The 72,089-nt window shown below is 44.6% G+C and overlaps 1 long non-coding RNA gene across 1 annotated transcript; it reads left to right on the top strand.

The window, feature by feature from the left end:
* Positions 1-13,681: 13,681 nt before the first annotated feature.
* On the top strand, positions 13,682-64,647 carry LOC115099169. The gene is made up of 3 exons (XR_003858699.1): positions 13,682-13,770; positions 52,507-52,596; positions 64,171-64,647. It is a non-coding gene; the product is annotated as an uncharacterized LOC115099169 (long non-coding RNA).
* Positions 64,648-72,089: the final 7,442 nt, after the last annotated feature.

Raw genomic sequence — 72,089 nt, 5'->3', positions numbered from 1 at the left:
CTCCCAGGACAGAGGTGAACCCTGAATTCCATCCAGTGGTTCTATTGGTGGCCCACCTTGAGGAGTGTCGTCCATGCATACGTGAATGCCTGTCCAGTGTGCACCCAACAGAAACCTTTACCCGGTCACCCTTGGGGACTTCTACAAACTCTGCCAGCACCCCAGGAGCCCTGGACGTATATATCCATGGATTTTATCATGGACCTGCCTCCGTCCGAGGGCAAGACCACAATCTGGGTGGTGGTCAACCGCTTTTCTAAAATGGAACATTTTGTCCCACTCCCAGGACTTCCTTCAGCCCCCCAGCTTGCACAGCTCTTTGTTCAATTTATCTTTTAACTCCATTGCCTCCCCAAACACAGTGTCCGATCGTGGTACTCAATTCACAGCGAAATTTTGGAGAGCGCTTTGCAGAAAATTTGGGATCACCCTTGACTTCACCACCGCCTATCACCCCCAGGCAAATGGTGAAGTGGAGAGGACAAACCTCACTCAAACAATTCTTCCACTCCTATGTCAACTCCCAGCAAAATAATTGGGCCGCTCCCTTGCTCTGGGCCGAATTTGCCCTTAATTCCCACGTCTCTTCCAGCACCAAATCATCGCCCTTCCAAATCGTGTATGGTAGGTAACCACTCCCTCCTCTGCCAATTCCTCTGACGATTCACTCACCGGCAGCCCAGCTAACTGCACAGGAACTACATAAACTGTGGGAGAACACCCAGCGCCTACTTAAGGAGGCCAGCGATCGTGCCAAACGAAATGCGGATACACACCATAGGCCAGCACCACAACTCCGGCCGGGGGACAAATTGTGGCTCAGCACTCGCTTCATCTCACTCCCATCCATGAGGCTGGCTCCTCATTACATTGGGCCTTTCCCAGTGCTCAATCGCATAGGGCCAGTGACCTATCAACTACGGTTACCCACTTCATTGAAAATTCACAATTCCTTCCATGTCTCCCTCTTAAAGCCTGTAGTACTCTCCTGGCCAAGCAGGAGACCTCCAGAGCCTCAGCCGCTTGCCTCAAAAGGTGATACCATCTACCAAGTACGCGAGGTCTTGGATATTAGGAAGAGAGACTGAAGATGGGAATACCTATTTGCCTGGGAAAGGTTTGGCCCAGAGGAAAGCTCCTGGGAACCTGCCACCAACATTTTGGTCAGAACCCTCCTGCAGGAATTCCATGCCTCCCATTCCAATAGGCCTAAACCTCCTAGGAGGTGGCCTAGAAGGGGGGGGGGGTACTGCAATGCCTACCAGCTCCACTCTCCTTCGCTCCCTCACTGGTCCCGAGCCTCAGCAGGGCCCTTGCTTCTCCCGTGCTGCCGGGGCCGCAGCATCATTCTCCCGAGCTGAGCCGTCAGCCATCTTGGCTCTGCCCCCTACGTGCACGCGCGCATTCTCCACACAAATTTAAAGTGCCCACGGCAGGGAGACATCGCCGGCCCTTTCTGTTCACGTCAGGCCTCCTTCCTTTAAATTCCCTGCAGCGACCCAGGACAGACTTGGCAATGAGACTGCTTCACTTGTGGAGTCTTCGGAGTTGCATGAGTGTGTCGAGTCCTGTTCCTGCTTTCTGAGTCCTGCTCCTGCCTTCTGTTCCTTCTCCAGTTCCCATCCTTGGTCCCGATGGACAGATCTTCTGGCTTTGACCTCAGACTGGCTATCAGCGACTCTCTGGCTTCTGACCTCGGACTGGCTTACGGTGATTCTTCTGGCTTTGACCTCGGACTGGCTAGCAATGACTCTCTGGCTTCTGACCTCAGACTGACTTCGGAATACTCTTCCGGCTGTGAATCCACCGTCTTTGCAGGGGCCCACCTAAGACCAGCCGGCCCAACACACCCAAAGGCTCAACCCGCGGGGAACGGGGCTGGTATTGGTGAAGCTCCAGCCAGCCCCTGCATCAGCTTGTCCCCACCACCCGATCGTAGGGACCTGCGGGGTTTCGCTCTCTCAGGTAGCGCCAACTCCTCCTCGGGCAAAGGGTCCACATCCTCGTCTGTCACAACAACATTTATGAAGTCTTCTATAGATATTTCTATGTTTGTTGCTTGTTTCATATATACCCTTTCCCTTCTGTCTTTTAACAGCATATATGATTATTTTTAGGTATGATACTTTTTATATTTGACTTTGGAAACCCTGCAGTACTGTTGTTTCAATACGTACCATATATGTTCCATGGTTGAACAGTGCGTCAATTTATAATTGACACTTGATGAGCTCCATGAAGCTTTTAACAATTCATGATGACATAACAAATGAACAATAATTTATAGTAGCAACAATTACTATAGGCACACATTCAACTGCACTTTGCAACATTTTGCAAGCTTGAAAAAGCTTTGAAAGCATGAATTGCTTTCAGGTAGGGATGGCTATTCCCTTTTTTCTGGCTAGAATGATATTATTATTGGACTGTGTACAAAATAAAATGCATTATTACTTATTCCATTGGATGTTACCTGTGTGCAGGATTAAACCATTGACTGTTGTCCTTTGACTTAAATGGCCTTTTGTACTACTTGTATTGTGTGTGCCATGAGCCTGTGTAAGTTAACTTTACTATTAGTTTATTTGTAGACTAGGTCCTGTGTCAGATTAGTCATTTAACATCATTTATTCAAGATACTGCTAAGGAGGCTCTTTATTTCAGTTGTGCTGTAGGTGGACCCTTGGCCTGGTGCAGGATTGGTACGGCCCTCTACTCGGACCCAAAGTGCTCCTGCCACCAGGAGGCAGAGCACACAAGGAGACAGAGGCTAACTGGAACTTCACCAATAACAGTCCGAAGTTTCCGCAGGTTGAGCCCTTAGGTACCCAGACCGCCTGGACTTAGGTGGGCCTCTGGTGGTCTCCCGGAGAGGTAGCAGAGGGTGTGCCCACCACGAGCAAGGGTGCACGGCTGATGCAGAGTGGATGGACTAGACTGGAACTGGAAGCTCCGGAGACCTCAGGGAGGTAACAGTTCAGGAAGGTTCTCATGGCGAGGCAGGCAGTGTCTGCGGGTCTAGTCAAGTGGAAGCTGCGGTTAGTTTCTAAGCAGGTTGGTCTGATAGTCACAGTAGGCCAGAAGAGAGTGCCCTAGTGAAGCGCAAGGGTCAGAGCCAGAGTATCAGTCCAGGAGAAGTCCGAAGAGGTACTACCTGAGAAGCATTCAGGAACACACGGAGCCACTGGGTATGGGGAGACACTGGAACAAGGAGACGCTGGAACAAGGAGACGTTGGAACAAGGAGACACTGGAACAAGAGAACACTGGAACACAAGGAGGGAAACTACTACACCAACGTGTCAACCTGATTGCCAAGGCAGGGATCAGGAGTCTGAGCCCTGCCTTATATACAGGGCTCTGGTGATGTCATCTGAACGCAGCTCCCTCGGGTTTCCAGTGCTTGTCTCTTTAAAAGAATGAACGTCGGCTGTGAGCGCACCTAGGGGCGAGGCTGAGACGGCCGAAGACGTGGAGCCCTGAAGGGAACTCTGCTGGAGGTCTGCAGGGATGAGGACACTGAGGCAGGCCGTGGAGAGCGTTGGGGACACTGAGGGTTAGTGGCAGCAGCCAGGCCAGTGCTTTTGGAGGGCAGCACGAGGTGAGCAGGTCCAGTCAAGGCACCCACCCAGCCGGATGCGCAACAGTACCCCCCCTCCTAGGCCTCCCCCTTACTGGTCTAGGCTTCTCTGGGTGGTCTCGGTGGAATTCTTGGAGCAGGTTTTTGTCAAAGATGTTGTGAGAGGGTTCCCAAGAGTTTTCTTCCGGGCCAAAACCCTCCCATGACAGGAGGTACTCCCAATGGCCACGACGGCATCACACATCTAGGACCTCCTTGACCTGCAAGATGTGTTCAGGTTCTGCTGTGTGCCATGTAGGTGGAAGAGGCCTTCAGGAAGGCCGGGACAGGACTAAAGGCTTAAGTAATGACCCATGGAACGTGTTGTGGATTCCCATGGAGGCAGGGAGTTGTAGCTGGTAAGTGACTGCTCCTATGAGTCGAAGAATGGGAAATGGATTAATGAATCTGGGAGCTAGCCGTTGAGATGGCAGTCATAGTCAAATATTTTTCATACTGAGCCAGACCTTTTGACCAGGCCAGAACAGTGGTGCGACTTGACAATGGACGTCTGTAAAACATTTGGCCCGCTCAGCTACTTGGCATAGTCTCTCATTTACTTGGTTCCAGAGCCTGTGTATAGTTTGTGCTGTAGACTGGGCTGCAGGTGAGGGTATACTGAGTGGAACCGGTAGGGGTAGGCATGGTTGGCGGCCAAAGACTACTGCAAATGGTGAGACGTCCATGGCAGAGGCGATATGGGTGTTATGGGATAGTTCTGCCCATGGCAGGAGGTCAGCTCAGTTATCTTGCTGGTCATTGACATATGATCGCAGGAATGTTTTCAAGGAACTATTTGTCCTTTCAGCTTGGCCATTTGCTTGCGGATGATAGGCTGATGTTAAATTTAATGTAATATTGAACTTTTTACAAAGAGACCTCCAATATTTAGCAGCAAATTGAGGACCATGATCGGAGACGATTTCTTGTGGTAATCCATGTAGACGAAATACGTTGTTTAAGAAGAGTCTAACTAATTCCGGAGCCGAGGGGAGACCAGGTAATGGGACAAAGTGAGCCATTATTGAGAAGCGGTCAATGATGACCCAGATTACAGTATTTCCTTTTGAAGGAGGCAGATCCATGATAAAATCAGTGGAAAGACAACCAGGGTTCGGTAGGTGCAAGAAGAGGTTGGAGGAGCCCTCATGGGTGGCCAGTCGTGGTTTTTGCTGCATGCAAACTAGACAGGAGTCCACATATTTGCGGGAGTCCTTTATCATACTAGGCCACCAATACTGCCTTCAAAGCATCTCAAGAGTCCGGGCTAGACCGGGATGACCGTCCAGCTTAGAATCATTAGCCCAACGGAGCACACACTCACAGAGATTGTGTGGAACCACCGTCTTCCCAGCTGGTACCGTGGTGGTGACTACAATTGATATGCAAGCTGGATCGATGATGTGCCTAGGAGTCTCGGGTGTGTCTTCTGGCTTGACGGATTGAGAGAGCGCATCTGCATGGAGGTTTTTTGCTGCTGGGTGATAGTGGAGCTTGACGTTGAAGCATTCAGGACCCAGTGGGCTTGTCTTGGGTTAAGTAACTGGGCCTCCTTTAGGTGTTCTAGATTCTTTTGGTCAGTAAATATTATGAAATTTGTGTTGTACCCCTTCCAGCCAGGGACGCCATTCCTGGAGGGCTAGTTTCACTGCTAGGAGTTCACGGTCCCCTACAGTATAATTTTGTTCTGTGGTGGAGAATTTATGTGAGTAGAAAGAGCATGGTACTAAAGTTCCCTTAGTGGAGTATTGACTCAAGATCACTCCTGCTCCAATGGCGGATGTGTTGATTTCAATGATAAAGGGACGGTTAGGATCCGGATGACATAGACATGGACCGGTATAGAAGGCTTCTTTCAAGGCGTGGAATGATGACTGGGCCTTGGGGCTCCACACTCAAAGGTCACATCCCTTCCTAGTCATGGTGGTGAGTGGTGGCCAGTGTGGAGTAATTAGCAATGAAGATTTGATAGTAGTTTGTAAATCCAAGGATTCTTTGTAGGGCACGGAGGCCCACTGGTTGAAGCCAATCTCGAATACCCTGGAGTTTGTCGGGGTCCATGTTGAAGCCACGGTTGGAAATGATGTAGCCTAAGAATGGAAGGATGGGTTGCTCAAAAATGCACTTCTCTAATTTCGCAGAGATGAGGTGTCAGAGGACTGTTTGAATGTGGGAATGATGGGACTTCAGGTCTTTGGAGAATATTAGTATATCGTCCAGATATACCACGACAAATGAGTATAAAAGGTCCCAGAAGATCTTGTTCATTAGATGCTGAAAGACTGCAGGGGTGTTGCAAGTCCAAAGGGCATTACTACGTACTCATAGTGGCTATCTCTTGTGTTGAAGGTGATTTTCCAGATGTCTTCTGGTTGGATTTGTACAAGGTTATACACCCCTCGGAGATCCAATTTCATAAAGATTTGTGCACCCTGCAGACGATCAAATAATTCACTAATAAGTGGCAGTGGATAACGGTCCTTACGAGTTACTGCATTCAACCCTATGTAATCTATGCAGGGTCTTAAACTGCCATCCTTCTTCTTTACAAAGAAGAACCCGGCCCCTGCCAGGGAATTAGAGGGTCTTATGAATCCTTTATCCAAATTTTCCTTGATGTATGCTGACGTTGCTTGGGTTTCAGGGAGTGAAAGGGAATAGGTTCTGCTCTTGGGAGGCATGGTTCCAGGTAGAAGTTCTATAGGGTAGTTAACCTCTCGGAGTGGAGGCAGGATATCAGTGTTTTGTTTGGAGAACACATGTTTGAATTCAGAGTACGGGGCAGGTAACCCAGGAAGGGTTGTAGAGTTTAGAACAAACAGAAATGAAAAATGGAGACACTTGCCATAAACAACGGGTTTGACATTGAGGGCCCCACTGAGTTAGTTGCAGGGATTGCCAGTTGAAATGGGGTGCATGTAACTGGAGTCAGGGAAGTCCAAGGACTACGGGGTGCGTGGATCGTTTCAGCATCAGGAGGAAGATCTCCTTGTCATGGAGATTTCCAACAGTGAGGCGAATGTTCATGGTACAGTGAGTGATACGACCAGGGAGATGCTCTCCCTGGATTGAGGCAATACGGAGTGGTACCTCTAGTAGTTGGACCGGTATCTGGAGAAACATGACGATATCTTCCATAAAACAATTTCCACTCGCCCCGGTGTCCATGAGGGTGGTGGTAGCGAAAGAACTGTGACTCCCTAAGGAGGGAGATAGGGAGCAACAGTTGTGGGCCAGAAACAGTAGTGCCCAAGCTCGGGAACCCCACTGGGCTTAGGCTTTGGAGTTTCCTGGATGCCCAGGGCAAGTCTGAAGAAGGTATCCGGATCCACCACAATATAAGCAAAGACCTGCTTTTCTGTGTCAGAGACGTTCCTCTGGAGACAAGCAGCCGCGATTGATTTGCATGGGCTCCTCGAGTGACTGAGGAGCCGTCGGTAAGGCCTTTAACTGACGACTCGCTGAGCAGGATGATCATAGGGCAGGAGGTCAGAGGACCCTCACTTCCTGATGTTGTCGGAGATGGTAGTCAATTCTACCAACCGGAGAGATCAGGTCTTCCAGAGATACGGGAATCTCACGGGCAGCCAGTTCATCTTTAAGGGCATGAGACAGTCCCTCGAGGTAGAGTACCTACAAGAAGTCTTCTTGCCAACCTAATTCAGTAGCAAGTGTTCTAAACTCCACTGTATATTCAGCGAGCAAGTGCGAGCCTTGACGGAGGTGGAGTAGGTGGTGGCCAGCGACTGCCTGTTGGCTGGGTCATCAAAGGTTCGTCTGAAGATGGAGACGAACTGAGGGAGCTGGTGAAGGATGGCGTCAGAACGCTCCCAGAGTGGGGAAGCCCATGCCAGGGCCTTCCCTTCAAGGGGCGAGAGGATGAAATTGATCTTAGTTGCTTCATCAGGAAACAGGGAGGGTTGCAGTGAAAACTGCATATAACATTGATTTATGAAGCCTCGACAAAGCCGTGGATCCCCATTAAAATGGGGTGAAACTGGGAGGGCCTGTGATGCCTGTGAGGGCAAGGTGTGGGCAAGACCCCATGGGTTGACCATGACAGATTCCTCCAATTGAGAATGTAGCTTTTCCATGGAGTAAGCCAACGCTTCCAGGACCTGTTGTTGTTCTCGGACACGATTATCCAGACCAGGGATGGCCTGCAAGGCAGGAGACTCCGCCGAGTCCATGGCCTTGGCAACCTGTTGCGCTGGAGGTGGACCCTTGGCCTGGTGCAGGATTGGTATGGTCCTCTGGTTGGACCCAGAGAGTGCCTGCCATCAGGAGGCAGAGTGCACAAGGAGACAGAGGCTAACTGGAACTTCACCAATAACAGTTGGGGTTTCCACAGGTTGAGCCCTTGGGTACCTGGACCACCTGGACTTAGATGGGCCTCTGGTGGTCTCCTGGATAGGTAGCGGAGGGGTGTGCCCATCACGAGCAAGGGTGCACAGCTGATGCAGAGTGGATGGACTAGACTGGAACTGGAACCTCCGGAGACCCCAGGGAGGTAACAGTTCAGGAAGGTTCTCCAGGCGAGGCAGACAGTGCCTGCAGGTCTAGTCAAGTGGAAGCCGCAGTTAGTTTCCAAGCAGGTTGGTCTGATTGTCATTGTAGGCCAGAAGAGAGTGTACGAGTGAAGCACAAGGGTCAGAGCCAGAGTATCAGTCCAGGAGAAGTCAGCCAAAGCAGGGGTGAATACCAGAGTCAGTCCGAGAGGCAAGCGAGGGTCGGTTCCAGGCGGCAGACAAGAGAATGGTCAAGCAGGCAGTGGTCAGTACCAGAGGTCAGTCTGAAGAGGTACTACCTGAGAAGCTTTCAGGAACACATGGAGCCACTGGGAATGGGGAGACACTGGAACTCGGAAATGCTAGAACAAGGAGACGCTGGAACAAAGAGACACTGGAACTCGGAAATGCTAGAACAAGGAGACGCTGGAACAAAGAGACACTGGAACAAGAGAACACTGGAACACAAGGAGGCAAACTACTACACCAATGATGTCAACCCGATTGCCAAGGCAGGGTTCAGAAGTCTGAGCCCTGCCTTATATACAGGGCTCTGGTGATGTCATCTGAACGCAGCTCCTTCGGGTTTCCAGTGCTTGTCCCTTTAAAAGAATGAACGTTGGCCGCGAGCGCGCCTAGGGTGAATCCGAGACGGCCGAAGACGCGGAGCCCTGATTGGAGCTCAGCTGCAAGGCCTGCAGGGATGAGGATGCTGAGACGGCCGTGGAGAACGACGGGGACGCCGGGGTTAGCGACAGCAGCCAGGCCAGCACTTATGGAGGGCAGCGCGAGATGAGCAGGCCCGGTCGCGGCACTCACGCGGCCAAGACGCGCAACAGTTTCCACAACACATCTAACTAACTATAACTACAGCTAGAACACATGATGCAATATTAAACAAGACTTCTTTTGTATCCAAAAGATAGTAAATATACCCCTATTATTATAGTCTGCTACTACTGATTTCTTATTTATTTATGGAATTTTTATTGTTTTAATCAATTTTATGATTAAAAAAACAAAGAAAATCAAAATAATAAACAAAACATTCATACATATTTATTTACACATCTGAATAGAACAAGTCCACATCAAAGGGGACAGATTGCTTATCCATATAATTAAGGAAAAAGTGAAATATCAAAATATATCTACTGTCAAGGTTTCCAATTGTGATGACTCAATAAATATAAATTTGATCCCTTGATATTCCATTAAGCAGCAACATGGAGATTTTAAGAAAATAGAAGCCCCCATTGCGAGCACATGTAATTTAAACTGAAGGAAAAGTTTTCTTTTAAACTGTGTTTCTCTAGAACCATCAGGAAATACTTGTACAGTATGACCATAAAATAAGGATCTTTTATATTTAAAGTATTGCTGGAAGAAAATAGCTTTATTGCATCATGTGGCTGAAACAAAGGAGACTACTAAGGTTGATCGAGTGAAAATATTCTCATTTGAAGTCTGTAAAAAGAGAGAATCATCAGTGCTATCAAAGGGGGCCAAAACATCTTTGAAGCTCCTGTAACTCTTATCTCCTCTTATCAGGTATAGAATTCCAATTAGAAAGAGCAATTTGCAGAACCTCAATAGCTCAAGACCTGACATCTAACGAGTCTTTGGAAAGTTCAGCAAGTGAAGATTCTTAGATCTTAATCTATTTTCCAGCAGCTCACGTTTATAATGGAGACTCAAACTGTCTTTAATTCCTGATACTAATGTGAGGATTGAAAATTTGAAATCACACAGGATTCAGATTCATAATTAGCCTCAATGAAACCCAACCTATTGTCCACTTCTATCAACTTTGGTAACACTCCTGCTGAGAACTGACATAACTGTGAGACAGATACTGATGTTTCAGTGTGTGAAACAATCCTTCATATATTTTTCAAAGAGATGTGAGGAGGTTCAGCTGACATATCTGCAGCACCCCTATTTCCAAGAGAAGGTGGCAATACAGGAACAGAATTAGCACAGTGAGTTCCATAAAGGCAGATTTTAAAAGCCCTGCACATGCAAAAATGGCCAGAAACGCATGTAAGTGGACCGCTAGAGAGCTATGCAAATTTTAAATAGCCAGGAAGGGCTTGTGTACATTGATGTATACGCGTCCAGAAAAAGTGGGTGGAAAAGGGACAGGGCATGGACATTCCAGAGGCGGGGCCAGCACTGACATGCATAGCTCTAATTTTCCTCAGCCAGCATGCCTTACACATTTATTTATTTATTTAGCATTTTTATATACCGAAATTCATGTAACGAGGTTACAAATCAATTCGGTTTACATTAAACACATGCCACTTTGCTACAGCTCCTACGTAGGCGCTGGTGAACATTGAAAGAGAGAGAGAGAGACTCTTTATGGGGCTCAGCCTGATACTCTATTTATGGACCATTGTAAAGGGGCACTTTGATTTATTTATTTATTTATTTATTTATTTATTTTATTTATTTAAAATCTTTTCTATACCGTCGCTAAGTTATACACCATCGCAACGGTTTACATGTAGGCACAAATTTAATGTAGGTAAAAGTGTACTAACTATAGTACATTCTAACAGGTGCCGTCAAAGGTTCGGTTACAATATATCATTAGACAAAATAATTTTTAGAGAAGTGGGTCATGACCGAGTGTACTGAAAGTACTTTTACGGGTAATTTATCATACAAACAGGTCTATCCTGTAAAGTGCGGCCGCGTTTACCCTGCTCCTAAGCCGCTTTTTACTCCGTTTCCGGCCGCGTTAGCCCTTCCTGCGATCCCGAATCCCCTTTAACCTACTCCTACCGCGTCCTAAATTCCCCGGGCAACCCCTTCCGCCCGCGGCATGTATATTGCATGCAAACGAGCGAATTAGCTCGATATTGCATGCAAACGAGCGAATTAGCTATTCCCTAGCATCCCGTAACCTGCGCCCCGACTATCGCTATCTTTCCCTGCCGTTTTGTCGCGCGTTTAACCTGCAAACTTACCACCTAGCCTGACCCAGGTAGTAGAGGCATGGGTAAGGGTAGGTGGAAAGCTTTCCCCCAGCCCCCGCCGCGATCATGGGTGCCGGTCTCCGTGGCAGCCCCAGTCCTCTCCCCTGCTCCCGAAGCCAAAACAAAAAAGCGAAAAAAACGTTGCAGCCCCCCTCCGATGTCCGGACTGGGGCTGCCACGGAGACTGCAACTGCAAAGCAAAAAAAACGGTGAAGCAAAAAAAAAACCCAAAAGCAATTTTGTTTTTTTTTTTTCTTCGCCGCTGTGTCCCCCCTCCTCTCGGAGCAGGGCGCGAAAAGCAGCCTTGCTCCGGGAGAAGGAGGGACACAGCGGCGAAGCAAAAAAAAACCAAAAGCAATTTTGGTTTTTTTTTGCTTCGCCGCTGTGTCCCCCCTCCTCTTGGAGCAGGGCGCGAAAAGCAGCCTTGCTTCGGGAGAAGGAGGGACACAGCGGTGAAGCAAAAAAAAACCCAAAAGCCTGCAAAACTTACTATTCTGAAGCAATCAGCAGGAAGACATTGCAATTGTAGCTCCTCCCGACGAAGACGGCCGCCTGCACGGGGAAAGCGTGCAATTGGCCGCTGAAGACGTGACGTCACAACGTTTGGCGTCACGGGATGTGAGGCCACGTCTTGAGCGGCCAATTGTAGCTTCCCCCCGTGCAGGCGGCCATCTTTGTCTTCCTCGGGAGGAGCTACGATCGCAATGTCTTCCTGCTGATGGCTTCAGAATAGTAAGTTTTGCAGGCGTCCAAAAGCGACTTACTTTTGGGATCTTGACAGATCCCAAAAGTAAGTCGCTTTTGGAAAAAAAACAAAATTGTCGCTTTTGAAAAAAAAAAACCAAAATTGCTTTTGGTTTTTTTTTTCTTCGCCGTTGCAGTCTCCGTGGCAGCCCCAGTCCGGACATCGGAGGGGGGCTGCAACGTTTTTTTCACTTTTTTTTTTTTTGGCTTTGGGAGCAGGGGAGAGGACTGGGGCTGCCACGGAGACCGGCACCCATGATCGCGGCCGGGGCTTTTTTCGTTTTTTGTTTTTTTGCTTCGCCGATGTCAGTGTCTATTCTACCCTCCTCCCGGAGCAAGGCTGCTTTTCGCGCCCTGCTCCAGGAGGAGGGGAGAACAGACACTGACAGCGGCAAAGCAACTTCCTGGTATCTGTCATTTCAAATGACATTTGAAATGACAGATACCAGCGTGGCGTGAAGCCTTAGGCCCGCGCACTCAGGATACTGTATAGGCGCTCTATCCAGTAAAATGGGTTGCGCGGGCCTAACGCTTCACGGGCACTTCTTAGCCGCGGTTTACATTTGCATGAAATTAGAGTTCAGGATCGAGCGGTAGGTGAGCTGCACTGTGTGTGCGGTAACCGCGGGTGCCGTAGGCACTAACGCAGCTCTTCCTACCGCTCGGTACTGGATAGACCCGATAGTGTTATCAATATGCTAGTTGTGATGTGGGGTTCATAGACTACTCTACTGTATCGTCCTAAGTACTGTGTGTCAGTGCTTATCTGCTTATTCCTGAATAATTTCTATTCTCCCGTCTCCTTGTAAAATGCCTGTTTAAAAAGCCATGTTTTTAAACTTTTCTTAAATGCCTTGAGATCACTTTGTAATCTGATTTCTGGAGGCATTGTGTTCCAAATTGTGGGTCCTGCTAATGATAAGGCCCTTTCCCTCACTTGGGTTAGTCTTGCTGTTTTAACTGAAGGGATGGTTAGGAGTGCTTTATTTGCTGATCGAAGATTTCTGTGTGGGACGTGTACCCGTAATGCTGTGTTTAGCCAGTCTAATTTCTCATCATGAATTAGTTTATGGATAGTACATAGGGTTTTGTATTTAATTCTGTGTTCAGTCGGTAACAATGGATACCTCTGAATGTGACTGTAACACTCCTCTAATCCCAACCCACCTCCCAAAAACTCACCCCAAATCCAAGTGCCCCCTTACAATGGTCCATATATATCAGGGTGAGCCCCATAGAGAGTCTCTCTCTCTCTCTCTCTGTCCCTCCCTGAGGCTCCCCAGACTCCTGTGCCTAACAAGGAGAAGACATGCACTGCAGACATGCGCACGTGAAGAGTATTTTATAAACTACATGGGTAGGTTATAAACAGCACATATTTTTGTGCGAGGCAAGATATGTGCATTTACGAACACACTTGCGACCCTTTAAAAATCTACCTTATAGTGAGGGTAGTGGCAAGAAGACCCAGTGAAGAAACAACCTCATTTGAAGACAGTGGCAACCTTTCCCTAGAAACCTGAACATTTTCCTCAGCAGATAACAAAGGCATTGAAACAATAGTTCCATTAGGAAAAAACCCTGAGGGATAGGTGGAGGAGATCTTACTTCTGGACTCAAGACATATTATCCATTTCTGTACTCAGGTTCCCCTGCAGTGGTGAGTCGGATCTAATAACATGTTGATCCATTGGACCTTGTTTGGGAGTTGAGCTTGATGAGGGAAAATTCATCTTGCCTTTTCTTTTTCTTTCCATTTCTCAAAGAGAAAACAGTAGAAAAAGGGTCATAAGGGGCGTTCCGGTGACAACACACCACTGCTCATCACATTTTAAGGCCCACGAGTCAGGTGGTAGGAGTATCGGGTGGTAAGCTGGTGCCTGCAGCAGTCTCCCTCGGACTGGATCAAGCGGGTAAGCAGCTGTCTCCTGCTACTACTGATTTTGTGTTGAGTGTCATGGTTGTCTTATGAAAACAAGTAAAGGATACTTACTTCAATGCCAGTGACACAAATTAAATGTTCTTCCTGGAACTAAAAGCAATGAAAAATGTTCTCAAAACATGCAACAGTGATTCCTTATTGCCAGAAGTGTCCTGAAAATGGGTTTTTATTGGCAAAGTACATTAAAACACAAATCAAATTCTACTGATGTCCATTAAATTACAATGAGAAGTTTCTCTTTCTGTAAACATCAGATCACTGCAAGCCCTGAATTAAAAAAATATGATAAATTAAGATGTCCTCAACTGCAGCTTAACACATTAGGTTTACGTGTGCTTGCTGCCATTTAGATACAGTGAAAAATTATCCCAAGAAAATGGTGCGCATTAATTTTTTAGCTTCAAAGAAAAGAAAAGCATCTTGATTTAATTGACCAAGCAAAATCTTATTATCTATTGAATGTATGCCACATTACTTGGAGGGATTAAAATCAGCTGTAAGCTGAAAGTAAAACATTGGATGAATATAGTACAAAGTTGTTAGCGATTTGTAATAGTCCTGTAAATACTTGGAGATAGATCTTTAGCATGCTGGTGAGTGGGAAAGTTGCCTGGATAACTTTACCCGGATATTGAGCTGCACTTACATAAGTCTGCTGTTGATTATATCTGGGTAAAGTTGTCAGGCTAACTATAGAATGGCCGTTTTTCTGACCATACATATCCAGCTCTAGCACTGAATGTCAACACTACACAAATTCATTTTAGCCATGCCCCTGGAATGCCTAGTGATCTGCTGGGAATTGACTTAGTGTAAAATTTTGTTGGAGAGAGGAGTGGGAAATTCAAATCTCTGGGTTTGTATGGCTAACTTAAAAGCTGAACACAAAAAGTAACAGAGTCAAAAGTCTGAATGCACTCAATGGAAATTGCACAGTTCAAGCATTCATGATGCATATTAATATTTCTTGCTACAATGACATCTCATGGCATGGTATGATAGATCATCATAATACTTGCAATGTTGGAACTAGTTATCATGCTTCCACACATACATCGGGTCGCATATAATGGTCAGTCTTCGGTTCAATTTTTTAAATTTTGTGCGATGCAAATAAAAGTAATTACTTCCCTTATAATTCTTGAATTATGCCAGCTTCAAAGGAAAACCCAACCCGACATAAGACTATATTTTGAGATGAAAAGTCTATAGATGCCACTAAATGTGGGACATCGTGGCAATGCTGAATCCCTGATGCAGAGCCTGTCTCGTCTCAAAACATAGTATTATGCTGGGTTGGGTTTTCCTTTGAAGCTGGCATAATTCAAGAACCTAATTATAAGGGAAGTGAATGTTTTTATTTGTGTAGCACAAAATTTAAAAGATTGAACTGAAGATCGATGGAAGGTCTTTCCATCTAAGCTGGGCTCCACCCTCAGTCCTGGGCCCCATTGTATTGGATCCAAAATGAAGAGGAAACAATGGAATCACAAAATGAAGAGGAAACAATGGAATCACAAAAGTTTACCATATTTATTGCTTAACCTGTGTAGCTGATCAGATACCCTAACCAAAAAATATGTAACCCCTCTCTAAGATTTCTATCACTTGAATTTCAGATGCTTCAGATATCATTGGCCACATTGAATAAATCTTTAGCAGGATGTGTCTCTGTGCTCCTGGGACCCTCTGCAAAGTCCTTGCTTCTCAGCATTTGCTGTCATCTATTGAAATCTTCCTGGTTTAAGTGTCTGCTCTGGTGGTTTGGTATGCAGTAATCATAGGTGGTGCTTAGCTTGTCATCGTAGGAATCTGGCTCATAGTTGACAGATGTTTGGTTGCTAACCAGTTAACAGACATCTGGTTGGTTGACATCAATTCCAGATATCCTATTGGGTAGGTCTGAGCCTTATGAAAATCAGTGACACTCTTCAATGCCAGCAATTCATTGACTATTGGATAGAGTTCATCTCAAATCTGATTGGATGGCAAAGTTTATTTATTTATTTATTTATTTAACGTTTTTTATATACCGACATTCGTTAAGAAAACATCACGTCGGTTTCCATACAACAAGAAATCAGCCAACGAGGTTTTACAGTGTAACTGATAATAGAACTAAGGGGAGGAAAAGGGAAGAAGGGGGAAGGGGTAGGGTAGACAGAGGAAATGGTGAACATGCAATAAATGCAGAACAAGGTTAGATGCATAAAAACAAAATTATATACAATGTACAGGGGGGAGTGGGGGAGGGGGCTAAGGGCTAAAGAGGTAGGGGGATAAATATTCAGGAGAGGAGAGGGGGCTGAGAAGGAGGAAGAGAGGGGGAATATAACAGGGTGAGGGATAAGCAGAGCATTCTATACAAATATTTATTTATTTATTTATTTATTTATTTATTTAACATTTTTCTATACCGAACTTCATGACAAGCTTCATATCAGGCCGGTTTACATCAAACTTAGGGGATAACTTAACAAAACCATATAACAAGAAGGCCGAGGCGCAGGTACAAAAAACAAGGATAATAAACTTGGGGGCTAGAGTAGCCAGGAAATAAAGGACAGAAAAAACTGGAGAATGAACTCGGATGACTGAATAATGGCTGTGTAGGACATTTAGTCTATTGGGCTATATGAAGGAAACTGTTGCGATGTTAGGCTTCAGGGAAGGCTTGGACGAAAAGCCAAGTCTTAAGTTTTTTTCGGAAGGTAGTCAGGCAGGGTTCCAGTCTTAGTTCAGTCGGTAGGTTGTTCCAGATGATGGGGCCAACTGTGGAGAATGCTCGTTCTTTTGTGGAGGTTAGACGGGTGGATTTATTTGGAGGAATTTGAAGGGTTCCCTTGAGGGCCGCTCTGATGGGTCTTGTGGATGTGAATAGTTTAAAAGGGAACTGAAGGTCTAAAGGAAGTTGGTTGTGTATGGATTTGTGGATAATGGTGAGTGCTTTGTGTAAAATTCTGTATTTGATAGGTAACCAGTGTAAGTTTCTGAGTATAGGGGTGATGTGAGTTCTCCGGTTAGTGTTGGTTAATATCCTGGCTGCTGAGTTCTGGAGCATCTGTAGTGGTCTAGTGGCAGAGATCGGGAGTCCTAAGAGGAGAGTGTTGCAGTAGTCGGTTTTGGAAAATATTGTTGACTGGAGGACTGTTCTGAAGTCCTGGAGGTGGAGGAGGGGTTTGAGTCTTTTCATAACTTGTAGCTTAAAGAAACAGTCCTTTGTAATATTGTTAATTGATTTTTTTAGGTTTAAATGGTTGTCAATGGTAACTCCTAAATCTCTAACTTGAGTGGTCTGAGGAAAGGAGGTTGTCTGATCATAGCTGGTAGAAAGGTCGGGGGAGAGGAGAAGAATTTCCATTTTGGATGCATTGAGGACCAGGTTCAGGCTGGTGAGTAGGTGGTTGATGGACTTGAGGCAGTCCTCCCAGAAGGAGAGAGTTTTTGGAAGGGATTCTTTTATGGGGATCAGGATCTGAACATCGTCAGCATATAGGTAGTGAATAAGGTTAAGGTTTGTGAGGAGCTGGCAGAGAGGCAGTAGATAGATATTAAAGAGGGTGGGGGATAGAGAGGAGCCTTGAACACCTAGAGTGGATTTGAAGTTAGGAGATTCTTTATTGTTAATATGTAGGGAGTTGTCAATGTCAGACCTTATTTAGTCATAGGAATGTAGAAACATAGAAAATGATGGTAGAAAAGGACACAATTGCCCATCTCGTCTGCCCAGCAAGCTCATATCCTATATAATTCACAGACTGTCATGGTCCGGGCCTTGTAGATTACTTGTTTCAGTTGTGTCATGGTTAATTGGTAAAGGGTAGTATATGTCGCATCTGTAAGTTACCCCCCTTGATTATTTGAATACCTATACTTCCTCGTGCTATTTAATTTACACTGGTACGTCACCCCTGTGTTTGCTTGTTTTCCCAGAGCTGCCCCCCCCCACACACACTTTTTCCCAAGACTATATAGTTCATGTCTGAGTTTTCTGCTGTCAATTTTTTAATTGTATGAAGGATCCTGCCTCTAACGTGCATCTTTCCTCATTTCTCGTCTCTTACCTCTAGGGATCCTCAGTGTTTATCCCATGCCCTTTTGAATTCCTTCATTGTCCTGGTTCTTACCACTTCCCTCCTCTAGTTCTCCTTCTTTCCAGCAGAAGAGGTTCGTTGTTAAAATTGCATCATTTATGCATTCTAAGTATCTGAAGGTCTTTATCATGTTTCCCCTGCTCTTCTTCTTCTCCACAAGGGAATACATATTTAGGACCTTCAACCCAACCTCTCCTTTTAAGACTTTTGCTGGAGGTCCCCCACCATTATGGTGACCTTTCTCTGGACCGTCTCCATCTTATCTCTGTCCCCTTTGTGATACGGTCTCCAGAAATGTACATAGTATTCCAGGTGAGGCCTCACCAAGGACCTGTACAAGGGAATTAACACCTCCTTTTTCTTACTGGATACTCTTCTTTCTATGCAGCCCGGTATTCTTTTGGCATTGGCTATTGCTTTGTCACACTGATTTTTCATCTTCAGTTCACTAGACACTATCACCCTAGGTTCTCTCTTGCTCCATGCACATCATCCCTTCTCCCCCCAGCTTGTATAACTCCTTTGGATTACTGCTTCCCAGATGCATGACTGCACTTCTTGGCCTTAAACTTTAGCTGCCATGTTTCAGACCACTCCTCTAGTTTCCTTAAATCTCTTTTAATTCTGTCCATACCTTCCAGAGTGTCCACTCTGTTGCAGATCTTAGTGTCATCCGCAAATAGTCATACTTTACCCTCTGTTATCTGAGCAATGTCGCTCACAAAGATATTAAATAATAACAGTCCTAACACCGACCCTGCGGCACACCATTCAACACCGTTCTTTCTTCTGAGTAGCTTCCATTGACCACCACACACTGTCTTCTATCTGACAACCAGTTTGTAATCCACACCACCATTTTGTCACTCAGTCCTAAACTTCTCATTTTGTTTTGCTTTACTAAAGTCCAAGCAGATCACTTCTAGCACTTTTACCTGATTCAATTCCTTAGTCATCCAATCAAAGAAGTCGATCAGATTCATCTGACTTAACCTTCCTTTGGTGAATCCATACTGTCTCAGATCAAGCAACCCTCCGGATTGTAGATAGTTTGTTATCCTTTCTTTCAACAGCATCTCTGTTAGTTTGCCTACCACCTCCAGCCTCCTCCCTACTCCCACTCTTGTATAGTGGTACCACCATTGCACTTCTTCAATCTCTAGGCACCGCTCCCATATCTAATGATCTATTAAACAGGATGCATATAGGATCTGCTAGTACATTCCTGAGTTCTTTCAGTATCCTGGAGTGAATCTTGTCCAGCCCCATGGCTTTGTCTACTTTCATTTTACCTAGCTCTTCCTATACATTCTCTTCCATGAAAGGCATAGGGGCCTTTCATGGAAGAGAGGATTCATGCTCGTAGGGGGGGTTACGTGCACCAGGCCTATTTTAAAAAGGCCTGGCGACACGCGTAAAGCCCCAGGACGTGTGTAAGTCCTGGGGCTTGCAAAAAGGGGCGGTCTGGGGCAGGGTGGGGGCGGGGCCAGAGGTGTCCGACACTGCAGCCATTGCTGCTGAGTCAGAGGATCACGTGCCGGCAGGCTGCCAGCACACACAACTTGCGCCTGCCCAGAGGCAGGCACAAAAGGTAAGACAAGTTATAAAATTGGGTGTGCATGTATGTGTGCCATGTAGCATGCGCACATGTACGCCCGCACGCACCCTTTTAAAATCTACCCCATATCTTTTATTTCACCCCCTCTACAGTCTTTTTAACCAACAGAGGTCCTTCTCCTGGGTCACCATAGCCTGTTTAGCAAAAGTCCTGAGTTTATATCTGCACTTAGTTGTTTGGACATCTTTTCATGCTTTGCTGAATTCTGGTACAAATCTCAGGTTTTATGATATCTAAAGCAGTTAAACCTTTAAGGGTTTATTCAGATGTCACATGATCCTGCTGCTAGGCGAGAGGGCCCAAGACAGATGAGAGGGGGCACAGGCATTCAAGGCCCCATCTTAGGTACCCTACTGTGCACACAAGATTTATTTAGTTGAATTAAAAAAGGGGCTGGGTCAGGCTGTGTACAGAGTGTGGTTTTCAAATTTAGGGTTTGATTTACTAAAGCTTTTCTTCCATTCTGGATCAATGGGGAAAAAGTTTAAGGGTGAATTTTTAAAGGGCTGTGCACGTAAAAATTGGGACTTACTTGTGTGGCTGGGCTCTGCGTGTTCTGCGTGCATTTTCAAAAGGGCCCAGCCACACACCTAAGTCCCAATATGTGCACAAGTGCCAGGCCTTGAAAAAGGGGTGGGTGGGGGGGCGTGGTCTGGTTGGTGAGGGGTGGGGCGGGATGATGGTTGGCCGGGACAGCGACCATTAGCCACTGTCCTAGGCATGCCGGCAGGCATGCACAAACTACTTTTGCTTGGGAGTAGTAAGTAGAAAAATAAAACATTTTCGGGTAGCCAGGTAGGGTTTAGGGGTCGGGGTGGAAAGGGGAAAAGGAAGGAAGGTTAGGTAGAGGGATTGGGAAGTTCCCTCCCAGTTCGCTCCTTAATTGGAGCAGACTGGGAGGAAACTGGGGAAGGCCCAATTGCAGTACTGCACGTAATTTACTAAAATTCGCCCCCCCCCCGGAACACAGATTTTAAAATTTACCTCATAGTACATAAGGTCCTTAGCTGTCCTAAGCGTAGTCACATAATTAGGTGTCTTAAATCTAACCACACAAGTCTTGTATGTTTGGATTTAACTGGACATTCAGCCGCAACATTCATTGGGTAACTGCAGCTGAATATCTGTGCAAAGTTAACTGGTCAAGACTAACCAGTTAACTTTGACACTTAGCAGCTCTTTGAAAATATACCCCTCTGGTAAGAATAAACAGATTCAAATAATAGATATTTTATTCAAAGCATCCTTCCCTCTAAATGAAATACTGTATTTTAAAATAATGTGAGATAAATGCAAAGCACCAGGAGCAGGCTCGAACAGTCGCTGGCTGTTTTCAAAGGCATTAATTGCTAACAAATGGAAGTTTTCATCTGGCATATGAGCTACCTCAGTGCCAGGCAATTATCCATTCAATCGGATGATGAATTAGCTTACACCATCCATTAATTTTGTTTCATCTGGTCTCCTGGGGCTCTGACATCATATCCTCTTATACTGTTATTAGAAGTCAAGCAATATAACATTCTATGAATCTCTTAAAAAACTGCAACTAGATCGATGCCTATGACTAATGGCACCATGCAACAGAAAGAAATATGATTATCCTCATCATGCTATGCTATCGTTAAGTTTTCACGATCACATACTCTTTAGTACAAGTGCACATTTGACTAAATATTGGTACAAATTTAATAACTTAATATGTAGCATGTTACATCAAAAGTATAAGTATGATTTAATGTTTTTATTTTTTATATTTGATTTATTTTCTGCTTTTCAAAGCGGATTACATTCAGATATGCATATGTGTGCTTGTGTACATATGTACCATAACCAAAAAAGGGGCTCCCTCAATGCACAAATCTTAAAAAAAATTCCAAATTGAAAATTGAATTTCCAATTTAAAATGTAAAATTTTCAAAGGATAAAAACTAGCTCATTAGAAAATGGTCTGCTAATATATCTAAGCAGAAAACAAAAATGTCATTCTTTCAATCATTGCTGGAAAAAAAGCATCCAAAGTGGCCAATTATGAAGTCCTTCACCCTTCACATGTTACAAAATATTTTTTTGATTTATGAAACATTTTAAAAAAATACCTCAAACAATATGTGCATCCATAGTGTGAGGAGGGTTTATATACGCCACATCAGAGATAGGATGAAGGCCATGGTTGCAGGGATAGCAACATTAACCCGAGGATAAAGAAAGCACAATATATTTGGACAGATAAAAGCAGTAAAAGGGAGTTCCTGGGTAGAACTTGGTAAGAGGGTGAGTTCCAAATCCTATCCATGAGGCTTGAAAAGCCTGGATCTCACAGAAGTAAGGGATGAGAAAGAAAGCAAACAGAGATCTGCAACCATGGACATGAACTGTGGGCCCAGATCTGATGCATGAGAAGTGGAAGTACTATAAGATCCTGGGAGAGGTGGCTAGGAAGCAAGCTCCACAGGAACATGGTGCAGCCCAGGGAGCAAGATTATTTATGTATTGGTTCTCTCTTTCTTAAACAACCTTTTCCAAAAAGAAAATTTTCACTCAATGCGTAGAACAACCATTTCTCAGTAAAAACAGCACATTGTAAAACCATAGAGGAAAGCAATTAAAACATTAAACAAGAATTTCTGGAATAATAATGCTATTGCCATAAAAAAATAGCTCATGTCCTTGGCAATGCACAGTAAACAAAACAAACAGTATCAATAAAAGTCTAATAATGATTATAAAAACTGAAAAGGCAACAGTAATGAGAAAAGGAAAAATAATAGGCATTCTATTAATTCAAACTATTCAGCAAGCCAATAATGGCAAGGGAAGCGAGTGGCCACCGCGCCAGAGTGCACGGATGCCAGCAGTAACAGGTGCCTGTGCTACTAGGGATTTAGCCCATTTTCCTCCCAGGCTTGGTTGGAAGGAGGTGGGGTGGGCCACGCTGGGTTTGGAGGCCCCTCTGATAGTGTTGGCTGCATAGTCGAGTGGTGTGCTTGTTGCTGCTGAGGCAGGCACCCCCCCTGATGCGGACACGGCTTGCCTCATGACTGACTGTCGAGGCACGGACAACCTCGATGTTCCTTAACTGACTGCTGCCAGGCACCTTGACATCACCAGGAAGGAGGGGGCTGGCAAGAAATTTAAGGTGGGCCAGCCTCAGAACTTTTCCTTGTTCCTTTGCAGCCCGCTTTACTGGCATAGTACTGATGTGCGTTTCAAAGAATCTGACAGAAAAAAACTCCCATTCACATATGTTTGTTTCAACATGAGATACCACTTATGTGCTTTTAAATGAATGGAGTGAAGGGCCATCGTACACATCACTTATACCATATTCAAAGTTTAAAAATCCAATCTGTGTGAAACAGGCTGCTTCATAATCATTCAGAAAGGGGTTTGAGATCTGAAGTCCAAACGTTTTTTTTTTAATTGTTCCTATGTTACTAAACCAAATACTTACCTGGATTAAAATGTCAAGCTGCTCTCGACATGGCCCCGTGTTTCAAGTAAGTGCTTCAGGAGTGCTTCGCCAGGCTTCAGCTACTTTTTTTGCCTAACCTGACTTACCTTTCAGTAAATTGTATCTTTTATATAGTATACTTATTTTATTTATTTATTTTTAAACTATTTGTAAATAAATTTATTTGTATGCTGTATTATCCATGGTCCTAAGTGGCTTACATAAAACCATTCATAATAAAATAGATAAAATTATTACAAAAAACAGCCAATTCTGAACTCTTTCCCTATCCGGGCAATGGTCCATCCATTCGTTTGCTAATAGCCTACCCATACAAACTATTTAATTACAGCTCAGATTAAATGCCTGTCTAAACAAGTAGGTTTTTAAATGCTTTTAAAAGGTTTTGAAGCAAGCCTCCTTACAGGGAGGCTTACAGAGAGATGGTTCCACGCCATTGGGTCAACTATGGCCAGCAATCCTACACATGACTCAACTAATCTCACACATTCAGGCCAATGCAATATCAGCTCATAAAATGGGCGCTCATGACTGAGTGCCTGCTCTCCTAATGCACGCCCAACCCCCTCTCCTGGTCATGCAATGCATTATTTAAATGAGGGGTTGCGCTAAAAGGGAGGCGCTAGGGAAAATTGTACCTCCCTGGCACCTCCTCGGCATTGGGTGCACAGGAGAGGTGGCTATCAATGCAGGCTAGGAAAAAGGATGCTCAATGCGAGCATCTATTTTCACCCCACTACCAGCACAAGATGCATGCACAAGATACACAGCCTGGATATTGGGTGCCCAGAATTATTTTTTCCAAGATTTTTTTTTTTTTACTTCAATCTGCTTTCTGTGGTTCCTCCTACTTAGTATTGCGCCAATACTAAGTGCTGGAATCACAGAAAGCAGGAAGTTTTCATATTCCAGTGAGCCCTTGAGTGCAGCATACCCTTTACGCCAGCCCTGGGATGGCATAAAATTTGCCATGTTGCAATGGTTGTATTGGCCACATGGGAAATGTTTTGAATCGCTGGGATTAGCTAATAGCCTCATGTACATGGAATTTACATTGATGAGTGCTATTAGCTAGGTGCTCGATTGGATGTGTGTTTTGCACATGCTAATCCCCATATTGCATCGGGGGTTATAGATGTGTGTCCAAAACGCCCGTCCAATTGTGTGTTAAGCTGGGCGCTGGCCGCAGTGCATGGTATTGCATCAGCCTGAATGAGCAGATGGAACATCCAACAGGCATTGCCCTGAAGATAGCAAATGTCTTGCCAGTCGATATATTTTTTTCATAATTAACTGATTAATTTTAGGGCTTCATTGCTTAAAGCTTCATGAATCATTGTTGGTATTTTATACACCCTCTATTGCACTGCAACAAGTGCAACTGCATCCCCACCTTTGGGAATGAGCTACGCTCTGATGGGGCCATAGAAAACTGTAAGTCTCTTTGGGGGCTAGAACCTCAGACTAGCTCTCTCATAGTCTCTTTTCTCCAGGGCCTGCATCCTTGTACCACAGAGGGAAAGATTTATTCTTTCAGAGTCCTGAGTGCTAAGGGTGACTTGGACACACATCTCTTTTGTTCCCTGGGGAGTGGTTTCTTTTATTCACCAAGAGGTGAATTTTAAAAGCCCGGCGTGTGCATTAATTAGGGGATAGACCAAAAAGTTGGGCTCGCGCGAGCCAAGCGAATTTTAAAACCCACACATACTCGCGTATATTCCACAGCGCGCACATCTCCAAAGATTTGAAAAAGGAGTGCGGCGGGGCATGAACCAGATATGTGTGCATAAATACTTACCCCTTCTGCATAACTTTACTTCTGCCTTGATGACGTGTAAGTTAAAAAATAAAGAAAACTTGGACGTTCGGTGGGGGTTTTAAGGGTCAGGGCTAACTGGGGGGAAGGAAGGCTATTAAACTAGGGGGATTTGAAGGACCTACCTCTTAACTGGGCGAACTGGGAACAAACTGGTAAAACTGGGAATGGCGTCGGTGCACGCCCCTTTTAAAATCCCCAGATTTATGCGGTAGAAGCGAGATTTGCGTGCACATGCATGCGCACACTTAAAATTCGGCACGTGTGTCTGCGGTAAGACTATTTTGAAACATGCACGGATGTTATAAAATGAACAGGTCCCTGGGCACAGGCCAATGTATGCGTGCAAATATGTGCCCGTGTGCCAATTTGAAAGTTACTGTCTGAGCATGTGCAGTGTGTGCCAAAAAAAAAAAAGCACGCTGGAGTCATTGAGTGTCCGAAATGAAAATCTTTACTGATGGGAAATCAGGTTGTACAATGGCAACAATAATAAAATCCTCTGCACCATAATTGTCTCTTTTCTCTCTTAAAGTCTTTTCCTCTATCTGTGCATGAATGGCCTTATCAGGGCCAGGGAAACTTCTACCCTCCTGGGCTTGGCTAAGTGGAGTTCCCAGGTGGCAGGGTCTCCTTTAGTTGGGCAGGAAACCCCTTCCAATCTAGTCTTTAGTACAGAGAGTCAAATCTTCTCTCTCCACAGGAGGTGAAGACTCCAAATGGGTGTCCTCAGTGATCTTTACTTTGCTCTGACTCATGGTTAGGTGATTTTCTGTTAGTTCTTTGGTTTCTCTCTCTCTTTTCTGAATCCTAGATGTGAGGGATCCCTGGAAACAGGCAGCTCGCCCTGCTCCAATGCAGGAAGGAAGGGGCATCCAAAAATCTTCCTCCTGGATCTTAAACTGAAGTCTTTCTCCTTTCAGCAACATTTAACACCAGAGTTCCTACTTGTAGCAGGTCACCACCATCTCCTTTCTCATTGAGGGTATATGGAGGGCAGGTCTTCCCTAGCCTGCAAGCCCCAGGGTCCCCCGTGGCCTGAATCCAGGGTCTCACAAGGCTCCCACCATGAAAAAGTGTCACAATGCGAAAAATCCGCCCAGAGGGAAATCGCAACCAGCCAGTGAGTGGACTGGAAGGAATACCCTCCCAACCCTGATCAGGATCCCAAGGCAGAATGGGCCTGATTCCTCTGATAGGGCCCGGGAAACCAACACAGGAAAAGTTCCTCACTACCTCCTAACGGGGCACAGTCTCTCTGGAGAGAGCTACTTAGGAAACCTTCCCAGGGCAATGGCCATTCCAGCACCCTCAAAGGAGGGGTTGCATAGCATGATAACCTCCCCCACTCTCTGATCTAACCTGCACTAGCTGAACTAGGAATTTCCCAAGGCTTACTGGTAACATGACCGTATGGTCCGTTACATAACATATACAATATCGGTGAAACGTGCTCATATATATGGGAACTTTCAAATGGGTGCGTGCGTATGTTATAAAATAGCCTAGGTGCACGTATGATTGTACCTAATTTTACAAGTAGGCGCACACAGCTGTGCAAGTGGGGAAATTTTATAACAGGTGTGCATTCACACTGTTACCAATTTCACCAGTTTGTCCACCAGTTCATCCACTATAGATTGAAGTCCTCCAAACCTCCCTGGTTCCTAAGCTTACACTCCCCCCACTTACCCCAGAACCCTTAAGCCCCTTAGGGATTTTTTTTAACTTACACCTCCTCCGTAGCAGCAGTAAATATCTGCGGCACTGGACCTAGGTGCATACCCAGGAATGCAGTTACTTGTGCGCACATCTCTTGGGCGAAGTGAGATATTCGTGTATCAGGAGATGTGCACGCATGTAGGTGGCTTCTAAAATTGGGTGGATATGTGCATGTCCTATATATGAGCTCATCTCCCGATTTTGGTGCGAGTTGGGTTTTTAAAATTCACTTCATACTGTTTAATTACTTTATTTAAAAGAACTAGCTTTATATGTTCTGTATTTATGAGATGAAAGTCGAATATTTTGAGAACAACTGTGCTGTAAATGAGTATAAACATCTTAATAAGTGTCAGGTTCCCGACCTTCTAGAACAAGCACCCCAGGACCTGCTGGAAGAGAGCCTGCTCATAGAGCCATAGCACCTAGTGTGCACCAAGGCTTCTAGTTGGATCTTCAGTTCTCCCTATTCTGTTCTGGTTCTGTCCAAATACCAGCCTAATGGACTCTGATTGGCTGCTCTATATAAACTCCCATCAAGTTTTAGCTCCCTGCTGGATCAGTGGACTTCCTGGATCTGGTTCCTGTGATGCTGTGCCTGCCTATCCCTGTTATCCTGCCTACCTGGGTTTTTGCCTTCCAGTCTGCTTTGCTGTTGGTATTGACCTTGGCTCAGACTTGATCTTGTTTTCCGCTGAACTATACTTGTGGCTAAAATACTACTGCTTTCTTGTTCTTTTGTTGGCCACCTGTCCTGATTATAAACTAGGAATGTGCTATCATCTTAAAATTACATTAAAACATCAACAATATTAATATCATTTTGTGTCATTTCCCATCTGAAATAACACAAAAATCTAAAAATGTGGTTTAGTGTCATTATATTCTTTTAGCATGTGCCATTGCTGAAGTATGCATGTGGTAAAAAAACAAAATGCACATTGTAAAACTATAATGCACACTAGAATGAAATAAACAAATAAAACAATACAAACAGGAAAACAAAATGATAGGAAACATAAATCTGAAACCGCAAAACATTTTTTTTTCTTGCCTACCCTGCCTATAGCCCAAAAATCATTTTGCATAGGACTAAATTAAGTTCAGATGACAAATATTTCTGCTTGAGTTTAAATTAGGTAAAAAGTTCTTCCAAACTTTTTAATACAAAACGTGAGATTCACAACAGATGGAAAAGCCATTTTTACTGGAAAGGGAAACAAAACTTATCGAGTGCTTTGAAAATGGACTGATTTCAAGTCAGAGAACTAATCTTGAAATGTTTCTTCAACAGAAAATGGACTTTAAGCATCAGCTGCTGGGGGGATCAGGGGCAGTCAAGGGTTCTTACTTGTGGGTACATGGATGAAACATGTCAAACAGCTGGAACAAAATATTCCACGTTTGTCTTCATGCACACAAAATAAATTGCTAGAACTACACATCATTTTATATGAATAAAAATTCTCCACATCTGTCTCTCAGGAAATAGTTTTGTAATGAGGTTGAGATTCATAATTCTTCTTATGACATTAGGTGGACTTTTCAAAATATGCTCATGGCTGCTAAAGAGCATCTCAAAGAATAGTTTTTCAGCTTGTTGTCAGGATAATTCTGCTTGAAAATATTGGTAAGGGTGGAATAATTGAAACCATCTGTACATGCATCATGTGACTGAGACAGGAAATGGGACTCTGAGATTTACACATCTAAAAGCAATTGATTGAAGCATCCAAGTTCCAAGAGATAAAATTCACAGTTGGATATAGTTTTATGTACAGGATACCTACTTGATATTACAGGTAAATTTAAAGATATTACCACAAAACAAACATACCGTATATATATATATATATATATAATATGTGTGTATGTGTGTGTGTTAGTGACACCCGTTTCAATTGGTCTCTCACACATAAAAATAAACATTTATAACACACACATACACACACACACAAACATTTTAGACCCTTCAGTTAAGTAGAATACAGGCTTTATTGATGTTTGGCTTTTCATGTAGAATATTTCAAATAAAAAAGCTAGGAAGCAAGGCAGTATTATCATTCTTTTGAACGCCCGATACATGTCTAAAGCTGACCAAGAAAGACCCATGCCTTAACCAAAGGATTAAATAAATAATACAATTTTAATTTTTAGATTGCCTTGTCAATATAACACCTTGCTGGCTAGGCAGGTTCCAATCACTGTATGGGGTACTGGATTCTTAAGTAGTCATGGTGGAGTAGATGGTGTTGTGGGCCATTAAATTTCATCTGCCACAGTTTTTACTACTTTGTCTGATTTATTATTTAATGTTTTATTCCCATATACTGCCTTGAGTTTTTATAAGACTGGGTTGGCTATAAATTTAAATAAATAAATATATAAATACATACTCAAATCATGTTACAATGGCAACAAAATACATCATCATAATGTAATTTCTGATCTATTAGTTAAAATTTGTAACCTATCATTAAAATCATCCATTGTACCTGAAAACTGGAGGGTGGCCAATGTAACCTCAATATTTAAAAAGGGCTCCAGGGGCGATCCAGGAAAATATAGACTAGTGAGCCTGACTTTAGTGCCGGGAAAAATAGTGGAAACTATTCTAAAGATCAAAATCATAGAGCATATAGAAAGACATGGTTTAATGGAAAACAGTCAACATGGATTTACCCAAGGCTAGTCTTGTCTCACAAGTCTTCATTTTTTTGAAGGGGTTAATAAACATGTGGATAAAGGTGAACCAGTAGATGTAGTACATTTGGATTTTCAGAAGGCATTTGACAAAGTTACTCATGAGAGACTTCTAAGAAAAGTAAAATGTCATGGGTTAGGTAGTGATGTCCTTTCGTGGATTACAAACTGGTTAAAAGACAGGAAACAGCGAGTAGGATTAAATGGACAATTTTCTCAGTGGAGTGCCTCAGGGATCTGTACTGGGACCCATGATTTTTAATTTATTTATAAATGATCTGGAAAGGAATACGACGAGTGAGCTAATCAAATTTGCAGCTGATACAAAATTATTCAGAATAGTTAAATCACAAGCGGATTGTGATATATTGCAGGAGGACCTTGCGAGATTGGAAGACTGGGCATCCAAATGGCAGATGAAATTTAATGTGGACAAGTGCAAGGTGATGTATATAGGGAAAAATAACCTATGCTATAATTACTAGGGATGTGAATCGTGTCCTCGATCGTCTTAACGATCGATTTCGGCTGGGAGGGGGAGGGAATCGTATTGTTGCCGTTTGGGGGGGTAAAATATCGTGAAAAATCGTGAAAAATCGTTAAAAAATCGAAAAATCGAAAAATCGAAAAACCGGCACATTAAAACCCCCTAAAACCCACCCCCGACCCTTTAAATTAAATCCCCCACCCCCAAATAACTTAAATAACCTGCGGGTCCAGCGGCGGTCCGGAACGGCAGCGGTCCGGAACGGGCTCCTGCTCCTGCATCTTGTCGTCTTCGGCCGGCGCCATTTTCCAAAATGGCGCCGAAAAATGGCGGCGGCCATAGACGAAAAAGATTGGACGGCAGGAGGTCCTTCCGGACCCCCGCTGGACTTTTGGCAAGTCTCGTGGGGGTCAGGAGGCCCCCCACAAGCTGGCCAAAAGTTCCTGGAGGTCCAGCGGGGGTCAGGGAGCGATTTCCCGCCGCGAATCGTTTTCGTACGGAAAATGGCGCCGGCCATACGCGTATGGCCGGCGCCATTTTCCGTACGGAAAATGGCGCCGGCAGGAGATCGACTGCAGGAGGTCGTTCAGCGAGGCGCCGGAACCCTCGCTGAACGACCTCCTGCAGTCGATCTCCTGCCGGCGCCATTTTCCGTACGAAAACGATTCGCGGCGGGAAATCGCTCCCTGACCCCCGCTGGACCTCCAGGAACTTTTGGCCAGCTTGTGGGGGGCCTCCTGACCCCCACGAGACTTGCCAAAAGTCCAGCGGGGGTCCGGAAGGACCTCCTGCCGTCCAATCTTTTTCGTCTATGGCCGCCGCCATTTTTCGGCGCCATTTTGGAAAATGGCGCCGGCCGAAGACGACAAGATGCAGGAGCCCTCGCTGAACGACCTCCTGCAGTTGATCTCCTGCCGGCGCCATTTTCCGTACGAAAACGATTCACGGCGGGAAATCGCTCCCTGACCCCCGCTGGACCTCCAGGAACTTTTGGCCAGCTTGTGGGGGGCCTCCTGACCCCCACGAGACTTGCCAAAAGTCCAGCGGGGGTCCGGAAGGACCTCCTGCCGTCCAATCTTTTTCGTCTATGGCCGCCGCCATTTTTCGGCGCCATTTTGGAAAATGGCGCCGGCCGAAGACAACAAGATGCAGGAGCAGGAGCCCGTTCCGGACCGCTGCCGTTCCGGACCGCCGCTGGACCCGCAGGTTATTTAAGTTATTTGGGGGGGGTTCGGGAGGGTGGGGGATTTAATTTAAAGGGTCGGGGGTGGGTTTTAGGGGGTTTTAGTGTGCCGGCTCACGATTCTAACGATTTATAACGATAAATCGTTAGAATCTGTATTGTATTGTGTTCCATAACGGTTTAAGACGATATTAAAATTATCGGACGATAATTTTAATCGTCCTAAAACGATTCACATCCCTAATAATTACACGATGTTAGGTTCCCTATTAGGAGCTACCACCCAGGAAAGAGATCTAGGCATCATAGTGGATAATAAGAACATAAGAACATGCCATACTGGGTCCATCAAGCCCAACATCCTGTTTCTAACAGTGGCCAATCCAGGCCATAAGAACCTGGCAAGTTCCCAAAAACTAATACATTGAAATCATTGGCTCAATGTGCTGTGGCAGTCAAAAAAGCAAACAGAATGTTAGGAATTATTAGGAAGGGAATGGTGAATAAAATGGAGGATGTCATGATGCCACTCTATTGCTCCACCGTGAGACTGCACCTTGAATACTGTATACAATTCTGGTCACCACATCTCAAAAAGATACAGTTGTGTTGGAGAAGGTACAGAGAAGGGTGACCAAAATGATAAAGGGGATGGAACAGCTCCCCTATAAGGAAAGGCTAAAGAGGTTAGGGCTGTTCAGCTTGGAGAAGAGACAGCTGAGAGGGGATAAGATACAGGTATTTGAAATCATGAGGGGGTCTAGAACGGGTAAATGAGAACCAGTTATTTACCCTTTCAGATAATAGGAGACTGGGGCACTCCATGAATTAGCAAGTAGCACATTTAAAACTAATCGGAGAAAATTCTTTTTCACTCAATGCACAATTAAGCACTGGAATTTGTTGCCAGAGGATGTGGTTAGTGCAGTTAGTGTAGCTGGGTTTAAAAAAGGTTTGGATAAGTTCTTGGAGAAGTCCATTAACTGCTATTAATCAAGTTGACAGAGAATAGCCACTGCTATTACTAGCATCAGTAGCATGGAATCTACTTAGTGTTTGGGTTCTTGCCAAGTACTTGTAGCCTGGATTGGTCACTATTGGAAACAGGATGCTGGGTTTGATGGACCCTTGGTCTGACCCAGTATGGCAATGTCTTATGTTCTTATGCTCTTATTTAACAATCTGCCTGATTCACTAAGGCTTTTCTCCTTTTCTGTATCTATGGGAAAAATACCTTGATGAATCAGGCCCAACGTCAGGTGTACAATAAATTACATATCTTGACTATAAACATGTGCTAGACCAGGGTACACATGCTTAATTTTCTAACCAGCAAGATGCCAAGGTGTCATGCCAGAGCACTTCTCTCCTAATCTCTACAATCAGACTCTATGTATTCACATGTAAATATACATACACATGTATGGAGCCGGTTAGACACATGCATATTTTATAATATCTGCATACAGACTACAGAACTATTCTACAATCAATAATTTTTGCCAAACTAGATTACTGCAACTCTTTGCTATTAGGCCTTCCATCATCTCACACTAAACCCCTTCAGATGGTCCAAAACACGGCTGCTAGAATATTAACTAACACACGGAGAAGAGACCACATATCACCAATCCTCAAAGACCTGCACTGGCTGCCAATTCACTACAGAATCATATATAAGTCCATAACCACTATCTACAAATCTATACATCTACACTCTCAGCTCAACCTTCAAATTCCTTTCAAAAAATTCACATCCAAAAGACCAATCAGAGAGTCCTATAGAGAAACCTTACAAGTACCACACTCTAAATCCATGAAGCACATAACCGCCAGAGACAGGGCTTTCTCCACTGCAGGACCAACACTGTGGAACTCCATCCCACCACATTTGCGACAGGAACCCTGCCTTCCCACATTTAGGAAAAGACTTAAAACGTGGCTATTCTTGAAAGCATTTCCTGAACCAAACTGAACCTAATCCATTATCTTACAATAAATCAGACTTTGCCCTTACAATGGTAATTAATATCCCTACCTCATAAGGGCTATTCATCATTGCTTTAAGCACAATGACTGGCATTGATTTTCTCCAATTAAACCCCTGCTTCTCTTCTACGATCCAAGTTATATTACTCCCCTGTTTTATTGTAACTGCATTCCTTAGCCTCCTCTTGTTTAATGTTTTATTACTACTATTATTATCATTATTCTATTATTACTAAGATCAATGTTATTTGTTGCCTCTTGTTCCTTATCCACTTGTTAATTGTAAACCGACATGATGCAATATTTATTGTGAATGCCGGTATAGAAAAACTTAAAATAAATAAATAAATCATTTGCACGGGTTATAAAATACTATCATAGATCTCCCTGCGGCTATAGATACATGTTTTTGTGGCTGCGGGGAGTTGATTGAAAGTTATGAGTCTGTTGGTCCCATGCATGAAGAGCAAGGATCAACTGCAGCATTAATAAAACTGTAGAAATAAACTCAACTTTTTTGAGTTGTAAACTTTGTGCATTTGTTACCTGTTTTCTTGGTTGTGATACAGAAGCCCCGGGTGATACCATTTCATTACTAGAATGAGGTTGACGGACCTAAATATGTATACCCTAGAGGAGAGGAGGAGCAGAGGAGATATGATACCGATCTTCAGATAATTGAAAGATTTTAATGATGCATGATCAACAACAAACCTTTTCCGCTGGAATGAATCCAATAGAATTAGGGGTCACAAAATGAAATTCTGGGGAGGACGACTCAGAATCAATGTCAGGAAATATTTCTTATGGAGAGGGTGGTGGACACCTGGAATGCCCTTCCAGAGGAGGTGATGAAGAAAAAATGGTGCAAGATTTCAAAAGGGCAAGGGATAAACACTGAGGATCCCTAAAGGCAAGGGGGAGGTGAATGAAGTAAGGCATGGGGGTAATTTGCTGGTGTGGCTGATTCTACCCTTAACAAATAAGCCTTCATACTGTTGATGCAACTCCATCATTGCTTGCTGCTTCAGCAGCAGGGGGAAAAGAGGAATTGGATTCAGACAACAGCCAACAAGGACATTGAACTGTACAGACTGGGAAAACAAATAAGCATGGGGGTAACTTGCCTGATGCAGCGGTTGCTACCCTTAACCAAAAAGCCTGATACTATCCTTCTGTTGCAACGCCAACATTGCTCTGTGCTACAACGGCAGGGGGTGAAAGGAAATTGAACTTAAACAGTAACCAACAAGAGCCCTGACCTTGGCAGTCTGAGAAACTGATAGGTATGGGAAACTGATAACTATAGGAGCTTGCTGGGCCATAGGGTCACTTTCTATGTTTCTATATGGATTCAGGATTTGGGCATCCGGAGATATATTTCTAGCCATGAAGAAGGGCATATGTTACCTGATGCCACAGTATTTTGTTTCACTCCTTTTATAGAAGTAATATTCCTGTACCATGTAGAAAGTTGAAAGTCACATACTGGTAGTACCAATTAAAGCAAAGGAAGAAATCTTTTCAAAATATTTCCTATGACTGAGGTCATATGGTATCCTTTATGTTTAAAGTTCAGTCTGGAACTACAGTTAATTATTTTTCTGTTTAATTCCATTTGACCTTTAAAGAAGTAATGCCTCCTACTCACTCATATCCAATGAGATTTTAAAGTGGTATATGCAGTGATCTTCCTATCTGGCTTTGTAATTTTGTCTGTTATTTTATTCCCATGTTTCTCAGGATTCACAGAGAATACTTGTTCTTTTTTTTAAATTAGTTTTTGGGGAGGGATAAGGCAAAAAAGGTCTATATATATATATATATATATATATATATATATATATATATATATATATATATATATATATATTACACATGTGTCGTAGTTGAAACAGAGGCAGGGCAGCCCCAGATCTAAGTAGGCAATAAAATAATTTAAAGTAGAACACAATAAATTATGAGGGCAGAAGTACAAAAGCAGTATTTAAGGGTAAGGGAACACATTTTAATCACTTTTTCGGATATGTCCTTTGGAGACACTTTTACTTAAAATCCACTCCCAAAATATTTAAATAAACTTGACTCTGAACTGTTCCTTTCAATTTGAATTACAGCATTTTTATCCATGTGAAATATTGAGTAGTCCATAGCTAATCTGTTTCCTACTGCACCTTTTTACCGTGGACCTCAGTTCTAGACGGGGCAGCTGAAAGCAATCTGCTGCCTGAAGCGAAGGATGAAATGGTGGCCCCCCATAGCCTGGTGCAGGTAAAATCACAGAGGGCCAAGGTACGGGGAAGGCATGGAGGGTGCCCAAGATCACAAGGAATGTGAATAGGATTTGAACCCTGGCTTCCCTTATTTGCAGCCAAGTTTTTCGGCCTATTTTTTTGTTCACAGTTTTCTGTTTAATGTGGCGGGGCAGTCTTTGGCCACCCCAACCCCTGGGTCTAGAAATAGGACTCCTCCATTCCCTATTGCTACCTCCCACCCTTCTCCAGGATCTGCCCCCTGGGGGTATGAGAGTTTGGTGAATGGTGGAAGTAAGGTGAGCGGCTGGTCACGGGATAGGACTGCGACTGGCTGAATGCAACAGTACCTCCCTCCTCTAACCCCCCCATCAAGGTGTTTAGGAGCAGCATGAGAGTCCAGACCTGACCAGGATGACCTGCAACATGGGAATCGTGGGACCATTCCAATACTTTCTGGCAGAATCACATGGTCACTGCGGAGGCCAAGATGATCCAGGCTAGATTAATATGCTGGAGGAAATCAGGCATATCTTCTGCCTTGAAGGATCGAGAGAGGGCATCCATGGTGGAAAAAGCCCTGTGGCATGGATTGATGATCTCAGGCAGTTAGGCCTGTAAAAGGCACTCCAGATCTTCATTTAAGAACATAAGAAATTGCCATGCTGGGTCAGACCAAGGGTCCATCAAGCCCAGCATCCTGTTTCCAAGGGAGGCCAAACCAGGCCACAAGAAGCTGGCAAGTACCCAAACACCAAGAAGATCCCATGCTATAGATGCCAGTAATAGCAGAGGCCATTGCCTAAGTCAACTTGATTAATTGAAGTTAATGGACTTCTCCTCCAAAAACTTATCCAACCCTTTTTTGAACCCAGCTATACTAACTGCACTAACCATGTTCTCTGGCAACAAATTCCAGAGCCTAATTGTGCACTGAGTGAAAAAGAATTTTCTCTGATTAGTCTTAAATGTTCTATTTGCTTACTTCATGGAGTGCCCCCTAGTCATTCTATTATCTGAAAGTGCAAATAACCGATTCACATGAACTCGTTCAACACCTCTCATGATTTTAAAGACCTCTATCATATCTCCTCTCAGCCGTCTCTTCTCCAAGCCGAACAGCCCTTACCTCTTCAGCCTTTCCTCAGATGGGAGTTGTTCCTTCCCCTTTATCATTTTGGTTGTCCTTCACTGTATTTTCTCTGTTGGATTTTTAGGGGCAGATTTTCAAAGCCTATGCGCGCCGAGCCTATTTTGCATAGGCCCGGTGATGCGCGCAAGCCCCAGGACACGTATAAGTCCCCGGGCTTGAAAAATGGGTGGGGCGTGGGCGGGGCAGTGCGGTCCGTGGGATAGGTGTGGGCGCAGCCAGAGGCCTTTCCACTGCTGCTGGGCCCGGAGATCGCATGCCGGCCAAGTGCCCAAAGGCATTTAGGTAGGGCTGGGGGGGCGGGTTAGGGAGGGGAAGGTGGGGGGGAGGAAAGAAAGTTCCCTCTGAGGCCGCTCCAATTTCGGTGCGGCCTATGAGGGAACAGAGGAAGACTGTGCGGCTCGGTGCGCACAAGTTGCACAATTGTGCACCCCCTGGATTTTATAGCATGCCGACACTGGATTTAATAGCATGCGCGCGGCTGCGCGTGCATGTTATAAAATTGGGCATACATTTGTGCACGCTGAGTTGTGCACACAAATGTACGCCCGCGCGTACCTCTTAAAATCTGGCCCATATCTTTTTGGAGATGCGGCAACCAGAATTGTACACAGTATTCAAGGTGTGGTCTCACCATGGAGTGATACAGAGGCATTATGACATTTTTTCCGTTTTATTAACCATTCCCTTCCTAATAATTCCTAACATTCTGTTTGCTATTTTGACTGCTGCAGCACACTGAGCTGATGATTTCAAAGTATTATTCACTATGATGCCTAAATCTTTTTCCTGGGTGGTAGCTCCTAATATGGAACCTAACATCATGTATCAATGGTAAGGGTTATTTTTCCCTATATGCACCACCTTGCACTTATCCACATTAAATTTCATCTGCCATTTGGATGCCCAATTTTCCAGTCTCGCAAAGTCCTCCTGTAATTTATCACAATTCGCTTGTGATTTAACTACTCTGAGTAATTTTGTATCATCTGAAAATTTGATAACCTTACTAGTCGTATTCCTTTCCAGATCATTTATAAATATATTGAAAAGTACAGATCCCTGAGGCACTCCACTGTTCACCCTTTTCCACTGAGAAAATTGACCATTTAATCTTACTCTCTATTTCCTGTCTTTTAACCAGTTTGTAATCCACGAAAGGACATCACCTCCTATCCCATGACTTTTTAGTTTTCTTAGAAGCCTCTCATGAGGGACTTTGTCAAACGCCTTCTGAAAATCCAAATATACTACATCTATCATTTCACCTTTATTCACATGTTTATTAACCCCTTCAAAAAAATGAAGCAGATTTGTTAGGCCAGACTTCCCTTGTGTAAACTCATGTTGACTATGTTGCATTAAACCATGTCTTTCTTTTTGCTCTATGATTTTGATCTTTAGAATAGTTTCCACTATTTTTCCTGGCACTGAAGTCAGGCTCACTGGTCTATAGTTTTATGGATCGCCCCTGGAGCCCATTTTAAATATTGGGGTTACATTGGCCACCTTCCAGTCTTCAGGTACAATGGATGATTTTAATGACATGTTATGAATTTTAACTAATAGATCATAAATTTCATTTTTTAGTTCCTTCAGTACCCTAGGATGCATACCATCTGGTCCAGGTGATTGCTCCTCTTTAGTTGGTCAATCTAGCCTACTACATTTTCCAGGTTTACAATAATTTGGTTCAGTTCGTCTGACTCATCACCCTTGAAAACCATCTCCAGAAAGATTTTCAGGTATCATTGCTACTTACTGGCTTAAAGGTGAATTTTCAAAGAGTTGCGTGCATAAAATCAAAACACATGCTTCTAATTAGCATAATACTGGAGTATATGCTATTTTATAAACTCAAAATACAGGCATAAGTAAGGGCTTATGATTAAATTTGTGCATATAAAAAGTGGTGGGCCATGGGTGTTCCTTGATAGGGACAATATTTACTTGTATAAGTTGCTATTTTATAAGCAATTTACACATGTTTATTTGGCAGCTTTACATCTGCTGTCTATCTGGGGTAAGTGATCGTAAACAACTTAAAAGTGAAAAATAACTGGTTAGGGGTCTGGGTGAAATGAGGGGAGTTCAAGCTGAAGAGCTAGAAATGTTTCAATGATCTACAGCAGAAGTAGACTAATTGGATGAGACGGCTGTGTCAGATCAGAAGAATGTTGACCAGATAAGTGTTGACTTTAATAATATCTCAGATGCAGGAACATGCCAAAGCATCAGCTGATCCAAAAAGCAAGAAGGTAGGCAATGTAGCAGGCCGATACAGTAAAGCGCGGCCGCGGTTACCCTGCTTCTAACCCGCTTCTAACTCACAATTTGGCCGCGTAAGTCCAACCCGCGATTCACTATCCCTTTTAACTCATCCTTACCGCTTCTTTAAATCAACCGGTAACCCTTTCCGCCCACAGCATGTATATGAGATGTAAACGCTCCGATTAGCTATTCCCTCCCATACAGTAATGTGCGCCCTGATTATCTCCTTTTTAACCTGTAGTTTTGCTGCGCGTTTAACCTGCTAACTTACCGCCTACCCTTACTCCTGCGTTAGTGTGGAGTGTCAGGTCAGAGAGATGAAATTTCACCCCCCGGGACCTTTACCCTGGCGTTAGTGTGGGTGTGACAGCAATAGGCAGGCTCCGGTCAAAATTCCCCCCCTCCCGAAGCAAGGCGCAGGGCGAAAATCGGCTCGACATGTCATTAAAACAAAAGTAAATAAAGTGTAATAAAAGTAAACTTACTGCATGTGAATTTTCTTTGAACAGTCCTCTCTCCCCTCCTCCTGAGGCGCGCACTGCTGCTCCCCTGCCTCCTAGGGGCAGCCGGCGGCGAAAGCGGCTTCCAGCAGCCCCCGCCGGCGAAGGTGAGTGAATGAATGCACGCCCGCCGACGAAGGTGAGTGAATGAATGCATGCCCATACGCGCCAGCGGGCGTGCATTCATCTAGGCAGGAGCCGGGGGGCATGCATTCATTCACTCACCTTCGCGGGCGGGCGTGCATTCATCCAGGCGGGAGCCGGCAGGCATGCACTCATCCAGGCGGAGGGAGCCGGAGGCGAAAGCAGCTTCCAGCAGGCCCCGCCGGCAGTGAATGAATGCACGCCTGTGTACGCCTGTGCGTGCAATTTGGGCGTTCAAGGCATGACGTCATGACGTTTGATGTCACGGCGTGTGACGTCGGCGTTCGCTAATGCACTGCCTTGAGTGCCCAAATTGCACGCACAGGTGTACACAGTCATGCATTCATTCACCTTTGCCGGCGGGGGCAGGGGAGCCAAAGTGGCTTCCAGCAGCCCCCGCCGGCGAAGGTGAATGAATGCAATTTGGGCACTCAAGGCAGTGCATTAGCGAACGCCGATGTCACACGCCGTGACACCAAACATCGTGACGTCACACCTTGAGCGCCCGGATTGCATGCACAGGCGCACATTCATTTACCTTTGCCGGTGGGGGCTGCTGGAAGCCGCTTTCGCCGCCGGCTGCCCCCGGGAGGCAGGGGAGCTGCGGTGCGTTCCTCGGGAGGAGGAGAGAGAGAGGATTGTTCAAAGAAAATTCACATGCAGTAAGTTTACTTTTATTACACTTTATTCACTTTTGTTTTAATTTTCGCCCTGCGCCTTGCTTCGGGAGGGGGGAGAGAGGACTGGCAATCCCGGAGCATAGGAGAACCATCCACTTCCTGGTAACTGTCATTTCAAATGTCATTTGAAATGACATTTGAAATGACAGGTACCAGTGCACCCAGGATACTGTATAGGCGCTGTATAGCGCTCTATACAGTAAAATGGATTGCGCGGGCCTAACGCTTCACGGACGCTTCTTGGACGCGGCTTGCATTTGCATACAGTATAGAGCGGTAGGTGAGCCGGACTGTGCGTGCGGCAAGCGCGGGTGCGCCCAGCACTAACGCACCTCTTCCTACCGCTCCTTACTGTATCGGCCTGTAGAAAAGCCGTGAGGTAAAGCAACGGAGATAGATGGCAAAAAGCTTTTCCAAATATTTATTGCGGTGGAGACATATTTTAAAAACTGCCCAACTCAGGCCGAGTTTTGCTACTCTTTCAGCGGTTGCCTCAGGGGCTATAATCAATTTATAAAAACATGGAAATTAATAAAACAAGATTAAAAACATGAAAACCTTAAAAAATTAATTAACTATACATATATATATATATATACAAACATATAAAATAAATCATTAAAATGGTGACAATGTTCGGAAGATACAAATGAGTAATCATGCAACATCAAACATATTTTTATTCAATTAAGGTTAAAATTTACCTGTATGTATAAAAGTCAAGCAGATAAAAGAGATAAATAACCATTATCATTTATAAAAAAACTTTTTAGGGGATAAATAACCATTATTAAAAAAAAAATTTAAATAAACTGTATTAATGTTCAAATTCATCAAATTATAATCTCAATATCCCACATGTATTTTCAAAAATCAATAGTTATTACCTCAAATACTCGTAATGACTGAAAACCATTCAAAAAAATCCAAGCTAATGATGCAATATCATTTAAAAGTCATCCGCAGTGGGAGCGTATCTGTGAAGATATTTAAATACATTGAAAACAGGACATTGATTATATGAAGATATTTATAGTGATCTTGATAAACTTGAACGTGTTAAAATAGAGATAACAAAATTGTGATGAGATTAAAAGGTTATTAATGCGTGTAACTGGTGTTCACTTTAACTTTGTAGATAAAAGTGAATACATAGTAGCATTAATTGTGGAAAAAATGTACTTCCACGATTTATGGAAAAAATATTATTGGACCAACCTTAAGGTGGCTTATTCTATAATGGGACGTAGGATACACGCATAACCACCGAAAAGCTGCCCCTTCCACCCCCTGTGTGCGCTGAGCCAATGTTGCATAGGCTAGGCGGCACGTGCAAGCCCGTAAGTCCCGGGGCTTTCTTGGAGGGGGGGGGGATGTCAGGGGGCGTGTCATGGCAGTGCGTCATCTGGAGGCGGGGCCGCGGATGTGGTTCTGGCCCGGGGGCGTTTCGGGGGCAGCCGGCCAGCGCACGAATAAAGGTAGGGGGGGTTTAGATAGGGCTGGGGGGTGGGTTAGGTAGGGGAAGGGAGGGGAGGGGAGGGGAAGGTGGAGGGAGGCGGAAGGACAGTTCTATTAAAATCTGGCGTACTCTTGTTTGCGCAGGGTGCACAAACAAAAGTACACGCGTGCGTACTTTTTAAAAATCTGCCCCAATATGTGCAGGTTCAATCCTACTTATTTCCTCCCCCTCCCTCCCATTGCCCTACTTCCCCTTGTCCTGTTGTTTCTGTGTAATGAAGTCAGCAAACATTCAATGAAGTCAAAAACTTTTCTGGGTTATATTAAGGCTGCAGCACAAGCTTAACTTTGTCAAAACTTTTACAAACAATCTTATCGAACCTACATATTCATTATCAAACAACTATTTCACAAACAGAAGGTTTTGAAGTGACCATAGTGTTGGCTTTGCTGCCAATTCTCTTTTCTCTTTATGTCCTCGCCATCCCGGCCGTTTAAGCCATCGTCAATTGGCACCGTTGATATGTAATTTTGGCCGGGATCCCCATTCCATAGAAGTTCGGGGACCCCTGACAATCTGCTTTCAAAGATTAGCTGCCCTTCCCCCACTGTTGAAGCGAGAGGTGAGATTCCGGGAGACCCCAACTGCCAGGGCTTTGTTTGCCCTTCTTATCCTTTGGTCACCCCGCCCTCCTTTACTTGTGCTGTGACGATCTAACTGATGATCTAACTGATGGGAAAGCTGTTGGGTGTTTGTAGGTGAAAAGGGGTTTTCCCTGTGTGTGGGTGCCTTATAAAGGGCTCACAATCTCCAGTGGGCATCAGCCCCTTAATCTTTATCTTCCCCTCCTCTTGTTTCTCTTCATCGCCGTCCTCTGCCTTTCCTCCCTCCCCCTCTTTTCCTTTCCTACTAGTCTCCTACCTGACTGATCCCTATTGTCTTGCCCTAGCCTCTCGTCGGGTGTCCCACCCATATTGTGCCTTTTTGCAGGAAACTTTATATGCTAAATATAAAATTACCTGTATAACTTTAGACCTGCTCTCCTTCATGTTCAGACTTATTGGGTGCCTCAGTTAACCATTTAGCACTGATATTTAGCTCTACATGGCTAAACTTACGCTCCATGCCAGGAATGCCTTCATTATCTGCAAAGGTTTTAACCAGGTAATGACTTTCCCTGAATAAAACGTACTCATTCTCCAAAATTTGGGCTGATCTGGCTAAGTCTGAACTCACTACAAATCTTAGCCACCTGAACAGTGATATATAAGTAATATTCAATCAAAAAAATGAACAATCTGTTCGATCACTGTGCTACCCAAAGGGTGTATTCATTTGTCAATAATCAATGTCTTTTCACAAAGTATATTAATTTTTGCAACTGTATAAATTTCTAATAACCTACACGCCAGTGGTACCAATTTTAATGTTAAATATTCAAAAATTGTTTTTATGAAAATATTTAGAGGAGTTGGTTGAAGGTTTCATAGAATGATGTAGGCGTCCCTGCACCGTATATGCATATTATAATCCTTAACCTCCAACCTCAACCTTTTGTGAACTTTTTTTGTGTGAAAAAATGTCTACTTATATTTTAAAAAAAAAATTGTGTTTATATATTTATGACATCCAATAAAATTATTCCTGTTCGGGCGGATTTTAAAAGCCCTGCTCGCGTAAATCCGCCCAGATTTACGCGAGCAGGGCCTTGCATGCCGGCGCGCCTATTTTCCATAGGCCGCCGGCACGCACAGAACCCCGGAACGCGTGTAGGTCCCGGGGTTTTTGGAAGGGGGCGTTTCGGGGGCGGGCCCGGGGCGTGGTTTCAGGCCGGGGCCTTCCGGGGCGTGGCCACGCCCTCCGGAACCGCCCCCAGGTTGGGTCTCGGCGCGCCAGCAGGCTGCTGGTGCGCGTGGATTTACGTCTCCCTCCGGGAGGCGTAAATCCATGGATAAAGGTAGGGGGGGGGTTAGATAGGGCCGGGGGGGTGGGTTAGGTAGAGGAAGGGAGGGGAAGGTGAGGGGAGAGCGAAAGAGAGTTCCCTCCGAGGCCGCTCCGATTTCGGAGCGGCCTCGGAGGGAACGGAGACAGGCTGCGCAGCTCGGCGTGCGCTGGCTGCCCAAAATCGGCAGCCTTGCGCGCGCCGATCCAGGATTTTAGAAGATACGTGCGGCTACGCGCGTATCTTATAAAATCCAGCGTACTTTTGTTTGTGCCTGGTGCGCAAACAAAAGTACGCGAACGCGCTTTTTTAAAAAATCTACCACGTTATATATATGCGGCATCCAATAAAGTTATTCTTAAAAGACTCCAAAATTCCAAAACTTTCGATAGATTCAATGGTGTGTCCCCCATCACTGTATTAACACTCTTTTGTTGTAATGTGTGTCTCTGTATACATCTGTTGTAATTCAATGTACTTGAAAGTCCTGACATGTACATGTTTCAGACGTGAAACGTCTTTCCTCAGGGGAATGTACTATACAGCAAGAGTGCAGACAGATGATAACTGTCACACAATATATCTCAAACTCACTACAAAATTGAAAGTTTTGACCACGTCCCTTAAATTCCACGATGTTGTGAATTATTTCCACCAGGGTGTTAACCTCGAATTGTCCCAGTTTTTCACCTTCATATTCGTGTTCCTTAAAAGTTCATAGTTCCAACAGGATGTCCATGTCTCTCCCGGTCTTCATGTTGACTGAACCTATATCCGGAGGCTGACCCTTATAACCAGTGCCACAGTGTGAATATTGAACCAATCCAACAATGTTTTAAATCCTGATTGCCAATCGGAAACCACCTTATTGTTGACGTCTTGCATGGGGGCATTTTTTAATTTATACGCGGCAACGTGATTTCCGTTTTTCCCAGTTCCCTCCCAGTCCACTCCAAATTTCCCTAACCCTATCCTTTCTCCCTCTTCCCCTCTCTGACCCCTTAAACTACCCCTGCCTTTCCCCAATTTTTTAATTTTTATATTTAGTGCTCCTCCAGAGCTCCTTCCATGCACCAGCCAGCTGCCGGCGCATGCTTCCCCAGGACAATCTAATGGCGCTCTTCAGGCCGGCCCTCTGCCCTGCCCCTCCCCACCCAGACCATGCCCCCTGGCCCACCTCTTTTTGAGGGTCCAGCACTTCGGCGCACATTTTCTAAAGAGCCTGACCACTCGCGTAACCCCCGAATTTTACGCATGCGGGCCTTCTAAAATTGGTCCACATGGATATTTGACCCTGCTTTTTGTGTGGATACTTGTTGAATGGAAAATAACAAACCGGGATTTGAAAATGCTATCTCTGGGTATTATTTCCCCACTGACCAAAATATGTTGCCTGGAATGCCCTCTCCCTCAACATGAAGCCAAATGTGGGTGCATTGGGGAATTACAGAGAGAGGGCAGTATTCCCACAGCCAAGTGACACATGTAAATTGCCGTTTATGTACAGGAATGGCTTTGAAAATTGTCCTTGAAGGACTGAATGAGACAGCTATCTAATGCAGCCGCATTTGGTAGTTTTCTTGTTTTGTTTTTATATTGTTCCCATTGTGAAGTACTTAAGAGTATTTAATTAAGATGTCTTTAAGGACAATTTCCTGAGAATCTAAACAATGAAAGTGCTTTACATTAGCTCATGAAGCACCTATCTTCTTATCTGATCTGGACAATTTAATAGAAAATAAATTTAGGGATTCTAGTGAGGGAACCTATGATATGCAAAAGGAGGATTGAGTTTTATGTGGCTGTGGGGTAGGCAGTCATTGGACTAATGGACTCTTCTGTATGCATTTCCCACAGTGTTCTTGCCTGCATCTGAATCATCAAAAAACTATTGGCTGTCAACCATGTTATCGTAAACATTTTCAAAGGAGTTTGCCTGGGTAACTAAGCAGTTACCTGAGTAAATTCCCTGGGCTGAAAATTCATCTCCCCTCAAGAGCCAGAAATACGAGTGCCGTTGCACTGAGCACACTTTTAGCTGTTGGGGGGAGGTGTGGTGCAAATTCCTCAAGTATTTCAGTACTCCAGCTCCCCACCCATCCTGTGGCTTTTCACAATTGCCCCTATAGTAGGTATACTGAATTGTGTGTGTGTGTGCAGGTAGCTGTGATAGTGGCAAGGCAGGGATCCGATTATAAATGGGAGAGTTTACCTGCTTCATTCATTTATTAAATTTGCTATTCACCAATTTGCTCTTCTTTTGCCTCTTCTTTAGTAAGTTGAAAACAGTTTTTCTATGAAAGCTAGATTTGTTGCTTAGGGAACTTAATTCAGTATTGTACTAGGCATATTGAGTGTTGCTGAGAAGGCCTGTGCCAGAAGAATTCTTATTTTTGGAAAAGTACACAGGGAGGACTAATTTCAAAGCCATTTACATGGACAAATAGTGATTTGTCTGGATAAAATAGCTTGGCTGAAAATTGCCCTCCTCAGCGTGTTAAGGGAGAGAAATTTTGACAGTCAGTGTAGGGCTGAAATCTACTGTGAATAATCCCAGTTGCACCAGTACTGGTATGGGCATATGGGCAGAAAGTTACAGGTATGGGGAGCAGGGTGCAGGGTGCAGGGAGCACCCTGCACCCTGTAACTTTCTGCACATATTTTAACATGTGTACGTCTGAAAATGAAAAATATGTTTGCTTTCCTCAGCTCACAACTCTTCCCCCGGAATGCCAACCACATGTGCAGGGAAAAGCACGACCGTAATCAAGTTACACTGCACATCTTCTCCCTCCTGGATGAGTTTTAAAATCTGATTTATGCACATAAATCAGGGTATATGTATGAAAAATCCTTTGAAAATGACTCCCTTAAAAGTATGTGTGGGCTTCCACTGCATGGGTACTAGGCACCGTGAAAGGTGGTGCTATTTGGCGTGCTACTGCTGACAATAATGTTAGTAACATTATCGCCGGAAGCAAAGCCACCGCCAACTCCGCCCCCTCCCCGCCCCGACTCCTCCCCTCCCCCTAATTTGCATTATATTGCATGCGAAAAGGCCCTTTTCGCATGCGATATGGCCTTATCCCGTGCATTAGGGCCCTAACGCATGCGATAAAGCTTTAGAAAATAACCCCCTAAGTTGGCAAATCTATGTGTGTGTCTTTTTAAAATAGCAACTTACGTGTAAATGTTGGTCCTGCACCAGAACAACCTTTTTTGCACGCATATATGTGCATGTCAAAGTGAAAGTACAAGCATATTTTCAACTTTTATAAAATATGGAATATGCAAGTAGAGGCTACTTATGCATATATATGCTACTTTTTACGCATGTAATGTTTTGAAAAGTCACCCCTTAGTTTGCAGTTATAGGGATTATATGAAAATGACGCCCATGGAGGGCAGTTTTTAGAATGATCTAGCTAACTGAATAAGGAGTTAGCTGGATAGATCGGAGTTAGAGAATTGCCTTGTGCAGAGCAGTTTTATTATGTGGCTCTATTTTAGCCATTCAAAAAGTATGCTAGTATGGAGGTAGAGATTTGTGTCAGAGGGGTGACATATCAAAGCGTGCTCTGGCTCAATAGCCAGATAAGTCACTAAGCTGGCTATTTTTTAGCGGCATAAATAATGGGCGGGCAGTGGATTAACTTAACCAGATTGCTCATATCCACTTAAGTTAGAAAGGTTAGACCAGCCATAGAACTGCATATTTCCAGATAAGTAATAATTTGTGTGCGGATATTCAGTGGCAGAGCCATGCCGCTGAATTTTCCTTGTAACAGTCGGATACAGCTGAATATCGGGCCCTAAATGCATAAAGAATTTTCACATCTATGCATGCAATTCCCTCAAACCCCAGCGGCAGATAAATCAGGTAGAAAGTACTCAGGTATTTTTGCACCCATGTAAGCTTTAGCAAATATTAAACAAGTAGTTTTTCATTGAAAATATGCTAAATTTATGTGGGTAGCTTGCTGCTAGGTGGTTTAGTAAAATTCAGCCCTGTAATTGTTGTTTGCTTATGCAAAATACATTAAGACTGTTGACGTTTCATGGGGTGTGATGATGAAAATATACCCCTATAGCAACTAAGAAGCAAAACTGAATTTAGAGTAAATAAATTACTGATCCAAAATTCTTTAGCCCTTTGAAACTGGTCCAGGAACCTCATCTTGTAAAAAAAATTGAAACTATTTAGAGTTTCCCATGCTCATCTGAAAACTGAGTTACTTTGTACAATGATTTGGTTGTACTGTACTTACATTTCATCTTATTGAACTCTAGCAGAAAAGTGCATATGTGTGTGTGTGTGTGTGTATATATATATATTCTCTTAATAACTCTTAATAATTTAAAAAAATAATTGTAGCATCAAATGTTTTAATTCTTGTTATTGTTACAAATAACATTATCAGTGTTTACTGCATGTGCTGCAGAAAGAGATTGGGTCAGTTTGGCAGTGTGAGGTTAAAGCTGTCTCATTGACAAGATTTGCAATGAATTAATTTCTAATACTAACAGAACGGAGCCCTCTGTACAAAATCTGTTTACTCCTTTAATTAGTGCGAAGTACAAGCTAAACAAAAACATATGGGACTCTTTTTTTTTTTTTTTCTTGCACAGAACAGATACTGTTAAACATCGATTTGTTTCTGGTCACAGTGTCATTTCCTAGTTTTCGGGAGGGGAGCCAACAATCTAACATTCCTGCTCAAGTTCTCCCTAGGAGCACTTTTGAAATGTTTTCCCATCTCCATCTTTCTTTCTCTCTCTCTCTCTCTGTTTTTTTCTCTTTAGAACCAAGGGGAGCCATTTCAGAAATCCTACATATGTCACAGCTCAGTTTACTAGATGGAATTGGGAATTACAAACATTTTACGTTTTGCGATGGGGGCTAAAGTTAAAACGAGGGTATAACACAAAAGCTGCTCTAAGATGCATTGGATCTGTTTGGATGCAGATTTCTGACATGCTCTAAAGTAATAGACTGCCACATGTGTTACACAAGTTCATGATCCAAGATCTGCAAACTTCAAGCCTAGTGATTTGTGTTTGCAGTTTGGAAATCCTGCCCTGTGGTTTGCAGATTTTGCTTTGAATCAGAGAAAACATTTTAAACCATATTTTGTGACTTAACCCCTCTTTAATAAGCAAAAACTAAACCGAGCATTATAAAAAAATATCTACAATATAATACAAAATTAACATTTGGAACATCCATTCACCCTCTGAAGAATGCAAAATCTAGTGACATTTTTGTAGAAGAAGCTGGTTACTGGCATTTCTGCAGCACTAAACGCTCCAATGTTTTCTCTCCAAATGGCTCTGATTTATTAAAGATTTTATTTTATGCACTATCTATGGTATAAAGTTTGATAAATCAGGAACAAAATAGTCAAACAAGAGAAATGTTTCAAGAACAGATGGAAGTCATTGCAGGCAATACTTTATTATAGAATACCAGGCGGATTTTTAAAAAGCCTGAGCATGTAAAAATCGGCACCTACGAGCGTTTTTAGGGCTGGTGCGCACACATATAATTTTGCGTAGATGGTATTTGTGCACGTATGTGTGCATGCACGCACAAACCTGCGTGCATAAAAAAGGGGCGTGTCGGGGCATGTTGGGGGCATAAACCAGACTCACGCACATATGACGTATGAGAGGGGAGGGGCGGTGTGTGATCCTTGATTGGGAGACCCGCCCCCCTCTGATGTCACTGAGGACTGTGACGGACATTAAACGGCGCCAGAACACCGGGTGCCTGCGCACAGGGATGCCACACACCATCACCACCGGGCTCCCTGAAATAACTAACAGTGATGAGAAAGACAGAAAGAAAGAAAAAAAAGTGAAAGAATCCATCTGGAACTGAGAGGGGAGGGGCGGTGTGGGATCCTTGATTGGGAGAACCGCCCCCTCTGATGTCACTGAGGACTGTGACGGACGTTAAACGGCGCCAGAACACCAGGCGTCGCGCGCTGAAGGGGCACTCCCCTTTGTGCATCCCTTCGTGCATCCCGTATTAGCCATTCCCCATGTTCTTTTATATCCCTTGTTAACAATCCCCATATTTAAATGTTTAATGTATTTGACAAAGGTAACGCATAAGTTCCTGCAAATTTTGTTTAAATGTAAACCGATGTGATATGTAAAATCAAACACTGGTATATAAAAGTAAATAAAATAAATAAATAAATAAATTTTATAAGGAGTGCAAACTCATGAGACGGCGCATTCAGCCAAACCCACGTGCGTATATTTGCTACTGTCGGTATACACGAACGAGTGCTTACTTTCCGGTTTCCTCGGGTATTATCTGTTTGTTTGGCTCTGGGTCAGTGGATGGAGGAGCAAGGCAGAAGGTGGGAGTGAGAGCTTGTTGGGGCTTACTGGTGGTAACTGGGAAAGTGTAAGCTACTAGCACATGGCTAGCAGGTTTACAATGTAGGTTTCAAAGGAAGGACTGGAAAAAAGCGTTCAGGTGTGCACTGTGATTTTTGTGCAATGGGAAGAGACTGGAACAGGAGGAGAAATGCATGTTATAGCAACAGCTATTGAGTGGGATGTTCATATTTTCTGTTCTACAACATGATTATAGTAGCTGTGTTATATTCTGTAATGTTCTGCTATCTGATGAGAGGAACAATCAGATAGGAGTTAGCAATCTGTTAGGAAAGCTCTGTATAGTTAGACTGCGGAGTTAGCAATCTGTTTTTATTGGCTCCTAAAGAAGGAGGAGTCAACAATCTTGTAGTGTCTCAGATATCGTTAAATAATAGCGATCTGTAATGAATCTGATATAGTTGTGGGTGGATCCCTGGGCCGGTGGCAGATGACCACGCCCCCGGGAGGTTATCCCGAGAGGGAACACCGGCTAGGCTTGAGTATGGAGACAAACACACATTAGCTCTTTTATTAAACATGGCTTTTGAAACCACCAGAGGTGGCAGTAGTGAGCTGATGTGCCCGGCAGGGCTGTAGTCCCTCAGGTACTAGAACAGTGATCCCAGGATGGCTGAGCTGTTGAGAAACTGTAGAACGTGAGTAGGCAGAGTTCATGAACAGAACTAGATGACAAAACTCACATAAAGTCTCAAGGAAGCTCAGGAGCTGGAAAGGTTTAGGCCCTCGAGGAGCGAGTACCTGGTTCCAGGGAAAGCTCTGAGAGAGCGATGGTAACTCACAAATGTTTGTAGCAGCGATAGCTTCCAGGCAGTAGAGAATCTTCAGAGTGTCCAGGAACATGGGCCCTCAAGGAGCAAGTACCGGTTCCTATCTGTAATCTGAAAGTAAAGAAAAAAGCGAGGCCCCTGAGGAGCGGGTACCCCTGGTAAGTCCGAGGAGGCAAAGTGGCTAGGATAGCCAAAGCAATAACAAAGACCTTTAAATATTGGAAGCAGATGATGTCATCTCAGGGGACGCCCCTGAGGTTCGCGCTCTTGCTGGTACTTCAATCAGAGCGCGCGCGCCCTAGGTCTTCAGGCAACGTGTCAAATCTGCAACGTCGAGCCGGAGGGAGATGACATGGAGACGCCGCGGCAGCCAGCCATCCATCAGACTCGGAGGGAGTCGCCAAAGAGGTAAAGAAGGTGGAGTGAGGATGTCGAGCAGTGACGGTCGCAACAAGCTGCATGGGTACTCAGATCTATACAGCTCAGAAGGGAAAGAGAGAAGAGAAGAATGCAGAGGAAGAGGTACCTCCTTACACAGAGTTTACAAGACTCGGACACATTTTCTGGATCTGTCTGAGGAGGAAGTAATGCGCAGGTTGAGATGTAATAAGGAAACAATACTGTACCTCTGCCAAATGTTAGAGCCTGAACTGCAACCTATAACCCAAAGGGGCCATGCCTTGCCAGTCCACATTAAAGTGACTACTGCCCTGGCCTTTTTTGCTACCGGCACCTTCCAAACCCCTCTAGGAATTACATCTGGAATCATTCAGTCTGCCATCTCAAGAGCAGGGCGTGGCTGCCTTGCTCAGGAAAACACAAAACTATCTCATTCCCCTCCAGAAGACAGGAACAACAACAAATAATGACTGATTTCTATCAAATAGCATGCTTCCCCTCAGTCTTGGGAGCTAGAGATTGCACTCACGTCCCCATAAGGGCACCAGGAGGAGACCACGTACCACAACCACAAGGGATTCCTAAACATACAAGTGGTCTGCAACGCCGTGGACATCATCATGAATGTGATGCCCTGCTTTCCAGGATCCACTCACAATGCCTTCATTCTCTCACATTCAATAATTCATGACCACTTCCAGCAAGGACACATCACTGGGGGATGACTTCTAGGTAGGAAGACACTCACCACTTCTAACACATACCCATTTCCCTGCTTTCTTTTGTCACCCTTATATTTAGTAGGGGTGTGCATTCGTTTTTAACATATTTCTCATCCGCAACATATAGGGCCCTATTCGTTGTATTCATGGGGAAGCGAAACGTATCATGATTCCCCACGAATACACCAAATCCGCTGAATTATTCGGCCGTCTAAAGGGCCCAATTTAAGCAAACCCCCCACCCTCCTGACACCCCCCAAGACTTACCAAAATTCCCGTGGTCCAGCGGGGGGTCCCGTGGTCCAGGGACTTTTGGCAAGTCTTGGGGGACCCTCCTGACCCCCACAAGACTTGCCAAAAGTCCAGCGGGGGTCCGGGAGTGACCTCCTGCACTCCAGCTATCAGATGACAGTATTCAAAATGGCGCCGATCGCCTTTGCCCTTACTATGTCACAGGGGCTACCGGTGCCATTGGTCAGCACCTGTCACATGGTAGGAGCACAAGATGGCACCGATGGCCATGTGACAGGGGCTCACCAATGGCACCGGTAGCCCCTGTGACATAGTAGGTCAAAGGCTATCGGCGCCATTTTGAAACCGGCAGCGAGGGTGTGAGTGCAGGGCATGGCTCCCAGACCCTCCGCTGGACCACCAGGGAGTTTTGGTAAGTCTTGGGGGGAGTCAGGAGGGTGGGGGGTTGTAGTTAATTTAATTTTAGCGGGGAAACGAATAGGAATTAATGGATAAACGTATCTGCCCCCGACTAATCCGAATCCTGAATGCAACATATGGCGTCCCTCTGCACATCCCTAATATTTAGGGTGCCACTGCAGGGCTCCTCTAAACTAGCCCTGTGAACTGTGCCACTATGAAACCCCGAAAGTACTTGTAACCCAGATTTTCTGTGTCTTCTCCTACAGGTAACAGAGGCTATCCACTGAAAACCTGGCTCATGATCTCCATTGCCACCCCAGCAACTGCAGCTGACTGTCGCTACAACAGGGCACACCGTAAGACCAGAGCTGTCATAGAGTGAACCTTTGGTTTACTTAAATCATGCTTCCACTATCTTGACAGATCTGGAGGATGCCTTCTTGGTTTCTTTACAGCCCCCCTAAAGTGTGCGAGATCTTTCTAGCCTGCTGTTTGCTACATAACCTTGCACTAAACAGACACATGCCTTCTCCAGAGGAGGCCCATCAAGAGAATGTGGAGGAGGAGAAGGAGGAAGAGCATCTGATGCAGGATGAATTGCAAGAAATCCATTGCTTGAGTCAAAGGCAGGCTTTAGCACTCTCATAGAAAGACATATGGGGATCACAGACTGTGGCAAGCATGTATGAGTGGTCTTTTGTTAAAGGTCTTAATCTCTCTTGCACCTGCTTCTGCAAAAAGTCCAGACAATGCAGCAACTCTGCTGTCATTCCCTCTTCCTGTTTAAAGCCCTCCAAATTTTCCTCTAGAAAATTAACTATAGGGGTGATGTCAGCCAAGGTGGCACTTCTGGAACTCAGCTCTTCCATGGCATCCTTGAAGGGCTGCAGGATTTTTACCAGCTGACTCATAACTAACCAAATATGATGCCCTAGGGGACTATACACACCTATCTCCATTTCCAGAGAAAGGTATTGAAGGGGTGTCTGCTGCTCCACTAACCTCTGCAGCATCATATAGGTGGAATTCCACCCGGTGCCAATGTCTAGAATGAGACGCTTGTGAGGCATCTCCAAATCAGTCTATTTTTGTCAGAGAACCTGCTCACCTTCACACTTCTGTGGAAGTGCACTGCTATGTTCCTGCACTTGTGTATTAACATATGCAGGTGTTTACTCTCTTGGTGATTGGACTCCCACCCCAGAGCTGACTTCACTACCAGGTGCAGTGTGTATAAAACATCAGATGTTCTGAAAGCACCTGTCACATATTGCCTTTACCATGTTTGCAACATTGTCTGTGACAAAGAACCCTGCCTGAAGATTCCTGTCTCGCTGGTGTAGCTGCCAGCCCGCCAGCATCTGTCTGATGCATGCTAGAATATTGACTGAGGTATGGGCCTCATTCATCAGATGGGTGTACAGTAAAGCCCACCTCCACCCTGATAATTGTTCACTAATAGAGCTGCTGCCTGCCTCTGCCTCAGCCAAGTTCCTCCAGTGTGCTGTCAGGGAGAGGTGAGAGTATGCAGCATTCATGGCGGTCCAGATATCCCAGGTGAAATGCACTCTCTCCTGTGCCTTAGCTAGCAGCGCTTGGATTCAACTGTGACACTGGTTGTACAGGCTGGGGATGACCTTTCTCTAAATGTGGTTCTGGAGGGGACTTTGTAATTTGGAACTAAGACCTTCAGCAAATGCTTGAAACCCACATTCTCCACTACCTGCAAGGGCTGTTCATCAAGGGCAATCATTTCCCCAATGCTCCTGCTTACAATTTTTGAGGCTGCCTGCCTCCTTCTCCGGGATAGCGTTACCGAACACCACTCCATTTCCTCCATGGTGGGTTGTCGCTTCTGACACATGGCAGGGGACTGCTGACCTGCCAACTGACTGCTAGAAGGGGCTGAGGGCGTGGGGTGACTCTGCTCCTTTTCAACCACTTTATGCTGCCTGGAAAAAGGGGTCCCCTGACTGGTACTGCCACCAACCCAGATGGCAGTATTGTTGGGTGTTGCTTCTGCATGTGATGCCTCATGCCAAAATTAGTTAGATGTCCTATTTGCTTGCCTCTGCTAATAGCCCTGGCACAGTAATTACACTGAGCAAAACTCCGTCACTTTAAAGTGGCTCCAGATCGCAGATTTCTTTCGTGGTCCCTTCTCTATAGCCTTCGGGGTGGATGCTGGCACTGGAGTTGAAGTAGTGTGTGCACCCTGAGAAGCAATGCCAGGGATCAGTCGCACTCTGTGACTGCGCTGACTGCTCTTCCTCCTCCTCATCATCAGTTTCATCTCTCCCCTTCAGCTATTACTTCTTCCATTTCTGATGATGAGAATCCCACACAAGATGATTCTTCATCGGAATCAGAAGCAAACATTGCCTGCGCTACATTTTCTACTCTAAGTCAAGTCTGCTGTCGCACTGCTGCTTTTGGGTCTCGCCCTTTTGTCTTGCATGACTCAGCCTCCCCTTCCCTCACCTCCAAATCTACAGGGTGAGAAACAGGTGGTGGCAGTGCATCATCTTTAAATTTCAGTTTTTTCAGGATGGAACTGCCTGCCCCTCCAGAGATTTTAGATTGGAACAGCTCCCTTTTCAACTTTAATTGGGGACTTGCACTGCCTTTTGAAGTACCTCCTCTGCCAGTCCCAATCACTCGACCATGTCTACCTTTCCCTGACATCATGGATTTAATGTCACTGCCTACTAGGGATTTCAATTAAAATAATTATTTCTTTATTGGTGAATGAACACCTCAGTCCCAATATATGTGAGTGGAAAACTGCCCACAGATGCACAGTGCAGTGCCTTGATTTATACTGCAACTGAGACCGTGGTATATGCACACACCAATCTTTTAACTACAAAAGAGGCCTACTGGGGATTTGGCTTAAAAGAGCACTGCTTTCCCAATATATATGAGTCTGGAAAACTGTCCACAGACACACGGTGCAGTGCCTTGATGTACACTATGACCTAGACCGCTGTATGTGCACACACCAAACAATGGCAGGGGAGAAGTAAAACTAATATTTCACGCATATCCAGCATAGCTCTCTGCTTCAACGGCAAGGGAGAAGTAAAACTAATAGTTCTCGCTTATCCAGCATAGCTCTCTGCTTCAACGGCAAGGGAGAAGAAAAACTGATACTTCACGCATATCCAGCATAGCTCTCTGCTTCAACAGCAGGGGAGAAGAAAAACCGATACTTCACGCATATCCAGCATAGCTCTCTGCTTCAACGGCAGGGGAGAAGAAAAACTAATACTTCACGCATATCCAGCATAGCTCTTTGCTTCAACGGCAGGGGAGAAGAAAAGCAACCAATAAGGGCTGAATAACATAGTCTGAGTAAACAAATAAGTATGGGTGTAGCTTGCTTGTTGCGGCTGTTACTACCCCTAACTAATCAAGCTTGATATTTCACTTGGATGCAGCTCCATCACTGCTCTCTGCATTAATGGTGGGGGTGAAAGGGAAATAGAACCAAGGTTTGCTAAGAGCCAAGAGAAACAGATAAGTTTGAAAGGAAAGAAGTGTGAAGCTTGCTGGGCAGACTGGATGGGCCGATTGGTCTTCTGCCATCATTTCTATGTTTCTATTATACTACAAAAGATGCCTACTGGGGATTTGGCTTAAAAGAGCATTGCTGTCCCAATATATGTGAGTCTGGAAAACTGCCCAGAGATGCAGTGCAGTGCCTTGATGTACACTATAACTAAGACTGCTCTGTGTGCACAAAAAAATGAAACAGCAGAGAAAAGACTTGACTGGAAGCCTGAGCAAACATAATTCCTAGTAATGCTCTTCTTGTTTGAAAATACCAACTCACACTATCTCCCACCCACACCCTGCCTGTGCCTGCACCAATATACTCCAGGGGGGTAAGATAAGCAGCAAAATGCCACTCCTGGCAGCTTTTCTCAGTAGGAGAGACAGAGAGACCATCTGAGTTCAATAAAAAAAAGTGCAGTCAAAAAACAGCCTGGCTGTCACTGCAGCAAAAACAAACAAATATCTTTTTCAATGGAAAATTCTATCAAATTAGCTAGCAATTGAATACAGATTTGAGACAGACTAGCTCTGAGTAAAGTACCTGGACAACCCCTGCAAAGAAAGAGCATGGCATGCTGCGTGGTTAAGGTATAAATAGTACAGCGTCATCAGAAACAGTGTCACAGAGCACTGAGTGAGAGCGGCGATTGGCTGCATTAGAAAAATGCTTAACTCTGATACATTGGGATTCTGGTCTCCTTGCCAACCTGTCTGACCCACTCTGAAAGGGCTGTGAGGTCACATGATTCATAGGAAAGGGTTGGTTTTTGCTATGGATACTCCCACATGGCCTTCTCCTATTTCTAACGGCCACTAAGAAATCACTGTGAATCAAAAGAATGAAACTAATATATGTTTTATTCGTGGGGGATCGCCATGCATTTTGCGAACCCACGAATCAAATGAACAGGGACTTATGTGTTGCGGATTGCACATTCGTTGAAAACGAATGCACATCCCTACAAAATACGTGCACCTGGTGACGCACCACACGCATGTTTTAAAATCTACCTTTTTATTGTTGGGGCTACAAAGCAGGTCTGGGAGTCTTGGTTGACTTGGAATGTGTACTTTCTCCCATGAATGTTTATTGAAACTTCTCTAACAAGTCTTTGCTTACCCCCACCAGGACTCTGTCATCCATTCCTTCAGTTAAACTATATTTGACTTCTGGTTTTAATTTGATTGAGCTTTTCAGTTTTTAAGGACTAGAGGAGAGGGGAGGGGACTCACACATGTTAAACTACATAAAAACAAGTCAGGATAACCCCCTGAGGAGTCATTCTAGAAAATATGCATTTTGGGTTGTTGCCAGGACTCTTCATCCCTGTACAGGTTTAAATCTTTACACAACAGATTTTGTATGACTTTTAGAGAGCAGTTCCTTTTGCGGTGGTTTGTATTCAGACAGTCAGACAGTTTTGCTTTTCCCACAGACAGATTTCTGAATTTCTCTTTCCCTAGAGAAGTCAACATTTTGGTACACTTTTGTACCAAAATACACACTGCCAGGAAAATACAAACCCAGCAAAAGTTCTGTAGTACTTCTTGTGCACCTTTTGAAAGTATATCCAACATGTTTGCAGTTTCCCAACATTTACTTAGGTATTTATTTTTGTCCCATCCTTAAATCCAGCCTGTTCTGCCCCCTTTATTTTTCCACTATTTCATTTTCTTGTTTCTTATTAGTATGGTTTCTTAAATCCTTCTCTAATTTGTTTTAGCAATTCTTCAATGTCTCCCTTGCTTCTATTGGCCTTTTTTGCTTTGCGACCTGGATTCATTCTAAGTTAGCTGCTCATAATAATGTGACAAGATAATAAATGGGAGTTGAGTAGGTGTTTCTGAATGTTGTTTATCCTAGTCTTTATTCATTTTCTGGGAAGCTGCAATAACCAGTGGAATCCAGTTTTTGTTTTCTTTTAACTTCCTACTCCTTAATTCTTCTGAGAATTGTGCATATGGAAGTTCGCTGAACCTAATAAATGACTTTGCAACCTACAGACGTTTACTATGTTTGTAACATTTCAAGAGCAGCAACATATATCAGGATGCTATACCTTTCATTATTACCTTCTTCTTGTAGAACATTAAGGACTGTGCCATGATGTTTGCATTGTCCCACATTGGCTTTGTCACAAATTGCCAAGTAAGGTTCATTTGACTATTTTGGGCAAATATTGTCAAGAGGCATGGCCTCACAAATGCAGTTAAAAAATTAGTTATTTTTATGAGCATCTGAAGGAAACTCTATACTTTATGCCTAAATACTCAAAGGTTTTCAAAAATATCAACTCAAACCATGTTTTTTCATTCTGGGGCATGAGTTTGTCTCACCATAAATAATATTAGCATTATAACATAGTAGATGGTGACAGAAATACCAATTGGCCAATCCACGCTGCCCATTTATAAAAGTCAAGGATGAATCTCAGCTGCCAGTTTTAGAAGTCAGTTTTACTCATATTGGTTCTCTACCATTCTGGGTAGATGAGTATTCAATTACCCATGCTTAATCCAATAATAATCTGCTCACTTCCCCATGCCTTACCACTAAATTTTGCAATAATCCAGTTAACAAAACTAGTGAGGCTGTTGCCTAAACATCCAGTTGTGGAGGTCCCTGTGGTCTTTCTGGACAATAACTGGCCACTATCAAACTGCTGGTCTCAAACATCTTAGTTTCTGGGGAGTTGTAACCTGCTGGTTCCAACACAGTTTAGGTTGGAGCTTCTTAATACTCCAAGCCACGTGGTGTCAACAGCATCCTCACATCAGGTCTATTCCTGGTTGAGAATCTTCAGGGAATCACGTCAGTATACAGAGCAACAACTTATTTCACCAAGGAGTATTCACAGAATTTCCCACTGGCTTCAATGCCACCTGCACCAGCTCAATAGCCCTTCAATTGTTGGGAAAAAAAATTATTGTTTAATTATTTAGATTTTTATACTATTTTATTCAAAACCAACCCAAACCAGTTAACAAGCCTAAAACATACACAATTTGTACAATAATATATCAAAACATATCAAAACATTTACACAACTTTACTACACCACAGATTCACAGTTAAAACATACAACCTTAGCTTGAAATCCCTTAATCTCAGTTTTGACCATCCCTGGCATGTATCTTCCATTTAGCATTGTATAGACTGCTTACTAGCTCCGTTTTTGCATCAAGTGACAAATTGTCCCCAGGGGTCTTTTGAGACCTCCACTACCTGTAGAGGTGGCTCAAGCCTCCAAAAGTAAAAAAAAAGTCCATGAAAACATATGGCAATGCCCCACCCCCTTCCCGTCCCCTAGTTGTCAAAATCACCATCCACTCTATGCATAACCCCCCTCTCTTCCAGTAATCCCTCCTCATCAGTCCACTTCCCTCTTTCCCCCTGATCAAAATTTTAAAAAAATCTTCTCTATCCCCAACCTAAAAAAAGACTGGTTGCCTGGGGGAGGGGGTCTACCCTACACCCTTGCAACACCCCTATCTCTAAGAAGTAGTATTGGTATAGTGGGGGCCTGAAACACTATTTCAAGCCATTTTACAAAATGGCATAGATCCAACTTTGCTCCTGTCACATGATAGGGTCAAAGTCCAGGGACCGGACTTTTTATGTTAATTTTCAAATGCCAAGTATCCTGGTACTTTCTCTTTGAAAATTAATATAAATTACACACACTAAATTCTCATGGGTACTTTACACCAATGCAAATGGCAGTATCATTTCCTGTTCTTAGGGTAAACTATGCATCATTTCCTGTTTCTAGGGTAAACTCTCCTCCCCACATTCAATGCTATTCTTCCTTTAGAGCTTCAGAACTATTTTAAACGCATCAGTTAGGAAGTGTCATCTACTGAAAGCTAAAAAAGTATGTAGCTATTTTATTCAATTCCCAAGAAAAGTAATCTAGATTTAGTAGATTATAGACATTATAGACTAATCTCAAATACAACTTTTCTGGGTAAGTTAGTTGAAAAGGTTATCTCTGTTCATTTACTGGTTATCTCAATAGAAGTAAGAACTACAGAATGCATTGTATAATAGTGGCAGACAATGAAATTCACAAGATTTTTTTCCCCCAAACAGCCAGGTTTTTGAGTACTAGAATTGAATTCAGGCCAAGAGAGAATTTAAGAAGCTTGCCAGAGGCAAAAACTAATAACAAAGAGGTGCATATTCAATGCATTTATCTGGATAACTAAAAAATTATCTGCCTAAATGAAAATTTAGCCACTTATCTGACTAAATTCTAGCCAAATAACTATTTGTCTGACAAGAATTTGGCTGGATAAGTGAGGGACATTCCAAAGGTGGTTCAGAGACTTTCTGGAGAAGAGTTGATTTAGCAGGATAATTTATCCGGCTAACTCTGGCCTAGATTTATCAAAAAGCAATAAATATCACAAGTGATATAAAAAGGGGTGTGTTTTATGGTAATAACCTATTTATTACAATGTGCATTATCTTAGCTCTTTGCATAGGCATTACTGCAAAGTACATTAACTTTTCACACTTTGTGGTAATACCTACATAATTGCATTTTCCAACCTCTAAAGTGCTCCTTTCACCAGAAAGAGAGAGAGAGAGAAAGAGAGAGCATGACTATATACAAGGCCCTTGTAGTAGTTAGCTATTTATGCTACTATAGGAGGCCCACCTAGTAACTCGAGGTGAGGTTTAGGTAGTAGTATAGGGGATAGGGTCCACTTTTACATGCAGAGTAAAATGTACGATCAGAACAGTACACTCTTGTGAAGATTTGATGTCCTTCGGAGTAAGGAAACTCAGACAACAATGACATTTGTACAATGTTCTCTCAACCTAGCTTGATGTTACCCAGGTAGAGAACATAGTACAAATCTCATTGTTGTCTGAGTTTCCTCACTCCGAAGGACATCAATGTTGTGGCCCATGAAATAATACCATGGGGCTATGAAACTGTGATACTTGGTACCATAGCTTTGGAAACTGTGTGATATTTTCCCCCATGGAAAAATTCCACAGAAAAAATACTGGTGAAAATACAAAACAATAGCATGATGGCAGTTCCCTTCACTCAGGAGCCGTCATCTTCTTAAAAGACACAGTAAGGCACTCTACACAGCTGCGACTGTACCCAGCCACATCTTTCAATATGTTGAATGATCGATCAGCCCTCTCAGCTGATCCATCAAAGGAAACCCAGTACAAAAATCTGCTCTGGTGTTACATTCAGTGGCTCGCAGGAAGTCCCTGCAAGAAGCATCTCTTAATCCGATGCCACCAGCTCCCAACACTCCTTTGCAGTGCCAACCACTGCTGACAAGCAGTACAGCAGGTCACTGGCACCACAAGCCACTCCTGATAGCCCCTTTAGGTGCATGCACATGCTCAATGTCCTAGAACATGAAGGGCTCACGGTGTTCTTATGTCTCCTTGTGCCTTGTTAACTTAACATAACATAGTATTATCAGCAGAAAAAGACCAAATGATCCATCCAGTCTGGCCAGCAAGCTTCCAATGACAGCAACTGCCACTCTGTGCAGGTAACCCCCATGTACCCATTATGGTTAGTAACGTCTGTTCTGTTCAGATTACCTCCATGCCTTATGTTAAAGACAGTAGGGATGTGAATCATTTTAGGACGATTAAAATTATCGTCCGATAATTTTAATATCGTCTTAAACCGTTATGGAACACAATACAATAGAGATTCTAACGATTTATCGTTATAAATCGTTAGAATCGTGAGCCGGCACACTAAAACCCCCTAAAACCCACCCCGACCCTTTAAATTAAATCCCCCACCCTCCCGAACCCCCCCAAATGAGTTAAATAACCTGCGGGTCCAGCGGCGGTCCGGAACGGCAGCGGTCCGGAACGGGCTCCTGCTCCTGAATCTTGTTGTCTTCAGCCGGCGCCATTTTCCAAAATGGCGCCGAAAAATGGCGGCGGCCATAGACGAACACGATTGGACGGCAGGAGGTCCTTCCGGACCCCCGCTGGACTTTTGGCAAGTCTCGTGGGGGTCAGGAGGCCCCCCACAAGCTGGCCAAAAGTTCCTGGAGGTCCAGCGGGGGTCAGGGAGCGATTTCCCGCCGCGAATCGTTTTCGTACGGAAAATGGCGCCGGCAGGAGATCGACTGCAGGAGGTTGTTCAGCGAGGCGCCGGAACCCTCGCTGAACGACCTCCTGCAGTCGATCTCCTGCCGGCGCCATTTTCCATACGAAAACGATTCGCGGCGGGAAATCGCTCCCTGACCCCCGCTGGACCTCCAGGAACTTTTGGCCAGCTTGTGGGGGGCCTCCTGACCCCCACGAGACTTGCCAAAAGTCCAGCGGGGGTCCGGAAGGACCTCCTGCCGTCCAATCGTGTTCGTCTATGGCCGCCGCCATTTTTCGGCGCCATTTTGGAAAATGGCGCCGGCTGAAGACAACAAGATTCAGGAGCAGGAGCCCGTTCCGGACCGCTGCCGTTCCGGACCGCCGCTGGACCCGCAGGTTATTTAACTCATTTGGGGGGGGGGTTCGGGAGGGTGGGGGATTTAATTTAAAGGGTCGGGGGTGGGTTTTAGGGGGTTTTAATGTGCCGGTTTTGCGATTTTTAGATTTTTAGATTTTTCATGATTTTTCACAATTTTTCACGATATTTTACCCCCCCAAACGGCAACAATACGATTCCCTCCCCCTCCCAGCCGAAATCGATCGTTAAGACGATCGAGGACACAATTCACATCCCTAAAAGACAGTAATACAAACAAAACCAAGCAACTTCCAAACCCATGATAAAATTACTGTCACATTTTTACATGGTGAGCAGCTTTAAGAACATAAGAAGTTGCCATACTGGGTCAGACCAAGGGTTCATCAAGCCCAGCATCCTGTTTCCAACAGTTGCCAATCCAAGTTACAAGTACCTGGCAAGTACACAAAACACTAAGTAGATCCCATGCCACCAATGCCAACAATAGCAGTGGCATTCTCCAAGTCAACTTGATCAATAGCAGTGTCTTTATTTGTGCTTGTCCCTTGTCTTGGTCTTTCCTCATACCTTGCCTGTTTGCCCAGCCTGTCCCTTGTTCATCTGGTCGTTGCACTTGGTTGTCTTGACCATTACTCCATGCCCCCTTAGTATAACTTCCTGGACTTTGTCCTCAGCCTTGGACTGAGCCTTGATCTGCCTGCTCCAACCTCTGGCCTGCTGTTTCAGCTGCCTGGTGCCCACCTCAACCATGGCTCGTCTCCCATCTCAGTTGTCTGCCGCCTGCTCAGACCTATGCTCTGCCTTGGACCTGCCTCAGGACTGTCCTAGGGACCCAACTAAGATCTGCCAGCCGCCAAAACCCAAGGGCTCAACCTGCGGAGAAGGTGGCTTGTATAGGAGAAGCTCTAGTCTGTCCCACCTCCGGGCTTCTCCACCAACTGACAGCGTGGGTTTGCCCACTAGCTAGTGCCAACCATACTTAATTACTAAGGGTCCACTTCCTCGAGGAGCTTTACATCAGGTAAACTGCCCTTACACAGATACAGCTATGACAAGCAGAATAAAAACAAAGCAAGGACCAACACCAGACGGAGGGTGGGAAGGAACCAGAAATGACAAGGGGGGAGGGAAGAAACCCCCCCAGGTATACAGGACTCCTGAATTTATATCCCTACCACCACTTGCCAGTTTTAAACCCGCTGAGGAAATAGCTATTGAGCGGGTGCAAAATCCTCTGGCCGAGGCATCTTTATCACCGGGAGCTCCTATTACTCCTCCTCCGCCACAACTAGTTGTCTCTGAACATTCAATAAATGAATCCTTAACAGGATCGACTGGAGATGGAGACCATGCTAAAGGAGGTCAAATGGGACCAAATGAACAGCAACAGTTTAATAAAGCTGAAGATATAACAATGAGCTCAATATGGTCGGCGATTAAATCTTTAGAAGCTGCAATTGTGAACTTGACTAAGATTACTGAAACATCAAATCAACGTTTCATTAAAATAGAAACTGATGTGTTAAAGCTGGAAAATCAACAACAAGAACTGGATAGGAGAGTAACTGGTATTCAAAGTAGCACACAAAAAATCACTAAAATGGAGATACTATATGATAAAAGGCTCAAAGCTATTGAAAATTCGTTAAAATATCTAAATTTGAGGATATTAAATTTTCCTAGAGATGTTTAAGGAATATCTTATTAATATACTCCAAATGCCACAAAAAGCTATTCCCCCTGTTGCTAAGATATATTATGTGGGAATTAAGAGAGGTAAAGAGGACATAGAAAGTAAATCTGAGAAACCACAATTAAATATATCTGAAATCCTTGAAGCATCAATAAACACAAAAATTGAAACTAGAGCTACATTGCATATATCTTTTGTTTTTTCCGCAGATAGGGATGCAGTGTTTCGCATTTACATGAGGAAGAGGCTGGAAAAGTTTTATGGTGCCCCCGTTTGGATCTATCCTGACCTGTCCCGTCATACACAGGTTAGGAGGAAGCAATTTCCTGCAATGAAAAATATAGTTGAAACTAAGGGAGGGAAAATGCTAGTGAGATTTCCCTGTAAATGAGAAATAACTCACCTAAATCAGAAATATATCTTCTATGATGTTTCACAACTGAAAGTTTATTTGGATTCATTGACCTAAAGGCTTTAGTTTTGGTTAGGAGATAAGATAGATAGAAAGCGCCACCTTATTTTTTCATTTGTATATTGAGATTATTCTCATTTCCTGTAACCGCTTGAATAGTTTTTCACCTCTAGAGGATTACCAATTGCTTTAAAGGTTGATACATATTGTTATGTTGTTAAGGAAAAATTTTCTTTCTCATGTAGACTTGTCTGATTTCTGTATCAAAAATTCAAATCTTTATGTATTATTTGAAACGCATAAATAAAAAATTAAAAAAAAAAAATACAAAGTGGACCAATACAAGAACCTGGGAATTTTTCTTATTTTCCTTTCTTTACCCTCTACCTTTATTATACTGTTATCATTTAAGTAATTGTTTGTTGCGCCTGTCGGTTGCAGACGGCTGCGACCTCTCATGCTCACCTCTTTTCTTGCTACTTCGTCAATCCTGAGAAGAATGTGGCCTCTGCCAGCAAACACTGACCTCCCTGGTGTCCTCGGGACGGCGTGGACGATGCCGACCGCCATCTTGTTCCTGGAGTCACCTAGCGCGCACTCGCACCTACAGGTCGTCTTTAGTACACGTCATGGTGGGAACCTCGGGGGTGTCCCCTCCGCATGACGTCACCGTCTTGCTGTATTTAAGCTGACTGGCCCAACCCTCAGACAAGTTAGCAAAGAGTTCTCCTCGTTGCTGAATCAGCTTCTCCTTGGACTTCCTGTCTCGGTGAGGAATGCTCTGAGTACCTGCTCCTCGGGGGCTCTTCCGCGTTCCTAAGCTATCCGCTCCTTGGAGGGCCTTCCTGCCTTGTCCTTCTGGAACCAAGCCTTGCTTCATCTCTACCAAGCCTTGCTGGAATTCTCTCTGCGGTGTACCCTGAGCCTCGGGCCACTACCGCATTCTCACCAGCAGGATTCGCTACATCTACCCTGCGCTGCAGGAAGATTGCTATTTCCTCTTCAGGACCTCAGACCTCCTCTACACCATCTGCCTTGTATAATCATCCTTGGTGTACCCCGTGCTGTAGGCCACTACCAGATCTGCACTCAAGAGGTATTTACCACTCTATTGGGAAGACTGTCTGGCGTACCCTGTGCTGTGGACCACTACCAAACTGTCTCATCTGAGGTACCTTCCTAGGTTCGCCCCTCAGCTAAGAACTGTACTTTTATTACAATACCCGCTCCACGGGTTCTGCTCTAAACTGCACCTTTACCACATTCCCCGCTGCACGGGTTATGCTCCCTCTTTCTTCCATAATAAAGTCTATACTACAGCTGTGTCCTAGCTACTGAGACCACGCCTACCGGCAGTGAGGGCCACGGGGCTCCTCCCTGTGGGCGGTGACACCTCTCACTCCGGCCAAGAGTTCACATCCATAACAAAACATAACAGATTGCTAATTCCATGGACCCAGCTCAGGTCCATTCCTGGCCTAGCCCAGTGACTCTCCGAGCAACAAAGGACACTACTTTGGCCAACACTTTTAACCAGCTAAGCTCTTGGCTGGACTCTGCCTTGACGCCCGACAGACTCCCTGCCACTTCACAGGCATTGTCTATACAGCACTCCGTACCTCTGCCAGCACCTACACACTTTATAGGTGATCCCCTGTTATGTAAGGGCTTTCTGAACCAGTGCTGTATGCACTTTTCACTGCAACCTACCTACTTCCCAGACATGGTGTCCAAAACCAATTACATACTGTCTCTTTTAGACAGGAAAGCCCTGGCCTAGGCATCACCTCTTTGGAGCGAAATGATCCAATTTTGAAAGACTTAACTGGCTTCCTTGCTCTCTTTTGTTCTGTATTTGACAACCCCACTCGCAAGACTGTCACCAGATCTGCACTCCTGCATCTCCAACAAGGTAATAAACCTTTGACTGATTACATCATTGAATTCAAAACCCTGTCCTCCGAACTACATTGGGACCTAGGTTGTCTACGGGCTATCTTCCTGGAAGGCCTTAACTGTCGTGTTTCAAAACATGATGAAATCTTCAGGGACCTACTTTACACCTGCGTAGTTATCTTGACAATATACTGGTCTTTTCCCAGAACCTCCATCAATTGGATGTCATCAAGGTTCTCCAGAGATTGAGAGACCATAACTTATATGCCAAATTGGAGAAGTGCTCCTTCCATCAAGAATCCATTCCCTTTTTGGGCTATGTGGTGTCCAGTCGGGGTTTTCAGATGGACCCACAGAAGACCAAGAGCATTCGTGATTGGCCCCAACCTACTGGATGTAAGGCTCTGAGGTGATTCCTTGGATTCACCAACTACTACAGATCATTCATTCATCAGTATTCCACCTTGACCGTGCCTCTTACAGCCATGACATGAAAAGGAGCTAACCCTTCTCAGTGGTCACCAGAAGCCGTGAGTGCCTTTCAACACCTTAAGAAGGCGTTCCTTCAAGAGCCTCTTCTATGCCACCCAAACCCCCGACGACCTTTCATTGTCGAGGTTGATGTCTCAGATGTCAGGGTTGGAGCAGTCCTTAGCCAACATGCTGATAGCCACAACTTACATCTTACATCTTACAACTTAGAGAAGATAAGGCCATTGCGGCAAGATTAAATGATTTCTTTGCTTCGGTGTTTACTGAAGAGGATGTTGTGGAGGTACCCATGATGGAGAAGGTTTTCATGGGTAATGATTCAGATGGACTGAATCAAATCACGGTGAACCTAGAAGATGTGGTAGACCTGATTGACAAACTGAAGAGTAGTAAACCACCTGGACCGGATGGTATACACCCCAGAATTCTGAAGGAACTAAAAAATGAAATTTCAGACCTATTAGTAAAAATTTTTAACCTATCATTAAAATCATCCATTGACCTAAAGACTGGAGGGTGGCTAATGTAACCCTGATATTTAAAAAGGGCTCCAGGGGCGATCCGGGAAACTATAGACCGGTTAGCCTGACTTCAGTGCCAGGAAAAATAATGGAAAGTGTTCTAAACATCAAAATCACAGAACATATAGAAAGACATGGTTTAATGGAACAAAGTCAGCATGGCTTTACCCAAGGCAAGTCTTGCCTCACAAATCTGCTTCACTTTTTTGAAGGAGTTAATAAACATGTGGATAAAGGTCAACCGGTAGATGTAGTATACTTGGATTTTCAGAACGCGTTTGACAAAGTTCCTCATGAGAGGCTTCTAGGAAAAGTAAAAAGTCATGGGATAGGTGGCGATGTCCTTTTGTGGATTGCAAACTGGCTAAAAGACAGGAAACAGAGAGTAGGATTAAATGGACAATTTTCTCAGTGGAAGGGAGTGGTCAGTGGAGTGCCTCAGGTTTCTGTATTGGGACCCTTACTTTTTAATATATTTATAAATGATCTGGAAAAAAATACGACGAGTGAGATAATCAAATTTGCAGATGACACAAAATTGTTCAGAGTAGTTAAATCACAAGCAGATTGTGATAAATTGCAGGAAGACCTTGTGAGACTGGAAAATTGGGCATCCAAATGGCAGATGAAATTTAATGTGGATAAGTGCAAGGTGATGCATATAGGGAAAAATAACCCATGCTATAATTAAACAATGTTGGGTTCCATATTAGGTGCTAGAACCCAAGAAAGAGATCTAGGTGTCATAGTGGATAACACATTGAAATCGTCGGTTCAGTGTGTTGCAGCAGTCAAAAAAGCAAACAGAATGTTGGAAAGTATTAGAAAGGGAATGGTGAATAAAACGGAAAATGTCATAATGCCTCTGTATCGCTCCATGGTGAGACCGCAACTTGAATCCTGTGTACAATTCTGGTCGCCGCATCTCAAAAAAGATATAATTGCGATGCAGAAGGTACAGAGAAGGGCGACCAAAATGATAAGGGGAATGGAACAGCTCCCCTATGAGGAAAGACTAAAGAGGTTAGGACTTTTCAGCTTGGAGAAGAGACGGCTGAGGGGGGATATGATAGAGGTGTTTAAAATCATGAGAGGTCTAGAACGGGTAGATGTGAATAGGTTATTTACTTTTTCGGATAATAGAAAGACTAGGGGGCACTCCATGAAGTTAGCATGGGGCACATTTAAAACTAATCAGAGAAAGTTCTTTTTTACTCAACGCACAATTAAATTCTGGAATTTGTTGCCAGAGGATGTGGTTAGTGCAGTTAGTATAGCTGTGTTTAAAAAAGGATTGGATAAGTTCTTGGAGGAGAAGTCCATTACATGCTATTAAGTTCACCTAGGGGCGGATTTTCAGAGCCCTGCTCGCGTAAATCCGCCCAAAACCGGGCAGATTTACGTGAGCAGGGCCCTGCGCGCCGGGAAGCCTATTTTACATAGGCCTCCCGGCGCGCGCAGAGCCCTGGGACTCGCGTAAGTCCCGGGGTTCTCCGAGGGGGGGCGTGTCGGGGGCGTGTCAGGGGGCGGGCCCGGTCGTCGCGGCGTTCTGGGGGCGTGTCGGCAGCGTTTTGGGGGCGGGTACGGGGGCGTGGCTACGGCCCGGGGCGGTCCGGGGGCATGGCCGCGCCCTCCGTACCCGCCCCCAGGTCGCAGCCCGGCGCGCAGGAGGCCCGCTCGCGCGCGGGGATTTACGCCTCCCTCTGGGAGGCGTAAATCCCCCGCAAAGGTAAGGGGGGGTTTTAGACAGGGCCGGGTGGGTGGGTTAGGTAGGGGAAGGGAGGGGAAGGTGAGGGGAGGGCAAAGGAAAGTTCCCTCTGAGGCCGCTCCGATTTCGGAGCGGCCTCGGAGGGAACGGGGGTAGGCTGCGCGGCTCGGCGCGCGCCGGCTATACAAAATCGATAGCCTTGCGTGCGCCGATCCAGGTTTTTAGCAGATACGCGCGGCTCCGCGCGTATCTACTAAAATCCAGCGTACTTTTGTTTGCGCCTGGAGCGCAAACAAAAGTAGGCTATTTGCGCGCCTTTTAAAATCCGCCCCCTAGAGAATAGCCACTGCCATTATCAATGGTAACATGGAATAGAATTAGTTTTGGGGTACTTGCCAGCTTCATATGGCCTGGATTGGCCACTGTTGGAAACAGGATGCTGGGCTTGATGGACCCTTGGTCTGACCCAGTATGGCATATTCTTATGTTCTTATGTTCCTTCTTCTTATGGTGTTTCTCTCCAGCCGAACGAAACAACGGGATAGGAGAGAAGGAGCTACTAGCAATTAAGTTGGCGTTTGAAGAATGGCGCCCCTGGTTCGAAGGTGCTCAACACCAAATCACGGTTTACACTGATCATAATAACTTTGAATACTTGCAACAAGCACAGCATCTGAACTACAGACAGGCCCGTTGGTATTATTTTTTAATCATTTTGATTTGCTCCTGAAGTATCGCCCAGCGGGCAAGAACACCCGCGCAGATGTGTTATCCCATTCATTTTCCACAGAAGATGTGCCTGACACGCCGCGCCACATCATTGTCCCAGCTAGGGTACTTCTATCTACTACCTACATGGTTCCAGCTGGAAAGACAGTAGTTCCACAGACCCTCCTGAAGAAGATACTCTGGTGGGCCCACGACTCTCTGCTCGCAGGTCATCCGGGGCAGTCCTGTACATTTGCTACCCTACAAAAGATGTTCGGGCCTACGTGGAGTTGTGCGAGACAGAAACCACCACCTGTTTATCCATGGGGTCTTCTTCAGCCACTACCCGCTCCAAGTGAACCATGGACATATATAGCGACAGACTTCATCGTAGAACTACCTGTCTGACAGCATCAACACCATAAGGGTCACAGTTGACCATTTTTCCAAAATGGCACATTTTGTGGCGCTACTAGGCTACCCTCAGCTCCAGAACTGGCTAAGCTATTCATATGGCATATCTTCCGCCTCCACGGCTTACCCAGACATATCCTCTCCGACAGAGCGGTTCAGTTCACCGCAAAGTTTTGGAAAGCATTATGCAAAAAACTTGACATCTCCTTGGATTTCACCAGCGCTTACCTTCCTCAGGCAAACGGTCAAACTGAAAGAACGAATCGCACACTAAAACAATTCCTTCATGCCTATGTTAACTCCAGGCAAAGCGATTGGGCTGAATTACTTTCTTGGGATGAATTTGTATTGAACTGTCATCCATCAGCTTCTACAGGGTCATCACCCTTTCAACTTGTCTATGGATGTCAACCTCTACCTCCTCTACCGGTGCCATTGTCAGTATCGTCTCCAGCAGCCCAGGCATCAGCGCAAGAACTGCATCAACTCTGGCAATACACCAAGGACCTTTTGCAAAAAGCTGGACAAAAGGCAAAAAAATTCTATGATGCACACTATCGAGCAGCTCCACAGTTACAACCAGGAGACAAGGTATGGCTCAATACCTGTTTCATCTGCCTAAAACTGCCGGCTGCTCGATTTGCACCTAGATACATCGGACCCTTTGCTGTCCGTCGCCTCCTGGGTCCTGTCACCTACAGTCTACAGTTACCTTATTCATTACGCATCCACAACGCCTTCCACATCTCTCTTCTAAAACCACTCATCCTTTCAGAATTCTCAAAAAAGACACCTGAACCACAACCTCTTACTGCGGAAGAGGACATCACCTAACAGGTAGAGGATATTCTGGATGTTTGAAAACATGGAAGGCGCTGGGAGTACCTCATATCCTGGGAAGGATTTGGACCGGAGGAAAACAGTTGGGAGCCTGCATGTAACATCCTCGACAAGGAGTTGATTCGGCAGTTCCACGTTTCCCATCCAAGGAAACCAAAATCCCCAGGGAGAGGCTCTAAGAAGGGGGGTACTGTTGCACTCGTCGGTCACAGATGGCTGTGACCTCTCATGCTCAACTCTTTTCTTGCTATTTCATCAATCCTCGGAAGAATAGCGGCCTCTGCCAGCGAACGCTGACCTCCCTGAAGTCCCTGGGATGGTGTGGGCGATGCCGATCGCCATCTTATTCCTGGAGTCACATAGCATACGTGCACACGGGCCGACTTTAGTACACGTGATGGCGGGAACCTCGGGGATGTCCATTCCACATGACGTCATTGCCTTGCTGTATTTAAGCTGACTGGCCCAACTCTCAGACGAGTTATTTATTTATTTATTTTTATTTGCACATTTTTTTAGCAAAGAGTTCTCCTTGTTGGTGAATCCGCTTCTCCTTGGACCTCCTGTTACTGTCTAGGTGGGGAACGCTCTGAGTACCCACTCCTCGGGGGCTCTTCCGCGTTCCTAGGCTATCCGCTCCACAGAAGGCCTTCCTGCCTTGTCCTTCTGGAACCAAGCCTTGTGAGTTCACCTCGCTTCATCTCTACCAAGTCTTACTGGAATTCTCTCTGTGGTGTACCCCGAGCCTCAGGCCACTACCGCGTTCTCACCAGCAGGATTCGCTACATCTACCCTGTGCTGCAGGAAGATTTCTATTTCCTCTTCAGGACTTCAGACCTCCTCTACACCATCTGCCTCATATAGTCATCCTCGGTGTACTCCACGCTGTGGGCCAATACCAGATCTGAACTCAATAGGTATTTACCATTCTATTGGGAAGACTGTCTGGTGTACCCCATGCTGCATACCACTACTGGACTGTCTCAGCTGAGGTACCTTCCTGGGTTCACCCCTCAGCTAAGAACTGTACTTTGATTACAGTACCTGCTCCACGGGTTCTGCTCTAAACTGCACCTTTACCGCATTCCCCGCTCCATGGGTTATGCTCTCTCTTTCTTCCATAATAAAGTCTATACT

This window comes from Rhinatrema bivittatum, chromosome 9 (assembly GCF_901001135.1).
Source record: "Rhinatrema bivittatum chromosome 9, aRhiBiv1.1, whole genome shotgun sequence".
In the NCBI taxonomy this organism is placed as follows: Eukaryota; Metazoa; Chordata; class Amphibia; order Gymnophiona; family Rhinatrematidae; genus Rhinatrema; species Rhinatrema bivittatum.
The sequence above is the reverse complement of the archived record's forward strand: the minus strand, read 5'-3'. Positions and strand labels throughout refer to the sequence as shown.